Source organism: Malus domestica, chromosome 03 (assembly GCF_042453785.1).
Source record: "Malus domestica chromosome 03, GDT2T_hap1".
In the NCBI taxonomy this organism is placed as follows: Eukaryota; Viridiplantae; Streptophyta; class Magnoliopsida; order Rosales; family Rosaceae; genus Malus; species Malus domestica.
In genome coordinates this window covers 11,240,008-11,301,055 of record NC_091663.1, presented here as the reverse complement: position 1 = coordinate 11,301,055, position 61,048 = coordinate 11,240,008, and the positions used below count along the sequence as shown (strand labels likewise).

The following is a 61,048-nucleotide window of genomic DNA, read 5'->3' as shown; positions in this document are numbered from 1 at the left end:
AAAAAAATTAAAAAATTATTTTTTTTTGCCACGTGGCAGCCTCATCAGCACAAATGTGGCAGCCACGTCAGCATTTAACAGACTAATGGATGGAAAATCTAACGGAGGTGTTATTTTGAAATAAAATGGTACTGGATGTATGAAAGTGAAATGTTTTAAAGTTGTTGTATGGGGTTGTAATTGACCTCAAATCTGAGGGGCTACTATGTAATTTACTCTTAATTTAAAAGGAAAACTAATGAAAATGGCTTGAAAACTTTGAGTTTTAATGATAAGGACAAAATAAAGGGTAAAGTGAATAGTACCAAGATTGACTTTTTAGTGCAAAAATGTGGTTTTTCGTTAAAGTGAACAATACCGGGAGTTTTTCGTTAAAGTTCCCTAATTTAAATACCAACTCAGACACCAATCATCTTCTAAATTCAATGAATTAAAAAAAAAAACTAAAATTTTAATCCATCTTGCTTTGTTTGTTTTTTTTCTTCTTAACTTGTTGCCTGTAGATCCATGAAATGGCATAAAGATGAATCATGAAGAATCCCCAAAGATGCCAGATGAATCTCCAATTTGCACAATGAATCTCCCCTCTCTCACTGCAAGACAAATCCCTAATTTCTCTAATATAAAAAGTAATTCAGAAGAAGATGACGAAGATTACGAAGCAGCCATGGCGGAAATCACCCAGTCGAAGAGAAGGCAAGCCGAAGCCAAAGCCAAATCAACATCTTCAAAGCCACACCTATGGCGATTGCGAAGTAGTGAAGGAGAATAAGATGATGGAGATGACCCAGTCGACGAGGTCATTGTTGAAGATGAAGCGATCAACGAGTTCGTCGTCAGAGATAAGCTGCGCCCAAAGCTTGTGCCTTCGAAATCGAGGTCGATGAGGTGAATCCATATGACCTATTTCTACATCAAATTTACTCTCTACACTCATACAGGGGCATATCTATATAAGGACTGGGGTGGTCCTAGACCCTCCACACATCGAAGAAATGCTTATGAAGAATCTAGGAGGACCACCCTGAACCCTAGGCAGAGCTCTATGAAGGACTCGATAGGATAAATTATAGTGAATTAATAGGATAACATAGTAGATATAAGAGCCACCATTCGTTGGGTTTTATTCGCCGAAAAGCTTGAGTTGCAAAACTGGCAAAATAAAGAAGAAGGGTTGTGCTTTTGCACCCTGCTCTTTTACTTTTAAGAAACGTTGTCGTTTTGCTTTCTTTCTATTCCTTTTCTAATTTGGACCCACCATCTTCTATTTAAATATTTTTTTTCTATCCCAATTTTTCCGTTCGCCCTTTTTTCTATCCTCTGCATAAGTATTATATGCTAAATATGTTTTTTAACCTTTTAAATTATTAGTATGACTTCACCTCTTAATTATTAATATCTCAAAAGAAAGAACCCCTTTCAAGTTAAGAGTATCTTAATAAAAAAAATTCAAAAAAAAAAAACCTTTAATTTACTCGCTCTCAAGAAAGACTTTTCAAGTTATTAGATGTCAAGAAAAATTGACACTGAAAATTTTACAAAACTTTTAATCTTCAAAGAACAAAACAAGACCGTTCATATATACAGAAAGTACTCGACAAAATATTTCATTTAAAAAATAGAGAAAAATCTTTTGCACGTTGCGCACTATTTCCGTCTACAAAATCCTTGAATATTTTATACTAGGACTACCCAAGGTTGAAATTATGGATCCACTACTGCACCCATATCAATTTTAATTAAACCATCAATATCTCTCTAAATCCAAATTTACTACCCAAACTACTCTCACAAACCCAATTCAATATGTAAGTTTATCTTTAAACCCATTGATAAAATAAAAACACAAAATCAATTTTCTACAACTCATTCAAATGTAAGGAGAACAATATATATTACATATTTGTCTCGTGTTTAATCCTTCTTTTGTTGCATATTTCGCATTGCTCGTTTTCTTCACCTAACCAACCCAAGCGTTGAGGTATTCAAAATGTTTTTAAGTTTGTAGAAATTTAGCATTTTCTAATCGTACAGAGTGTAGTCACTTAAAGGTTGAATTAGTGGAGAATTGTGAGAAAATTGGATTGGGTTATCGTGTGGGTTTTTTTTCGCACATGATGCTCTGAGCAAGTTATTGTTTCAATGAGATTTTACCAAATATAATTACCCAGTTCAATTATTTGATTTCAATTTTCTCTTCGAGTGATGGCTATTCCCTCTTAACAATAAAGATTCAGTTATGGCATAAATTTATAGGGACACTACCACTAAAACTTGTCTCCAAGGTGATCCTTGGTAAAGATGATTAGCCATATATATGGATCTTTGAAAAAACTAGAACATGTGGTGGCAGAGAAACAAAATACCAATAAATACATCGTCCACCTTTATTATCCTTGATTTTAAGCCTATTTGCAGGCATTATAAAATTGCTTCTAAAGCCTAAAAATAAAGAATTGAAATCAAATAAAAAAAATTAACATAAATTGATTCATACTTTATTTGGAGAATTTAAAACTTCAAAATTATCATTCATTCGTCAAAAAGAGCTTATTTTTCTCTTTGACAACGTCTTAGGGTTTTAACCAAAACTGAACGTAAGAGAATTATTGCGTGATTGTAAGGGTGTGATTATTGAATGTGGGTTTATTGGTAAATTTTTATTTTTATGTTTATTTCATCTTGTACTTGATGGTAATTACACAATAAGGCTAAGAAGACAATTCACAATTAAGATTTAAGTTGGGTGTAAAGTGAGGTTGTATGAGTTCAAATAAAATTTTCTTTTTATGTTTTAAGAATAATTTTTTAATGTGTGGGAAACATAGTTAGACATGTGAAGTATAACAATAAAATTGATTAAAAATTTAAAAAATACCTGCAAGCATCAACTGTGGTGACCAGCTCAAAGAAAATTGTGTTCCCAAAACTACTGCTAGGAAACATGCTTGATTTTGCTGTGGATGTGGACTCACTAGTTCAGTGGGTTTGCCACCAGTTACCAACATCTGGGTCATTGAGAAAATCAATGGTGGATTGCTTCAGGGGTCAAATTGGCAGTGGCAAGATTACTACCACTGTTGAGAAAATGCCATATGATTTTGAGTTTCAGTACATATTGGCCATGTAATCAAGTCCCCGGTTAATTTTTCTTCGGTTGGTGTTGACTATCACGTATGCCAAGTGTGTATATGAATAAATCAAGGGTTGGATTATGGATTTATTGGTCATTATACCCATTAGTTGAATACCACTTCCACTTGTATTACCTGGACTAGGCATTATAATTATTTTGATTCGTGAATCTCTCGACGTATACTAACATATACAGAATAAAAAAGTTTACGGGACTTTTTACGTTAGAACCTTTTTTGTTTTGTTTGATTCATTATTCTTTAGGGTTATTATACAAAATCGTTCCTGATATTTGCATGATCAATATAAATGGTCTCTGAGATTTAAAATCAATAGAAATGGTCCCTGAGATTATCCACCATCCATGATTTTGGTCATTCTGTTCTCTTTGGGCAATTTTCAAAGCTTCGTAACTCAATTGATTCTTAACCAAATTCGATCCATAATATATCAAAATGAAGATAAGAATGTATAGAACAAGATTATACCTATTTGGAAGCCCACTGATTGCCAGAGATGGCCGAAAAATAGCCTGAAAGGTGACTGGTCCACGACAAAACTTGAAAACTCGCCGGAAACTGGGTAAACTTTAAACGTTCATAATATCTTCAATACTCAACAAAATCGAGTGATTCGAAAATGAAAATCATACTTCTCGACGAGATGAAGAGAATGGTATCTTTTTTTACTGTTAAATCACTGTGGTTTGGCCGGAAAACTTCTCAATAGTGGCTAACTCGAAAACGGTTAGTCACTTTTGAGCCGTTGTCCGACCAAAACACGGAGAGTTAGCCTTTGAAAAGGTACAATTCTCTTTTTCTCGTCGAGAAGTATGAGTTTCGTTTTTGAATCACTCGATTTCGTTAAGTATTGAAGAAGTTATGAACGTTTAAAGTTTACCCAGTTTCCGGTGTGTTTTCCAGTTTTCCTGCCGACTAGTCACCTTTTAGTCTATTTTTCAGCCATCTCTGCCAATCAGTGGGCTTCCAAATAGGTATAATCTTGTTCTACACTTTCTTATCTTCATTTTGATATATTATGGGTCGAATTTGGTTAAGAATCGATTAAGTTACGAAGCTTTGAAAATTGCCTAAAGATAGTTTTTAACGGAAGGACCAAAATCATGGATGGTGGACAATCTCAGGGACCATTTCTATTGATTTTAAATCTCAGGAACCATTTCTATTGATCATGCAAATCTCAGGAACCATTTTGTATAATAAGCCTATTCTGTATTCTCTCCATGCATCCCACCAACCTTCCTCATTTCTTCTTTCCTCCACTTACTTTGCTCATATATAAACCACAAAAAGCAAAAACTAAGAGATAAAAACAAAATTGGTATCCAAGGCAACCTAAACTCATAGGTTATGAAAAAAATTGCAATTGGATCTTCAATAATGCTGAGAGGGATTAAGAAGAATCTCAACGGTAATGAAGTCGGTTTTTATGCAAGTTAGAGTTGATGAGAGTAGAATGTAAAAGCTTCACTTCACTTATTGTCTATGATTGGACTGGATTGAATAACCCCTATATTTAAAGTACACATTTTACAGGAATAAATGAAAATTGTATCCAACTTGAAGTTAGAAAATGAGTTACTCATTATGAAAGGTTATCCATTCTAGTTCCCCCAAATTCATGGGATATTACAAGAAATACGTTTTTTCTTTCATGTCTAATCCCCTCAAAATAAAAGAAAACCATTCACCTCTACTTTAAATATACCTTTAATTTTATGCATTGTTCAATTCATTCTAATCTTACGCATCAAACAAGCCCTAAATGGATGCAATTGTCATTAATTTAAGCTCTCTGCACAAAATACCTTTTACAAAGGCTAGTGGAAAGACTAGCTGATTGTGGGATTGCTCCACGTTCATGATCCAAACAGTACTTTTTGGCATCATATATTTCCCTTATTTACTTGAGTACGTGTGGTAATCCATCCAAATCAACTGGTTAGGCCATGGACCAAATAACGTCTGCAAACACAACATTTTGGTCTAGTTGCAAAGCTTCCCACACGGTCGCAGAGCCGTCAACAATATTGTTACCACACGGCGGTTGTCCTGCGTGCTCTTCATCACATCCGTTAACGGAATTGCACTCTGTCCACCACCTTTGCCGTTACGCTCCTCCAATTACTTGCCGTTATTTGTATATCCCTCCCACACCTCCATCCACCATTAGCTCACTGTTTGCATGGTACTGCTTGTCACACATTGATTCGCCACCGCCATCTCCTGTTGGTCTCAAAATCCATCCCGGCCACGCGGCGATCGGTCTGTGGGTTTATAGATCTCTTGGTCTTTCTGATTTTGGTTGTGATGTGGTTTGACTTTTTTCAATGTGACTGGGGACCGAGGAAAGGAACATGTCTCGGCCGAATGTTGGTTGCAAGGACTTTTAAATATGCGTTAAATGGACATTGAGATGGGTGTTGTTCGACATGATGAGTGAATGGACGGGTGGGAATGAGTTTGGTGATTGATATGGTACGATGAAATGTATGAGAAGGTGAACTGCATTGAATCGCACCAACCCAAATGAACTAGTCGAATGGATCGAATTGATAAGTTACTAAATTAAAGTACTCTTATTTTAATTACAATACTCCTCTTGCAAGAAATTAAAAATTACTTTGTGCGAAAAAAATAATTTGCAAGAATTTGAAACTAATTTGTAAGAAATTGCTACATTTTGAATAGAAAAGTAAGATTAAAGGACACGGGTGCAAAGAAACTAAAAAGATAAGTTGAATGTTTTTGTCGGGGACTTCATACAACGAGACTTGGAAGTCTTGGTCTTCACCCTCCAAGTCTTGTTCTATGCGGTTTAGTTTTCTAAAGTTTTGTAATAAAAATAAGAAGTAAAAATTCAAAGTTCATAGCAAGTTCTGTATCAATTTATTCTGTCACTTTTTGTGTAAATATATTGTTGTTAAAAAAAAAGGTCAAAGTCTTGGTCTTCACTCTTTCTAACTCTTGTATGCAATTACTATATGTTGAAGCCCGATCTTTGATGGCAATTTATTCCCGACTCTCGTTATTTCTGGCTGAGCTTGCCCTAATGGTGGTTGGGGAATGCGAATGCCATCCTCATGTCCGTCCTCGTCTCATATCCCCATTTTAATAATTTAAATTTATAATTATTAAAAGAATGGTTTTTATCATAAATGGTCATTGAAATTGATCATCACCATCAAGATGATCCCTGAAAATAGGTGTCGCAAATCAATGTGGTCATTTCGTCACAATTATGTGAAAAAATGTATTAAGTGTTGATGTGGCATATAAATGGGCCCCATAAGTCATTTTTTCTCACAAATGGTCCTTGAAATTGACTCATGACATCAAAATGGTCTTTGAAATTGAAAATTGATCAATGTAGTCCCTCAAGTAAGTGTCTCAAATCAATGTAGTCATTCTATCACAATTAGTAAAAAATTCTGTTATGTGCTGATATGACACATAAATGGGTCACACAAGTTTAATTAAATTTAAAAAAAAATTACAAATACGCTTAATAATTTAATAGTTAATAAAAAAAAATGGTCAACCCGAAAATCCAATCCTGCAATCAACTCTGATCCCAGTCCACATTTCTATAACTTTTTCACTCTCTATTCTCTAAAAAAATCTCAATGCACTCATCTTCACACACTTCGACACCCTTCACCGAAATGAACTTGGATCGAGATCACCTTTGGTGACAACTTGGCTCATTGGCAACGACTTCTGGGACATCATTGTTAACATTTAGGCAATCAACATCCTCACAAACTTAATCTTGGAGAGCTTGTTCGGCACTTCCCTGGTGATGCAAAGAACGACGAGGTCTGCCTTGAGATAATGAGGTTATAACTGAAGTGCGTCCATTGTTGGTTGAAAACTATTTCCACACCCCCTCTTAGGCCTTGGTTAAGCCTTGTACCTTCGAGAATTTATGGAATGGAGCTCTCTTCGAAGTAGGCTCTACTATAAGAAAAAAAAAAATTCCATTATGCAAAAAGGTATTTAGACAACTTTTTAAATTAATTATTAAACCTACATCAGCATTGTGGTAGAAGGATCATATTGATTTGCGACACCTATTTTCAAGGACTTCATTGATTGATTTTCAATTTCAGGGACCAGGTGTGGGTCAATTTCAGGGACCATCTTGATGGTGTGGGTCAATTTTAAGGATCATCTTTATGGTGTGAGTCAATTTCAGGGACCATTTGTGAATAAAAAAAACCTGTAATTCTTGTGGGACCCATTTATATGCCATACCAGCACTTAACGGAAATTTTAATAGAATTGTGACGGAATGACCACATTGATTTGCGATACCTATTTTCTGGGACTACATTGATTGATTTTTAATTTCAAGGACCATCTTGATGGTGAGGGTAAATTTCAAGGACCATTTGTGATAAAAACCCTTAAAAGAATATATGTATAATATATATCCTAATGGTTAATTAATTTATATAATTTGTAGGGATTACAAGTCACCTACGAGGGTAATGGGATCTTTTTATTTCTCAATCTAAGTATGCAGAGATGTGCTTGAAAAGGCTGGAATGACATTGTAAGTTTTGTCTTGCACTTTGTATAGAAGTTTGGTAGGAGCTTTGCAATAAACTTTCACTAGACATGATATAGCCTATATGCTGTGAACTATGCTTGTTATAGTTCATGTCTACTCCAATCGATGCTCATTTTTATATGGTTAAAAGGATTCGATGTTATCTACAAGAAAATAAATAAATTGTGGACTTTCATATTTTAGTTATTAATTTGGAGTTAGCTTATAGTGATGCAAATTGTACTGCAAAAGTTAATACAATAATGGCGATTTCATGGAAATTCAAGAAGAAATGGTGTGTCTCGAACTTCAGTGGAGGCAGAGTATAAGGCACTTGGAAATACAACTGCATATGTTGCTTGGATACGATACGATTAAGTTTGAAAGATTTTTAGGTATATTTGTCTTCACCACCAAATCTAGACTATGATATTTGCTCTCCGCTCATATTAATCCATTGTTTCAGATAAGAATTAAACATTTGGACACAAATTACCATTTTGTTTGAGAAAGGAGTGCAAAAAGAAGATTTGATCGTTTAATTTCACTTTCCTTTATTTTTGTAGCATTGTCTGAATCTCAGGCTGAAATTCTTTGTTGAGATTGAGGGGTATTAAGCGACAAGTGTCATCATTCTGTGAGGTGCCATGTGTCATAATCCTGTGGGATGATAAGTTAAGATGAATAATAGGTTGTTAGAGGAAAAGTTTGTTTCTTATAGCTAGAGTTAGTTAGCTATCAAGTTTAATGTGCTATGTAGTTGATATAGAAAAAGTGAGGTGCGTTGTAATTCTCAATTGATATCATACAAGTCAGTGTTTCTTCGTTTCTTCAAAATCTCTCTCTTTCTCTCTCTCTCCAAACATTCTCTTCTGGTATAAGTAGCAGTCAAATCATAAGGCCTTACTGAAACACAATGTTTCACTCCCTTATAGACTCGCTTAATCTTTAGTCTAAATATACTAAAGACTTGTTAATGCCATAAATGAAATTGATAAATAAGTTGAATGCCTAAATGAGACTTGCCTTTTATATAGATGTGGGTTGTGCATGAAGATACAATAGTTGCATCTGTTAAAGGAAGCAAACTAGTGAGCGATTTGATTATGATATGATATGGAGTGACTGTAGGATCAAATAGTCATGATCCGTCTTAGAGTGATTGTAGGAAAGGATTGTCTCTGTACAGTTACAATTATCCAATACAAACATATTCACACATCAATTTATATGGCATCAGATCAGCACGATCCTGGTGACTCTAGACACCCATTCATTAACCGCTACAAACACAACCAACCTTTACTACAAACACAGCTAACAGAGGCGGTGCTAAACATATCCGATCCTCTCACTTTACATCACTCAGATTCATCGAATCTTGTTCTAGTTCAAAAATCCTTGAATGACACAACTACTGACAATGGTGCCATTCTATGCGCATTACTCTATGTGCAAAGAATAAGCTCTAGTCTATTGATGGGTCTATTAATTATTAAACTGAAACTATGACTTTAGCCCCTGAAACTCAAGTTTCTTTACATAAAACCCGACATAGTCTTTTTACTTGAATAAAACCCAATGACTAGGCTCCACATAAGCAAATTCATTAATTCTATTTGCCTTTGCACATTTTGCATTTTTAGATGCCTAAAACACCCCTAATTATAGTTTTAATGTATACATTAAATTCTATGCATAGTTGAAGGGGGGGATTAATGAAAAAAAATGCATTAATGTTTAAAATCATTGCATATTAATATATCATAACAAATTGTATGTTAATGCTTCTGGGAAAAAAAAAGCACTAATGTTATACTTTCCTTAAGATTTCGTAATTGTTTTTCAAATTTGCATAAAATTTGACAATTTTAATTTAATCTTGTCATTTTCTTACCCAAATGAAAATCTGAAAGGGCACTTTAAAATTTGTCTAGTAATAATACATGCAAAATAATTTACTTATAAAGTTAAAGAGCTGTTATTTGATTCAATAGAAATTTATCTATATTTTATATAATAATATAGGTGAATCATTGCACAAATATATATTAGGAATAAAATGTGCCCAATATATATAGATATATAGATATATAATAATGCATGCAAATAATTCACCTACAAATAAAGGAAATTTGGTTAAAAATCAAATTTTTTTTTACAAACATAATGTACCTACAATATAATTTACCTATTGTTTAATCAAATTAAAAAAATAATGTATCTACTGTTTCATTTTAATGGCGATAATTTGTCTTGGTTTAGTTTTTATGAAATAATTTAGGCACTATTTAACTTGACCAAAATAATGTAACTACAACTTTAATTTACCAACAAAATAAATGCTATTTGATTCAAAATTAATTTATTTATATTTTACATATAAATATAGATAAATTATTTTTAACACGCATATATAATAACAAATAAAAAAGGTCTAATGTATGTAAAATAATTTACCTACAACATAAAGAATATTAATTGGTTTGTTTTTTTATCAAACAATATTATTTGATGGAAAATAACTGATTATACAAAGGATTTTATTTTTTCATACGAAAAATGTACCCATAATTGTTTATGAATATGGATAAATTAGTGTGTGTGTATATATATATATATACATGTTACTAATATTTATGATACAATAAAGGAAAATTTTCCATATGGGGTTAATTGCTAATCATAATTAGGGTGAGTAATAATATTTATTGACAATTAGGGTTTTGTGGCATAACTTGTAAATATGTTGTAATAATTGGTTACATATTTGTCTACATGGTAGTGTATTTGAATTTTGGGGTTTATTTGAATATTTACTATTAGGTGGGTTTTTGTTTGGAAAATAGGAGTTTCTAGGGCCTTTCTCTAAAGAACCCTTAATTAAAGCTCCTGTAACCACCGATGCAAAAGGACATGGATCCTCTCTGGATCCATTGGTCCTAATCCACCAAGTTAAATCATCCGGGTCATTGAAATTTAATTCAACGACTACAAACAGGGGCCTACTCTAAAAGTTATAATAACTTTAGCTGTTGGATCAAATTTCAATAGCCCGGATGATGTGACTTGGTGGATTAGGACCAATGGATCCGGAGAGGATCCATGTCCGATGCAAAATTTCCCATTTGGCAAAGATGCAACGACATGGTACTCTTGTGGACCTTGCAATCAGTGCATAATACTATTGTTGGTAGTAAACTCTACTGCAAACCGCGATTGCCGTGTGGAAGGTGTTTGCACCTAAAATATGCACAATTTTACTTAATTGGGTTTAAAAGCCAAAATATGATATTTTGGCGGACTAGTGTGCAAATATACCAAAAGTTGCATGTGGGAATGTTTCTCCACATGGTATGAAGCAATGGCTTTATTGTGAGTAAGGATGTTGGCAGACTTGGGAGATGGACATGTGGAGGAAAGAAGCCAACTTGCTTTTTTTAAATATTAATCTATTGCAAGTAGGATTATTAGACATGTGGTGGAAATGTGAGTTGGCCTCTTTTAATATTATTTCATGTGCAAGCTGGCAGTGGAGTTCTCTCCACAGGTTCAATGTTCTAAGCCAGTGAGTCTCTCTTAGTTCTCTATAAAAAGAAGCAGAGGCAAAATGATTATGGACACTCAACCAATCAATCAACTCTACTCAAATCAACTCCTCAATTTCCTTGTAAACATTTACTTTTAGCCAAGCACCCTTTACTTTCCTTGTTTTTTGTTTTGCTGCTCACTCGGTAGTATCGATCTCCTTTGTATTTTTATTTACAACCTTCAAAGCCATTCCCCAAACCACTAGAAATTGCCACAAGACTAGAGCAACTTGCCCAATCCCTTGGGAACAAGCTCGAACCTTGTATTTGGCATCCCTTTGTACTTATAATGTTTTGTACTTTAAATAATTACATTTATGTACAACTCATTTCCAATCATTTGATTTACAAGCAATCTACAATACCAGTCATTTACTTTCCTCAGTCATTTACACTTCCAGCAAACCTGCCATTTACATATTGTTACATTTCTCCACATAAGTGAAATCCTTATCTTTATGGCAAAGAAAGAACCTTGATTTGAGTCACTCCCTCTTAATGGATAAATCTCTTGTTAGAAGTCACACTCAGGCGCAATCTCAATCATTCAAATCCCATCTATTAACGACATCTAGTAGTGGCACGCTCGCACCCACCAGTTTATTGTTCGAGTAAATTTCTGAAATGGCCGCGAGGCCCATGACGAATTTAGGGGGTGAACAGAAGGATCTTGAGGATCGATTCTTACAAGGCAATAATTCAAGGATTTATCATATTCAACAAGAAATTGGCTAATGCCGCCAGGGACAGCAATCAATCTTCGCAGACTACACCAAACTCAAAGATCTTTGGGACGAACTGTCTTCTTACCCTGAGCCTCTCACTTGTGATTGTGGAGGTTGGATTAGTTGTCGGCAGAGGTGGAGGGGTACCATCAGTCGTTGGAAAAGCAAAATGGCGATGGAGAGGTGAGAGGAAGGATGAGGCAACTATGAGCCTAGAAAACGTGAACATTAGGAAAAAAAAAAAAAGGCTAAAATGCCTCTGTGAGTCTTCCCCTCCCCTCGAAAGAGATGGATAATCGTGGTTTGCCACCAATGGTCTCCTTTTTTTATTTTTTTATTTTTTTTTTAAATATTATTCTTTTAATTAATGTGATTATTCACCTTTGCTAGTACAAGATCTTTTTTAAATTGATGTGTTAGTCCACTTCAATTTCTGTATAAGTTGGTATGAAATTGTGATATATTTAGATGGTAAGAAAACATTAATCTAAACTAAAAATTTAAAATAAAGTACAGTAAAATAAAAAAGTAACAAGAACTCCTGTCATACATGATTCCTAGCTACATTATAGTAAACCACCAATTTCTTTTTCAGAGAGTAAACTACTCCAAATTGGATACTACAATTTCTTCACTTATAATTGATAAAAGCATTGTACGCAATACCATCATATAAGTATGGTGAGGTGGGATGACAGTTCCACGCTTGTTGTTCTCCATTTTTATTGCATGGCTTGGCTATTTGCTGAATAATCTTCTCTATTTCTTCGTCTGTAGAGTTTCTATTTGAGAGCTTCTCAACCATCACGGGAGTAACACAGTTGGTTTGAGTAGCCGCAAGCACAAAATCACTTCCATACTTCTTCTTAAAAAATTTCTCAATTGTCAATAATTCTGGAATCTCGTGGAAGCATTTTTTAGCTGCAAAAATTAAACTACTAATCGCTTGTTTTAAATTTTCGGGGCATTCCCTCTGCACTTGAATAACTGAGAGCCTACCCCTAACTAAGTTACAAAAACCCTTGATCAACACGTATGCCTCCAAAATGTTTTCTTCTCTTATCAGATCTTCGATCAAAATACGAGCAGTGCAAGTTTTATTTATTGGGTCTTGACCACACTACAAGAGAGCAGAAATTTTGTTCCTCATCTTCACAATGTCCTCCTCTTTCCTCTTCCTTAACTTGCATATCCTATCCACTGCCAACACTGTTGTTTTGTCGCATTTTGAGGAGTCGAAAGCCCCGTTGAAAAGCCTAAGCCTCAAGTTCTCGATGAGCTTCATGTTGTCGAGGCACGTAAGAGAACTGGACAATTTGAGGTGTGAACTTACGAGGGTGGAGGAATATATAGAGATTCTGTGTGAGTTTATTTATTTATTTATTTATTTTGGGTCAGGCATTCATAGTGAGTTGAATCAGGGTTAAATTAGGAAAACCCAAATCGAATAGGACGTGGCAGACCAGATTTCCTTATTTGTCTAGGAATCCTTTTCCTTTCCGGATTGGGAATTGATTAAAATTAAGGAAACATTAACGAAAAACTCCCGGTATTGTTCACTTTAACGAAAAACCACACTTTTACACTAAAAAGTCAATCATGATACCATTCACTTTACCCTTTATTTTATCTTTAAAATTAGCCATTATTGAAGTTTACTTTTTCGGCCTCATTTAAATAGTAACTGGATGGGGCCTTTAATAACACTACGATGCTTTCTTGGTCCTAAAGCTATCTTGAATTGAAGTTTTCTTGTCCCTAAAATAAACTCCGATTGTGCTAGTTGCATGTCCAAATACGAATCATGCGCAAAACTTAGATAAGAAGCACAATCCGCTAAGCCCTTGATTCAGAGTTGGAGTCCGTCTTCCAGACAGGAACCTCATTTGCAGAGTTAGAATCCGTCTTTTCGACGATCGCAGGGTCCAGCGGAACTTCCTTTGCACTTCAGCTGTTGTGGTCATTCTGCTATTCCCAACTAAACGAAGCCAAGGCAAGGCCATTTCCCAGGAGCTTCAAAGTGTCTGGAGTATGATTGTCCATCTACTTTTGAAGAATTGGGTCTGGCCAACTCTATGGGCTCGGTTAGTTTACAAAATATGGTCTATAAATTTAGTCTCTCTAGCATTATCCATCAAAATAATCAAGATTTTTTTATTGCATCGACTGCTATAAGAGTCAAAACAAAATAATCAAGATTTAATTCCATTCCCCAAAAAGTGAAAACAAAATACTCAAGGCTTTTCTGTTGTCGCTCTAGTGTAGGCATTAAAATCTCAAAACTAGACCTAAGAGCATTTTCATCTATTGGTAGAGGGCAATGACAATTGGAAGGGAAGGGCATCAAAATTGTCCGTATTATTCACTTCAATTCCCCTTGTGCAAGTCTGCAAGTTTTGAAGAAGAAGGCAAGGGCAAGAGCAATTACTATTCACAAATATATACTTTAATTTTTACAATATTTTCTTTGTCTTATTCCTACATGACATTTTTGCCTTAGATTTTTGTTTAATTTTAAATGTTTAATTCACATCCCGGCCTGAACCCCCACCACATCCCAGGCTCGACTCCGCCGTAGAACAATATTGTCCGCTTTAGGCCCTGACCACGCCCTCACGGTTTTGTTTCTAAGAAATCACACGAAAACTTCCCAGTGAGTCACCCATCATGGGATTGTTCTTGCGTGAACTCACTAAACTTCGGAGTTCTGTTGGAACCCGAAGCCAGTGAGCTCTCAAAATGGCTCATTCTAGATAGAGATGGGAATATACATATAAGGCTTAGAGGATCCACTCCCCTGGCAATGTGGGCTGTTACAATCCACCCCCCTTAGGGACCCGACATCCTTGTCGGCACACTCGCACCATACGACAAAGTGGCTCTGATACCAAAATGTCACATCCCGGCCCGGGTTCCCACCACATCTCGAGCTCGACTCATCCGTAGCATGATATTGTCCATTTTGGGCCCCAACCACACCCTCATGGTTTTGATTTGCTACACTTATTTTCAAGGACTACATGGATTGATTTTCAATTTCAGGGACCAGGTGTGGGTCAATTTCAGGGACAATCTTGATGGTGTGGGTCAATTTCAAGGATCATCTTGATGATATGGGTCAATTTCAGGGACCATTTGTGATAAAATAAAATAAAATAAATAAATAAACCGTAATTCTTGTGGGACTCACTTATGTGCCATATCAGCACTTAATGGAAATTTTAATAGAATTGTGACGAAATGACCACATTGATTTGCGATACCTATTTTCTGGGACTACATTGATTGATTTTTAATTTCAACGACCATCTTAATGATGAGGGTAAGTTTCAGGGACCATTTGTGATAAAACCCCTTAAAAGAATATATGTATAATATATATTTTAATGGTTAATTAATGGGAACTTTAATAAAAAGGGCTTGAACTAAATTTATTTTAATAAAAAAATCATGCTATAACTTTATTTAATTAAAAATACTTAAATTTTAATGAAAAACCCTTAAATTTTAATAAAAATGACAAAAGAACTTAAATTTTAATGAAAATGACATAATTTTAATATTAATTTTTTTTTAAAATCTGACGCGTGGACCCATGCAAATCCTCACACAAACTGTTTAAGAAACTTTCTAAATTGTTTATGAAACTTAAGACACTTTTTATGAAACTTACTACGCTATTTATGAAAACTTACGACACTTTTTATGAAACTTACTACACTGTTTATGAAACTTAACAGTATTACACTGTTTATAAAACTTAGTGGTACTACATTCTTCTCTCTCCTCTTCTTGAATATTCTTGGCACATTCTCACCTTCCAAACACATTTTCTTCTACTAATTTTCTTCGATACTTATTAAAATACAAATATTTAAAAATCATTTTTATTTTTTTTATAACAATATACACATATTTTTATCCTTTTATCGCCAAGTCTATGTGGCTGTTCTATTGTTGGTTTATTAATTATTTGATACATGTTCGCGATCGATCTCTTTTATGTGAAAATTTCTATGACACTCGCAAGCTGCGCATTTTAGGGATCCCGAAGTGTCCTCATCTCCGCCCGGCATGAACTCACCGCATCCATTGAGCACGTGGCCACCGCTGCTGGCGGCGTGGTTTTTCAAACACTTCCTATACCTAACTCTTGATGCTGCTGTACTTGGCGGCGGTTGTGGTGGAGCTGCTGGTGCTTTGAAATTTGATCTGCTAGCAATTGTTGTTGCAGCACTTGGGGTGACAATAACTGGATTTGGGGTTGGGTCAGGATCTCTTCTTGATCTGTCTAGGGTTTGATGGGGTGGGGGGTGGTGAAGTGGTTTGATGGGAGTTTTGGGGGGGGTTTTGTTTGAGGGGTGAGGGACGCGCGACTTGGATTTTTTTATGTTTATTTTTTATTTTTTATTTTTTTTTCCTTATCATGAAATAAAGTTAGTGAATGGTTTTGGATTAAAATGCAAAGATTTGAAGCCCTTTTGATTAGTTTTCCTTTAATTAATTTATATAATTTGTAAGGATTACAAGTCACCTATGAGGGTAATGGGATGTTTTTATTTCTCAATCTAAGTATGCAGAGATGTGCTTCAAAAGGCTGGAATGACATTGTAAGTTTTGTCTTGCACTTTGTATAGGATTTTAGTATGAGCTTTGCAGTAAACTTTCACTACACATGATATAGCCTATATGCTGTGAACTATGCTTGTTATAGTTCATGTCTACTCCAATCGATGCTCATTTTTATCAGGTTAAAAGGATTCTATGTTATCTACAAGGAAATTTATAAATTGTGGCCTTTCATGTTTTAGTTATTAATTTGGAGTTAGCTTATAGTGATGCAAATAGGACTACCAAAGTTAATACAATAATGGCGATACCCATTTCATGGAAATTGAAGAAGAAATTGTGTGTCTCGAACTTCAGTGGAGGCAGAGTATAAGGAACTTGGAAATATAACTACATATGTTGCTTGGATATGATACGATTAAGTTTGAAAGAATTTTAGGTATATTTGTCTTCAACACCAAATCTAGACTATGATATTTGCTCTCCGCTCATATTAATCCATTGTTTCAGACAATGGAGGATCCATTAAGGGGTAAGGGGGGTCAGCTGGCCCCCGGAACTTCGATGAACAGCCATAGATACCTTAGGTACTGACCCTCTGAATTTCGGTGAATGTCCATAGATACCTTGAGTGCTGCCCTTTTGAAAATTAGAGTTGGCTTCATACATGCCCTCTAACCGACTTAAGGCCTACCAAAACCCGATGAATGTCCATAAATACCTTGGGTGCTACCCCTTGCATACATTAACATGTGTGTAGTATGCATTTTCAAATGACTTCAAGCCTACCAAGATATAATGAAATGGCGATATACATGATATTTCTGGTTAAAACAATTTCCGAGCTATGTGCGCTATTCTTACTAGCCCCCATAATATTATTTCCTAGATCCGCCACTGGTTTCAGATAAGAATTAAACATTTGGACACAAATTACCATTTTGTTTGAGAAATGAGTGCAAAAAGGAGATTTGATCATTTAATTTCACTTTCCATTATTTTTGCAGTAATGTCTGAATCTCAGGTTGAAATTCTTTGCTGAGATTGAGGGGTATTAAGCGACAAGTGTCATCATTCTGTGAGGTGCCATGGGTCATAATCCTGTGGGATGATAAGTTAAGATGAATAACAGGTTGTTAGAGGAAAAGTTAGTTTCTTATAGCTAGAGTTAGTTAGCTATCAAGTTTAATGTGCTATGTAGTTGATATAGAAAAAGTGAGGTGCGTTGTAACTCTCAACTGATGTCATACAAGTCAGTGTTTCTTCGTTTCTTCAACATCTCTCTCTCACTCTCTCTCTCTTTCTCCCCAAACATTCTCTTATGGTATGAGTAGCAGTCAAATCTTAAGGCCTTACTGAAACACAATGTTTCACTCCCTTATAGACTCGCTTAACCTTTAGTCTAAATATACTAAACACTTGTTAATGCTATAAATGAAATTGATAAATAAGTTGAATGCCTAAATGAGACTTGCCTTTTATATAGATGTGAAAGGGGTTAACTATAAAGGTTGTGCATGAAGATACAATAGTTGCGTCTGTTAAAGGAAGCAAACTAGTGAGCGATCTGATTATGATATGATATGGAGTGATTGTAGGATTAAATAGTCATGATCCGTCTTGGAGTGATTGTAGGAAAGGATTGTCTCTGTACAGTTACAATTATCCAGTACAAAAATATTCACACATCAATTTATATGGCATCAGATCAACACGATCCTGGTGACTCTAGACACCCATTCATCTTCCGCTACAAACACAACCAACCTTTACTACAAACATAGCTAACAGAGGCTGTGCAAAACACACCTGATCCTCTCACCTTACATCAATCGGATTCATCGAATCTTGTTCTAGTTCAAAACTCCTCAAATGACACAACTACTGATAATGGTGCCATTCTATGCGCATTCCTCTAAGTGCAAAGAATGAGCTCAAGTCTATTGATGGGTCTATTAATTAAAGCTCCGGCAACCACCAATGCAAAAGGACATGGATCCTCTCCGGATCCATTGGTCCTAATCTACCAAGTTAAATCATTTGGGTTATTGAAATTTTATCCAATGGCTACAAAAAAGAGCCCATTCTAAAAGTTATAATAACTTTAACCGTTGGATCAAATTTCAATGACCCGGATGATATGACTTGGTAGATTAGGACCAATGGATCCGTAGAGGATCCATGTCCAATGCAAAATTTCCCATTTGGCAGAGATGCAACGACATGGTACTCTTGTGGACCTTGCAATCAGTGCACAGTACTATTGTTGGCAGTATACTTTATTGCAAACCTTGACTACTGTGTGGAAGATGTTTGCACCTAAAATATGCACAATTGTACTTAATTGGGTTTAAAAGCCAAAATATGACATTTTGGGGGGACTAGTTTCAAATATACCAAAAGTTGCATGTGAGAATGTTTCTCCACATGATTTAAATCGATAGCTTTATTGTGAGTAAGGACGTTGGCAGGCTTGGAGATGGACATGTGCAGGAAAGAAGCCAACTTGCTTTTTTTAAATATTAATCTGTTGCAAGTAGAATTAATACACATGTGGTGGAAAACTGAGTTGGCCTCTTTTATAATATCCTTGTAAACATTTACTTTTAGCCAAGCACCCTTTACTTTCCTTGTTTTTTGCTTTGCTGCTCACTTGGTAGTATAGATCTCCTTTGTATTTTTATTTACAACCTTCAAACCCATTCCCCAAACCACTAGAAATTGCCACAAAACTAGAGCAACTTGCCTGATCCCTTGGGAACAAGCTTGAACCTTGTATTTGGCATCCCTTTGTACTTATAATGTTTTGTACTTTAAATAATTACATTTATGTACAACTCATTTCTAGTCATTTAATTTACAAGCAATCTACAATACCAGTCATTTACACTTCTAGCAAACCTGCCATTTACATGTTGTTACATTTCTCCACATAAGTGAAGTCCTTTTCTTTATGGCAAAGAAAGAACCTTGATTTGAGCCACTCCCACTCAATGGCACAATCTCTTGGTTAGAAGCCGTAGTCAGGCGCAATCTTAATCATTCAAATCCCGTCTACTAGCGGCATCTTGTAATGGCACGCTCGCACCCACTAGTTTATTGTTCGAGTAAATTTCTAAAATGTCCGCGAGGCCCATGGTGAATTTAGGGGGCAAACAGAAGGATCTTGAGGATCGATTCTTACAAGGCAATAATTCAAGGACTTATCAGATTCAACAAGAAATTGGCTAATGCTGCCAGGGACAGTGGTCAATCTTCACATACTACACCAAACTCAAAGATCTTTGGGATGAACTGTCTTCTTACTCTAAGCCCCTCACTTGTGATTGTGGAGGTTTGATCAGTTGTCAGCAGAGGTGGAGGGGTACCATCAATCATTGGAAAAGCAAAATGATGATGGAGAGATGAGAGGAAGGAGGAGGCAACTATGAGCCTAGAAAACGTGAACATTAGGGTTTCATCAATTTCTTAAAATAAAAAATAAAAAAAAGGCTGAAATGCCTCAGTGAGTCTTCTCGTTCCCCTAAATGGATGGATAACCATGGTTTGCCACCAATTGTCCCCCTTTTTTTTTCAAAAAAAAAAAAAAAGATCATTCTTTTAATTAATGTGATTATTCACCTCTGTTGGTACAAGATCTTTTTTAAATTGATGTGTTAGTCCACTTCAATTTCTGTATAAGGTGATATGAAAAATATTTAAATGGTAAGAATAACATTACTCTAAACTAAAACTTAAAAATAAAAATAAAAATAAAAAAAAGTAATAAGCACTCTTGTCATACATCATTCCTTGCTACATTATAGTAAACAACCAATTTCTTTTTCAAAGAGTAAACTACTCCAAATTGGATACTACAATTTCTTCACTTATAATTGAGAAAAGCATTGTACGCAACTCCATCATATAAGTATGGTGCTGTGGGATGACAGTTCCACGCTTGTTGTTCTCCATTTATATTGCATGGCTTGGCTATTTGATGAATAATCTTCTCTATTTCTTCGTCTGTAGAGTTTCTATTTGAGAGCTTCTCAACCATCACGGGAGTAACACAGTTGGTTTGAGTAGCCGCAAGCACAAAATCACTTCCATACTTCTTCTTAAAAAATTTCTCAAGTGTCAATAATTCTGGAATCTCGTGGAAGCATTTTTTAGCTGCAAAAATTAAACTACTAATCGCTTGTTTTAAATTTTCGGGGCATTCCCTCTGCACTTGAATAACTAAGAGCCTACCCCTAACTAAGTTACAAAAACCCTTGATCAACACGTACGCCTCCAAAATGTTTTCTTCTCTTATCAGATCTTCGATCAAAATACGAGCAGTGCAAGTTTTATTAATTGGCTCTTGACCACACTGCAAGAGAGCAGAAATTTTGTTCCTCATCTTCACAATGTCCTCCTCTTTCCTCTTCCTTAACTTGCGTATCCTATCCACCACCAACACTATTGTTTTGTCACATTTTGAGGAGTCGAAAGCCCTGTTGAAAAGCCTAAGCCTCAAGTTCTCGCTGAGCTTCATGTTGTCGGGGCACGTAAGAGAACTCGACAATTTGAGGTGTGAACTTACGAGGGTGGAGGAATATATAGAGACTCTGAGTGAGTATTTTTTATTTTTTTATTTTTTTTGTTTGGGTCAGGCATTCATAGTGAGTTGAATTAGGGTTAAATTAAGAAAACCCAAATCGAATAGGACGTGGCGGACCGGATTTCCTTATTTGTCTAGGAATCCTTTTCCTTTCCGGATTGGGAGTTGATTATAATTAGGGAACTTTCATGAAAGGGGTTTAGACTAAGTTTATTTTAATATAAAATCATGCTATAACTTTATTTAATTAAAAAGACTTAAATTTTAATGAAAAACCCTTAAATTTTAATAAAAAGGACAAAAGAACTTAAATTTTAATGAAAATGACATAATTTGAATATTTAAAAAATTAAAAAAAAAAATTGACACGCGGACTCATGTCCTCACACTGGTTATGAAACTTTTACACTGTTTATGAAAACTTATGACACTGTTTATGAAACTTACTACACTATTTATGAAACTTAACGGTAATGCACCACTGTGTTGTGTTTGTAACCTGGCTCACTCTGTTTTCTTCCCCTTTTCTTTGTTCTTTTCCTTTTCTCCCGTGAACACTCCAGAACTCTCTCTTTTTGAACTCTCTGCCTTCTCTCTAAACCACCATAGCCAAAAAGAACTCCAAGCACCATCACAACAAATTCCAATTTAATTGAGACCCCAAACCACCAAAATACAAGACCTGCGCAAGCTGGGGATAACTATGGTACCATTGCATGTTAAATTTTGTAATGGGAAGTAGGATAATCCAAGCAGGGGTTCTCGGTGAGAGTTGCTCTAATGGAATCAAGCTACAACCCTTGAAAAAAAGAGGTAAAATTATCTTGGTTTTGTTGTAATTTGTTGCTAGTAATGTCTTCTAGCATCTTGGATCAAATCTGGTTTGAAATAGTTTTGGGTGGACCACCCTCTTACGTTCCAGTGCGACTGCTTCTGGAGCTACATGAGTTTTTGGGCACGGTGGGACGTTTCGCCAAACCGGCAGCTGATCCATGAAATCCTTGAGGCTTTTGAGGAGAGGTTGGTGGAGAAGAAGAGGAGCAGAAACTCATGTTCTTGAATTTCAACATGGAAGTCAGCCAAGAAGTAAAAAATAGATATTTATCATAGGCATTCATCCCTAAGATGCACAATTTGAAAGAACTTTTGGTGTTTGGAAAAATAGATTGACAATGATTCTTCACACGCGTAGCTTCGCTTTTGAAAAACAGGTACAAACTGTTGTTCCTTCAATGACTTTACACAATTTTATGTGGAATCATTTCATGACGATCAAGATTTCCAACCTTATGATGATGATGAGCTACTTCCGCCTGGACATGAATAGATTGTTGATGAAAGTTCTATTCATAGGCGAGAGATAGATGTTTAACAAGTAAGAATTGCTAATCTTTTTAGAGCATCTCCAATGGGTGTCCCTATTTAGAGACTCCGACCACCAAATAGAAGAACTCATTAAGAGACTTATAGAGAATTTTTGTGTCCCTATAGGAATATTACCTCCAATTGGTGAGTCCTTATAGTAGAATCCCTAAATTTGAGGTTTTTACGATTTTATGCTATAATTTGATTAGGTGTTTGTATGTGTTAATTTATTTTTTAATTAATTTCAAATTATGTTGTCGTAAAATATTTTGTGACCATTTCGACAAAAAAATTTCATTTTTTGATACCAATTTTTTTCTTCACAAAACCATAACAAGAATGAATCTTGGCCGTTCATTTCAAAGCCAAAATGAGAGTAGAAGCCATATTTTAGTGTTCCTGAACCGCTGATCCTCAACTGTAGAAAAAATTTGAAAGCCATAATAAACTCTGACCGTTCATTTGAAAAAGACAAAAAAACAAAGAAGAGAACACATAATAAAAAGGAGAACACATTATGCGCTGTCTAGTAGCATTCTTGCTGTACAACAGCATTCGGATTAATGCGGTTGTCTTGCGAGTCCAAAACAACCCGCGCGTCCTTGGCAAGTGGGCTAATTGCTGAACAGCAGCATTCAAATTGGTGGGCCAATTTTTACACCCAAGTTGTCATTAGGCTCTATCATTTGAATCTATATACAATTCCTATAGGTAGGTGCATACACTAAATATTTGGTAAGTCTCTATATTTTAAAGATTCACTTTCCGATCAATTTGTTACTATATTTGTTTTATACACATTTTATATAGTGGTTATCCCTATTTAAGAACTTTATTGGAAATACTCTTCTGTCTAGTTAATACTTATTTCACATTTGATTATCACGCAACTATAATGTGTCTTTTTGTTTTTAAGAAACAAATGGTCAATTATATATATTTTCACATAAATAAATATCATTTTATTAATGATCATTAATTTGTTTATTTAATTTCCATCAACAATTTATTCAAGTTGTATGCTAATTATTTACGGAAAAAAGCTAATGCTAAATTTCTTGAGAAACAATAGTACATAATTTATTATTAATGAAAGTGCTTTTTTATTTGACAGTCAAGCACTCTATTTAATATTAAAATCGTTTCTATACAATGCAAAATACTTAGTTGGTTGCCAAATAACAAAAAACTTTCTTGTAAAAGGGCTATTAAAAAGTGTTACAAACAAAAAGTGTTAGTGAGTAAAAATACTTTATAGAAAAACACCTTTAAGCAGGCCTCTTTGTGACCATGGTAATCAAGAGTTAAAAGTTGGAACAAAGCGCCACTACGCACATCTATTTTTCATCGTGCATTTTGTTGTAAATAGTGGGTATGTTTGCCCACATGTGTATAGTAAATACTCATATGCTAAATAGTAACCATTTTGTAAATTTCCATTGAAGTGGCTCTATAAATAGAGCACTTCGATTGTTCAAAGTTGGTGAATATCAAGAAGAGAAAAGAAAGAAATATAATACTCTCAGTATCCCTAATTGTCTAATACCTGCAATATTTTTGTTGTGGTAGTAACAACTAAACAGTGTGATATTTTGCATCACTTCGTCATCGCTCTTAGCAAATGTTATCTCTCTAAATTTTGCCTATTTATAACACGTTATCAGCACGATTCTCTAACCTTTTTTTCCTTTTTCCCTTCATTGAAAGAAAAAAAAAATGTTTCCTCAAAGGTTTTTACTGTTCTTCTTCTTCCTCTGCCTCAATTGTTGGATATACCCACGCGAAGAACTGTTTGCACCATGTTTACTTCTAGTTCTTAACCTAACTGTTACTTATATCTTTGATTTCTTGTTTGGTGTAACTCTTGACTATTAACTCAGTGTTTATTTATGCAATCCAAGATGGTTCGGTATCATTGACACACCCCGACCGAGGTCAAGGCATGTTGGCCATCACGTGAGAGTGACGCAACCATGTGCACAGTAAGGAAGCAATAAAGATAAGGATTATAAGAATAATTAAAAACCGAATTACTAGAGTGCACTACTAAACAGAAAGTGATAGGAGTTAGTTACAACAGTAAACACTCCTAATCAGAGCATAAAAGTCTAGGTGCAGTCAAGTAGGACAAGTACTAGTTATACAGTACCAGGAGGGGCGCAAAACAGAAAATGTGAGTGGGCAAAAACAAATGTTTTACAAAATCATTTTCTTTATCAACATATCTAACCCCTCGCTGTAAAACATGTATAATTTTCCCAGAATCAAGATATAAGCATATACATACATATACATACATATATATATATATATACACACACACCTGAAATCATAACAATTCAATTCATGCTTCACATAATCATATTCATATGTATGCCATGCCAAAATATAACAAGGTAAACAATCCAGGTAAGAATGATTTCATAGAAATATGATATGTTAGCCGGAACCCCTGTGGTAGGCTGTATGGCTGAATTCATAGCTCAAAAGTTAATCTAGCCGAAGTCACTACAATGACCTATACGGAAATATAATGCATATAAGTCGGAATCACTAAAAAGGGGACTGTACGACAAGATTTGGGGTAATATAATTATGCTCAATTCTATTCTCTCATAATAGCCGGGCAATAAATCGCTAGTCACCTACGAGTCGGAACCATGAATAAGGTCTATACGACAAGACTATGCACTTAAGTTGGATCCAATATAAACATATAGGGCATGAGGTGACGTAAATAAACAAGCATGTACTTTATATCTCTGGCTAAATCACCATCACCCTAGGTGCAGTTTTATGAGCTCAACATTATTCAATAACATATCACATCATCGATGATTCACATAATCAAACATAACTTACCTGAATTTACATGTGCCTCCACAGCACCACATTTATATATATATATATATATGCAACCATGAAATGCATATTTAGAATATAAAAGCATTTGGCGTATTATTTCAAAACATACTTTCCTTAAAAATGCATTTCTGGGAAATATATCAAGTATATAAATATATACTGAAAACAAAAGCCCACTCATTGGTATGTTGACGAGTCGTAACCCCCGAGTCGCCCGTGGATACGCTCGTCCTCGGGATAAGTCTCACCTATATGCGAATTAACTATAAAAACGTTATTTTAAAGCACATAGGCAAAACTAGCTAATAACTTCTCATACATTGCTCAATTTTGGCATTTGAATATACCAACGTGACCTACACAACCTCACGAGCATCGTGATATTTTTAAAATAATTTTTTCTGTGGCTTACGCGCCCTCACGCGCTGAGGAGGGCAAGGCCTCACGCGCGGCCTACGCGCAGACACACTAACGGATTCCCTAACTGCCGTTAGGGAATATTCCGTTAAAATCTAACAGATTCCGTTAAAACTGACTGATGGCGTTAGCATATTCCATCCAAACTGACGGAATATGCCGTCATCTTCTCCGGCGAGTCGCCGGTCGCCGGAAAACTAGGTAAAACTTTAAAATGTCTATTCTCGCTTGTTTCTTAACCAAAACTTATGAAATTTGAACTATTGGAAAGCTAACAATATATAGAATCATGTTATACCATTTTTAAGCCTTGAAATCCACTAGAATTTACCTAAGGAACTCGATAATCCGGTCAACTTCGAAACTAGTTATCCCGACGTCCAAATTTATCCAACAAACCACCCCGAGCCTCCTCAAGACCTCCTAAAGCTCTTTATGAGCTTGAAATTCCCTGAAATCAACATACTTACGTCCACATGAATAGTGACCAAAATCGAGGCTAGGGTTTCCACGTGAAATCGAAGGTTTCCTTACCTGAAATTGATACCTTTGAACTCGTAGGGTCTTCAAGAACACAATGGTACCATTTTCTTCCTAGATCTATGAGGTTTGAGAGGTCATTGGTGTTTGTCCGTACAAGAAGAAGGATAAAGAGAGAGAGAGTCTGAGAGATAAGAGAGAGAGCACGGGAAGAAGAGAGAATGAGTGAGTGTAATGTGTGTGTGATGCACATGGTCACCAATCCAAGACCATAAAACAACCTCTAAGTCTCAATATGTCACACATACACACTACCATTTTCCTGTCCAAGGATAAAACTGTCATTTTACATCACTGATAAATGAATTTCGGGACGGGCTGTGACAATCTCCCCACCTTATAAAATTTCGTCCTCGAAATTATACATAACAAATACATCGATTAATAATCATAAAATAAGTGTGGGTACATCTTTCTCATCCGATCCTCTGTCTCCCAAGTAGCTTCTTCCACTAAATGATTTCTCCATAATGTTTTCACCAAACGCACGGTCTTGTTCCTTAGTTCCTTATCCTTCCAATCCAAAAGAGTCACTGGTTCCTCATCATAAGTCAAATTCGGATTAATTTCCAAAGGTTGAGGAGGAATCACATGCAAAGGATCTGAAACATAATGTCGAAACATCGAAACATGAAATACATCATGCACCTTGGACAACTCTGGAGGCAACTCACGCCTATAAGCAACCTCACCGACTCGTTCGGTGATCATATATGGTCCACTGTACCTAGGACTCAACTTTCCTTTCTTTCCAAATCGTACAACTCCTTTCCAAGGTGATAGCTTCAGGAATACCCAATCGCCTACATCATACTTCCAATCAGTGGCATGTTTGTCTGCTAAGCTCTTTTGTCGATCTTGGGCCGATTTCAGGCTAGACTTAATTACCTGAACATTTTGAGTAGTCACATCCACAATCTCAGGGCCCACTAAAACTCTTTCGCCAACATCTGACCAACATAGAGGCGTACAACAAGATTTCCCATAAAGTGCCTCAAATGGTGCCATACCAATACTCGAATGATAACTGTTGTTGTAGGCGAACTCCATCAAATCCAAACAATCATGCCAACTATCTCCAAACTGCAGCACTGAAGATCTCAACATATCCTCTAATGTCTGAATGGTCCTCTCAGATTATCCATCTGTCTAAGGATGATATGCCGTACTATAAAGCAATCTCATACCAAGAGCTTCCTGAAATGTTATCCAGAACTTGGAAGTAAATCTAGGACCCCGATCTGAGATAATATTAACTGGCACACCATGATACTTCACAATCTACGATATAAATAACTTAGCTAATCGACTTAACGAATACTTCTCCCTCACTAGAATAAAATGCGCTGACTTCGTAAGCCGATCAACTACTACCCAAATGTCGTCATAACCATTCTGTGTGTGAAGAAGCTTGTACATAAAATCCATAATAATATTTTCCCATTTCCACTGTGGAACAGGAAGTGGCTGCATCAACCCAAATGGCTTCTTCCTTTCAGCTTTAACATATTGGCAAATGGCATACCTATTCACATATTCGGCAATTTCTCTTTTCATACCCGACCAATAATAAAATGGTCTAATGGTATGATAAATCTTAGTACCTCCCAGATGCATCGCATATGCCGAAATATGTGCTTCATCCAAAATTTCTTTCTTTAATTCTGCATTATTCGGCACATACATCCTGCTTTCCTGCATAAGCATGCCATCAGTTTCTCGAATCCCAAAATCTTTCTTTTTGCCTTAATTCCTTGCTTGAATTATTTCCTAGGTCTCATCATCAATCATCTGAGCCTAAAGCACAAAATCAATTAAAACTGGCCTAACCTAAAAATTAGCAAGCAAGGCTTCTTCTCGATCTCCCACTCCTAGCTCCACTCCAGTGGACCTCAAATCTGCTAAGAGAGGAACATGACAATCATAGATGGCATTAAGTCTGGCTGGAGTCTTTCTACTAAGTGCGTCTGCCACTGCATTTGCACGACCAGGGCGATACTCAATTGTGCAATTATAGTCACTAAGTAACTCAATCCACCTTCGATGTCGAAGATTAAGATCTCTCTGAGTAAAAAAATACTAAAAACTCTTATGATCTGTGAAGATCTTACATCTCTCACCATAAAGATAATGTCTCCAAATCTTCAAAGCAAAGATGATAGCTGCTAATTCCAAATCATGTCTAGGGTAATTCTTCTCATGAGGTTTCAACTGTCTCAAAGTATAAGCAATCACCCTCTATTTTGCATTAATACACAACCCAAACCATTCAGAGAAGCATCACTATAAACCTCATAATTACCGCTATCATCTGGAAGCGCTAGAACAGAAGCATGAGTGAGATAGTACTTCAACTGGTGGAAACTTTGCTCACATTTATCATCCCACTCAAACTTAACATCCTTTCGCGTCAACCTCGTCAATGGCAAAGCAATCACTGAAAAGTCCTTAACGAACTGTCTATAATAGCCTGCTAAGCCAAGAAAACTTCATACTTTGGTGATGGTTTGAGATTGCTCCCAATTCTCCATAGCTGCCACTTTCTGAGAATCCACTTGAATGCCTTGAGCAGAAATGACATGTCCCAAAAATGCCACTTGATTCAACCAGAATTCACATTTGCTAAACTTAGCATATAGTTGGTGTTCCCTTAAACTGCTCAACACCAACTTCAAATGTCTAGCATGCTCAGCCTTAGACTTAGAGTATACCAAAATATCGTCAATGAAGACAATAACAAACCTATCTAAATATGGTTGGAATACTTGATTCATCAAATCCATAAAAACTGCTGGTGCATTAGTTAACCCGAATGGCATCACAAGAAACTCATAATGACCGTATCAAGTCCTGAATGCGGTCTTAGGGACATTTTCATTTTTAATCTTCAACTGGTAGTAACGCGACCTCAAGTTAATCTTAGAAAATATACAGGCACCTCTGAGTTGATCAAACAAATCATCTATATGAGGCAATGGATAACGGTTTTTAATGGTTACCCGATTCAGTTGCCTGTAATCAATGCACAACCTCAAAATTCCGTCTTTCTTCCTCACAAATAACACTGGAGCTCCCCAAGGTGAAGTACTCGGCTGAATAAAACCTTTATCCACTAACTCTTACAACTGTACTTTCAATTCTCTTGATTCAGCAGGAGCCATTCTATAAGGAGTCAAAAATATAGGATTCGTACCTGGAAGCAGATCAATAACAAATTACACCTCTCTATCTGGCGGCAATCCAGGCAAATCCTCAGGGAATAGTTCTAGAAAATATCTGACCACACGAACATCCTCCACACTACTAGGAGCATCATCATTCAACACCACATGAGCCAAATATCCTTGACAACCTTTCGATAACAATCTCTTTGCTTTCATGGCTGAAATAATATCATGCCTCACCCTACTAGGCTCTCCTAAAAATGTAACTTCAGGTAATCCAGGACAATGAAATGTGATTGTCTTCCCATAACAATCTATCTTGGCACAATTATAGTGCAACCAATTAGTACCCAAAATCACATCAAAATCCATAATATCCAACGGCAAAAATTAGCCGGCATAATAATATCCTCTACTATCACTGGACATCCTGGATATACCCGATCCACAAAACATTTATCCCCTCTAGGCATAGAAAATTCTAAATTATATCCTAGAGGTGTAGGATGAGGTTGTGTCACTTGAGCAAATGTATGAGAAATAATATAATATGTAGCACCACAACCAATCAATGCTCTAGCAAAATGACCAAGAATATTTAACGTACCCATGATTAAATCTAGATTATTCTGGGCATCTTGCAGTGACATGTTGTGGATACACCCCTGATTCTGCTGTCGTCCACCACGACCTCTGTTGGCATGAACACCACATCCCTGCCTCTGCTAACCCGACTGCCTCGAAGATCATACACTACTAGCAGCAATCTCTCCCTGCTGAGGCTGTCCCCCTTAGTACCACTGAGATCCTCCTGTTGAATGTGGCTGATAAGACATAGATCCTTCCTGATACTGAGGATACCCACTCTGATACTAAGGATCCTGAGAGTACTGTTGTTGTCCTGAGGTGTAGGGAACAGCATCGCCCTGATAGTGGTAAGCACCTCCTCGTCCATTCTGAGTATAACCACCAGATCCTGAAGCTTGCTAGGTAGGTGCAGGTGGTGGGAAGGAAGGTTGATAGTGTCTCTACTGACTCTGAGGGCATTGGGCAGCCCTATGACCCATTGGTCCAATAAAACATCCATTGTTGCCTCTCCTACACTCATCAAAATGTCGATTATTACACATGCGGCATAAGGGAGCACCAGATCCACCTGAACCACCAAAATCTCTCTGCCTCTGAAACCTAGGGCTTCTAGTAAATCTACTACCTCTCATCTACATATTAGTACTCAATCCTCCGCTAGAAGAGCTGGAACTGCCATCAATCCTCTTAAAGTTCTGGGTCTTATGGGGTCCCTGAAATGCTTGCCCTTTTCCTTTGTCATCTTGTCTCTGGCCTCCATCATTTCCTTCATCGTCTTCGCTTTCACTAGGCATGTTCTCTGAGGCCTCAATCCTTAGTAGAATCTCATAAAACTCCTGGTAAGAGGCACAATGAGTCGATGTCGCTATGGAACGCCATTTCTTCTTAGTACCCAAACTGAAACGGCGAAGCATCTCTACCGGATTAGCAGCAACCTCTGGATCATATCTCGATAGATCAGTAAACATCATGTCATACTCATTAGCGAACATCTTTCCTTGCCTCAGATGAGTAAACTCTTGTTTCTTACGATCGATATACGCAGGAGGAATGAACCTTTTCTGAAACACTTCTTAAACACTCCCCAGTCCACAATCTCTGCTGGGGTCAACTGATAAGACTCATGTCTCCACCAAGATGCAAGCTGTTCTCTAAAAAACCAGGTCGTCGTCTTGACCCACCTATCAAGAGAAAGATTCCCTTGACTCTGCATCATCTGAAAGGTCTTCTCCACATGATTCAGCCATTTTTCTGCCCCTCATAACCTTCATTTCCCATGAAGTGAGTCAACTTCAGATTATGAACTGTCTCAAGACGTTATCTCTGGGGAATACGGAATGCAGTCTGAATGGCAGAAACTATAGCTTCCCCTAATTGAGCAATATCAGGGAAACTAGATTCAGCTGATTGACGGGGCTCTCTACGAGGCGGCATAGTTCTGACATGAGACATCATAAGGATTAGAACATTCAACAATTATACAGGACTGATAAACCTAGGCTCTGATACAAAACTGACACACCCCGACCGAGGTCAAGGCATGATGGCCGTCACGTGAAAGTGACGCAGCCATGTGCACAATGTGGAAGCAATAAAGATAAGGATTATACGAATAATTAAAAACCGAATTACTAGAATGCACTACAAAACAGAGAGTGATAGAAGTTAGTTACAACAGTAAGCACTCCTAATCAGAGCATAAAAGTCTAGGTGCAGTCCAGTAGGACAAGTACTAGTTATACAGTACCAGGAATGTCCTACTATTATTTAGATAGGTCAGAACCGCTGACGTCCTCAAACCTCCAACAGCAAGCTTACTTAAAACATGGAGGGGCGCAAAACAGAAAACGTGAGTGGGCAAAAACAAATGGTTTACAAAATCATTTTCTTTATCAACATATCTAACCCCTCGCTATAAAACATGTATAATTTCCCAGAATCAAGATATAAGCATATACATATATATATATACCTGAAATCATAACAATTCAATTCATACTTCACATAATCATATTCATATGTATGCCATGCCAAAATATAACAAAGTAAACAATCCAGGTAAGAATGATTTCATAGAAATATGATCTGTTAGCCGGAACCCTTGTGGTAGTCTGTACGGCTGAATTCATAGCTCAAAAGTTAATCTAGCTGGAGTCACTACAATGACCTATACGACAATATACTGCACATAAGTCGGAACTACTAAAAAATGGTATGTATGACAAGATTTGGTGTAATATAATTATGCTCAATTCTATTCTCTCGTAATAGCCAGGCGATAAATCGCTAGTCACCTACGAGTCAGAACCATGAATAAGATCTATACGACAAGACTATGCACTTAAGTTGGATCCAATATGAGCATATAGTGCGGGAGGTGACGTAAATAAACAGGCATGTACTTCATATCTCTAGCTAAATCACCATCACCCTAGGTGTAGTTTTATGAGCTCAACATTATTCAATCACATATCACATCATCGATGATTCACATAATCAAACATAACTTACCTGAACTTACCTATGCCTCCACAACACCACACACACATATATATATATAGATATACATACATATATGCATCCATGAAATGCATATTCAGAATATAAAAGCATTTGGCATATTATTTCAAAGCATACTTTCCTTAAAAATGGATTTCTGGGAAATATATCAAGTATATAAATATATTCTGAAAACAAAAGCCCACTCACTGGTATGTCGATGGGTCGTAACCCCCAAGTCACCTGTGGATACGCTCGTCCTCGGGATAAGTGTCACCTATATACGAATTAACTATAAAAACGTTATTTTAAAGCACATAGGCAAAACTAGCTAATAACTTCTCATACGTTGCTTAATTTTGGTATTTGAGTATACCAACGTGACCTACACAACCTCACGAACATCGTGATATTTTTAAAATAATTTTTTTCTGTGGCTCACGCACCCTCACGGGTCGAGAAGGGCACGGCCTCACTCGCGGCCCATACGCAGGCGTACTAACGGATTCCCTAACTGCCGTTAGGGAATATTCTGTTAAAATCTAATAGATTCCGTTAAAACTGACTGACGACGTCAGCATATTCTGTCCAAACTGACGGAATATGTCGTCATCTTCTCCGGCGAGTTGCCGGTCGCCGGAAAACTGGGTAAAACTTTAAAACGTCTATTCTCGCTCGTTTCTTAACTAAAACTTATGAAATTTGAACCATTGGAAAGCTAACAATATGTAGAATCACGTTATAGCGTTTTTAAGCCTTCAAATCCACTAGAATTTACCTAAGGAAGCTCGATAATCCGGTCAACTTCGAAACTAGCTATCCCAACGTCCAAATTTATCCAACGAACCACCCCGAGCCTCCTTAAGACCTCCTAAAGCTCTCTATGAGCTTGAAATTCCCTGAAACCAACATATTTACGTCCACATGAATAGTGACTAAAATCGGGGCTAAGGTTTCCACGTGAAATCGAAGGTTTCCTTACCTGAAATTGATACCTTTGAACTCGTAGGGTCATCACGAACATAATGGTACCATTTTCTTCCTCGATCTGTGAGGTTTGAGAGGTCCTTGGTGTTTGTCCGTACAAGAAGAAGGATAGAAGAGAGAGAGAGCACGGGAATAAGAGAAAATGAGTGAGTGTGGTGTGTGTGTGATCCACGTGGTCACCAATCCAAGACCACCAAACAATCTCTAAGTCCCAATATGTCACACGTACACACTACCATTTTCCCGTCCAAGGATAAAGCCGTCATTTTACATCGCTGATAAATGAATTTCGGGACGGGCTGTGACAATCATCGCCTATCTTAGACTGTATATCTAATTTTACTGCAAATTTTATGTGGAGCGGTATAATCGCCCACCTTATCCTGCATATTTAAATTTACCTGCTATTTAATTTTATTGCAATTTTAGGTGGTGTGGAATAATCACTCACCCTGCTCTGCACATTTAAATTTTATTACAATTTTAGGTGGTGTGGAATAATCACCCACCATGCACTGCATATTTAAATTTTATTGCAATTTTAGGTGGTGTTGTATAATTGTCCACTCTGCTCTGCATATTTAAATTTTATTGCAATTTTAGGTGGTGTTGTATAATTGTCCACTCTGCTCTGCATATTTAAATTTTATCGCAATTTTAGGTGGTGCGGTATAATCGTCCACCCTGCTCTGTATATTTAAATTTTATCGCAATTTTTAGGTGGTGCGGTATAATCGTCCACCTTGCTATGTATATTTAAATTTTCCTACTATTTAAAGTGGTGCGGAAAAATTGTCCATCCTTTACTTGTTTCGATGAGAATGGTGCGGTACAATCGCCCTTCTCATTAATCATGAAAATCTCGAGCCTGAAGTTTTAAGTACTTATCATTTTGGCTTGAAGATAAAAATTTGTAAGAACCAAAAGTTCTAACAATATATTCCTCCAGAACACATATTATTGCAAGTTCTTACACGCCTCATTTTTCTTTCAGAAAAGATAATGGCAAACTTGGCAAAGCTTGATTTTGCTGCCCTGGACATTACTGGGAAGAATTACCTTACCTGGGTACTGGATACCAAGATCCATATGGAAGCAGCGAATCTTGGAGATACCATCAGGAAAGAGAGCAGCTCATCCTCTCAAGATCGGGCGAAGGCCATGATTTTTATTCGTCACCATCTTGATGAGGCACTAAAGAGCGAGTACTTAACGGTTTAAGATCCGTTAGCCCTCTGAAAGGCCTTGAGAAACATATACAATTACCAGCCAATGGTGATTCTTCCAAGAGCTCGCTATGAAAGGACTCGTTTAAGGATCCAGGATTTCAAGTCAGTGGCTAAGTACAATTTTGCGTTGTTCAGAATTACCTCTCAGATGAAGCTCTGTGGGGATACTATTACTGAGGAAATGTTATTGGAAAAGACTTTCAACACATTTCATGCCTTTAACGTGCTCCTACAACAATACTATAGAGCGCGAGGCTTCACTAAATACAACCAGCTGATATCTGTACTCCTGGTAGCTGAACAGAATAATGAGCTCCTGATGAAAAACCATAATTCCCAACCTACTAGATCAGCACCGTTCCCAGAAGTGAATACTACTTCCCTTGAAATCAATACCATATCCTCCCGTGGTAATAATTACAAACGAGAACGTGACCACAAGCGAGGCCGGTGGAACGGGAAATGCAAGAACCATGGTGTCCAGTTTCACAACCAGGTTCCAAGGCATAATCCAGGCCCAAGCTTTAAAAATGCAAATCGCCAGAAAGGAAAAGCTCATATGAACACTCCTAGAAATCCTGAAGGAGTTTGCCATAGGTGTGGTGGCAACGGACATTGGGCGCGTACTTGTCGCACTCCAAAGCATCTAGTGGATCTGTATCGAGCCTCCTTCAAGGAGAAGGGTGTCGAGATCAATTTCTTTGACCAAGCTCAACCAATGGAAACACCTAATCCAGTGACCAATTTATCAGGACAGTTAAACACAACCCACCTGGATGCTACATACTTTATTAATGAAAGAGGGAATGAAGTTTATAGGTCCGATTGAATTATTTATGTTTAATGTACTCTTGTTATTTGTACTTGTGGTTTAATGCTCGCATTTTCAATTCAATAAAAGTAGTATTCCAGTATGAATAAACTGCTTTTTCTTTACTCGAAGAACATGGATAAAAATTACGGTTATTCTCAAAACAAGAGCAATGGAGAAGACTTTTGTCTTGCAGACAGCGCAACCACGCATTCAATACTTCGAGATTGAAAGTATTTCTCGAATTTGGTACTTGCAAAAGTAAAGGTAACAAGAATATCAGGGCAATCAGATGTAATTGACGGCTCAGGAAAAGCCCAGATTATGTTACCAAATGGAACAATATTGTCCATACATAATGCATTATATGTTACTCAATCCATTCGAAATTTGTTGAGTTTTAAAGACATACGTCTAAATGGATACCACATTGAAACGAAAAGTGTAAAAAATGTGGAATATTTATGCATTGCCTCCAATGATATCCATAAGCGTATATTGGAAAAGTTGCATGGTTTATCGAGTGGATTGTATTATACATACATAAAGACAGTTGAGACACATGCTTTCATGAACCAGAAGTTTATGGATTCAAAGGTTTACATGCTTTGGCATGACCGTCTGGGTCATGCAGGATCTATCATGATGCGTAGAATCATTACCAACTCTAATGGACATCCATTATTGAGCAGACACATTGATGTCTCAAATGATAACCTTTGCAAGGCTTGTTCCCAAGGGAAGTTGGTAATTAGACCATCATAACTAAAGGTTGGTGATGAATCCCCATCATTTCTGCAAAGAATTCAAGGGGATATTTGTGGACCTATTCAACCACTTTGTGGACCATTTCAACATTTTATGGTTTTGGTTGATGCATATACCCGATGGTCACATGTTTGCCTATTGTCTACTCGAAATGTAGCTTTTGTAAGACTTCTTACCCAGATAATTAAGTTACGAGCACAGTTCCTAAATCATCCCATTAAGTCCATTTGACTTGATAATGCTGGTGAATTTACGTCTCAAACCTTTGATGATTACTACATGGCACTGGGCATTGATATTGAACATCATGTTCCTCATGTCCATACCCAAAATGGTTTAGCAGAGGCATTTATCAAGCGGCTTCAATTAATAACCCGCACTCTGCTCATGAGAACAAAATTGTCAGTCTATGCATGGGGACATGCCATCTTACATACAGCAACATTGATTCGATTGAGACCCATAGCCAACCACCAATACTCATCAATACAACTTGTGTTTGGACATCAGCCAAATATTTCACATTTACGAGTTTTTGGTTGTGCTGTTTATGTACCTATTACACTACCACAACGAACTAAAATGGGACCTCAACGCAGACTGGGAATTTATGTGGGTTTTGATTCACCATCTATCATTAGATATTTGGAACCTTTGACTGGTGATATGTTTACAGCTTGTTTTGCTGATTTTCATTTTGATGAGACAGTCTTCCCATCATTAGGGGGAGTAAAGACCGTTCCAGAATAATGGTAAGAACTGACATGGGTTGTTTCCATCTTATCTCATTTTGATCCACAAAGCACTCAATGTGAAAATGAAGTGAAAAGGATCGTTCAGCTTCAAGGTATTGCTAATTAAATACTAGAAGCATTTAATGATGCTTCGAAAGTGACAAAGTCATATATATCAGCTGCAAACGCACCTGCAAGAATTGATGTCCCTGTTGGACAAAATAAAGTGGCAGCGAATGATTCATCTAGTGCACGCTTGAAGCGTGGTAGACCCCCAGGTTCAAAAGATTCAGCCCCTCGAAAGAGAAAGATGATGGCACAGTTGAACCCAAATGAAATCATTCAAGAGAAGAAAATGATTAATAAATCCACAATTCATGATTCTATACTTCCAGAAAAAAAAAAAAATGTCCTTGATGAGACACCTGTTCTTGAAGAGACAGAAGTACATGAAAGTAAAGAAATATCCATAAATTATGCATGTACTAATGAATTGTGGGATCGAAATGAAATAATCATCGAAGACATGTTTGCATTTGCAATAGCCACTGAAATTATATTAAGTGAAGATATTGAGCCCCGCTCTGTTGATGAATGCAGACAGAGACAAGATTGGCCTAAGTGGAAAGATGCAATCCAGGCAAAATTAAATTCCTTAGAAAGACGAAGTGTTTTTGGATCAGTAGTCCAAACCCCGCCTGGTGTGAACCCCGTAGGTTACAAATGGGTATTCACAAGGAAACGCAACGAGAAAAACGAGATTGCAAGATATAAAGCACGACTCGTTGCACAAGGTTTTTCACAAAGACCTGGAATTGATTACGAAGAGACATACTCTCCTGTAAAGGACGCAATTACATTCCGTTACTTAATAAGTTTGGTGATTTCAGAAAAACTTGACATGCGACTTATAGATGTCATCACCGCGTATCTATATGGAGAATTAGATACTAACATATATATGAAAGTCCCAGAAGGACTTAAGTTGCTTGAAGCAACTAACAAACCACGAGGTATGTTCTCAATCAAATTAAGGCGATCACTATATGGGCTGAAACAATCTGGGCGAATGTGGTATAATCGTCTCAGTTAGTATTTGATTAAAGAAGGATATGCCAACAATGTTATCTGCCCTTGTGTGTTCATTAAGAAATCAATTACTGGATTTGCTATAGTGGCAATATACGTCGATGATATGAACCTAGTTGGAACCCCTGAAGAGCTCAACAAAACTGCTGAATATCTGAAAAGCAAATTTGAAATGAAAAACCTTGGGAAAACAAAATATTGTCTCGGCCTGCAGATCGAGCATTGTGTTAATGGAATTTTGATCCATCAATTAGCTTAAATTGAAAAAATACTGAAGCAATTTGGCATGGACAAGGCTTATCCACTTAGCACCCCAATGGTTGTTCGTTCTTTGGACATTAGGAAAAATCCATTCCATCCAAAAGAAGATGATGAACTGGTCATTGGTCCAAAAGTACCATATTTGAGCGCAATAGGTGCTTTATTGTATTTAGCACAATGTACTAGACCAGATATAGCTCTTTCAGTTAACTTGTTAGCCAGGTACAGCTCTGCTCCAACAATTTGTCATTGGAAGGGAGTCAAAGATGTTCTACGATACCGTCGTGGGACAACAAATATGGGTCTCTTCTACTCAGACAAACCCATAAATGAACAGATCCTTGTTGGATATGCAGATGCTGGTTTTCTTTCCGATCCGCAAAAAGCATGCTCACAAAATGGATATGTGTTCACTAATGGAGATACTGCAATTTCATGGCGATCAACGAAGCAAACACTAGTCGCTACATCTTCCAATCACTTGGAAATAATTGCTTTACATGAAGCAAGTCGTGAAAGTTCTTGGTTAAGATCAATGATCCATCACATCCGAAATTCATGTGGTCTACCTTCAAAGACAGACACTCCAACTGTCATCCATGAAGATAATGCAGCATGTGTCGCCCAAATGAAGGAAGGATCCGTCAAGGGTGATAAGACTAAACATATATCTCCAAGATTTTTCAGTGCACATGAGCTTCAGAAGGGTAAAGTTAATGAAGTCAGACAAATATGTTCCAATGAAAATTTAGCAGACTTGTTCACCAAATCTTTACCAAAGTGCACATTTCAGAAGTTAGCGCATGGAATCGGATTATGTCAGCTTACAAATTTGAAGAATGCGGAATCATGGGAAGATACAATTCATGGGGAGCATCCATGATACATGCATGTTGTACTATTTTTCCTTCGATTAGGATTTTTTCCCATTGGGTTTTTCCTATCAAGGTTTTAATGAGGCAACATAAGCATGCTCAACACCATCCAGGTAAAGTTGTACTCTTTTTCCTTTGCTATGATTTTTTTCCCACTGGGTTTTTCCAAGCAAGGTTTTAACAAGGCAACTGATACTGATATTTGGGCATCTAAGGGAGAGTGTTGTAAATAGTGGGTATGTTTGCCCACATGTGTATAGTAAATACTCATATGCTAAATAGTAACCCTTTTGTAAGTTTCCATTGAAGTGACTCTATAAATAAAGCACTTCGATTGTTCAAAGTTGGTGAATATCAAGAAGAGAAAAGAAAGAAATATAATACTCTCAATATCCCTAATTTTCAAATACATGCAATATATTTGTGGTGGTAGTAACAACTAAACAGTGTGATATTTTGCACCACTTCGTCATCACTCTTAGCAAAGATTATCTCTCTAAATTTTGCCTATTTATAACACATTTACTCATTTTAGCAAAACGGTTCATCCTTTTCAGTTGTACAACAATCACACCACACACATACACAAAGCCAAATATTTTCCAATGGGGCTTTCGTTTCTCTTTAATTATTTTTCTTTTGTTTCTTTCCATGATTTTATGTTTTTTTGCTACAATTTCACATGCCGTATTGGCTATGGTCCCTGTCATACTCATTCAATAGTACCCTTTTTCCCTTTAAAGACACTTATGATGCGTTTTGATGTGATTTTGTTTTCTTGGCTTTTGCATTGCGTTTCTTATCATTTTGTCTTCTCTCTTGTGCCTGTCACACCCATACAAGAATAGGAACATAGATTTTCTTCAGAGATGCCCCACTGTCTCTCGATCCCTCTCGATGCTCTCATATATTATCAAGCTCATGAATGGTCAATGTGACATGGGAATCATTCATCCTTTAATTTATGAATTTTCATCTTCTTCTTGCTACTTAGGTATTAAGTTTCATGGCTAGTAATCATGAACGATGTCCCATCGTACCTAAAACTTTTTAATGCTACTTATTATATGTTTTGGTGTGTGACATGAATATTGTTTTCTGCCAATTTGTTGCTTTGAGAATATAGTGACGGAATATCTCAATTAGAGTAAATTCGTATAGGACTTGGTATCTCATTCACACGGTAGGTGTTTTTTTTTCACACAAGTAAAAATTGTTATGAAATGTATATGGCTGATTTTCAGATGGATCGGGTTTAGAACAAGCTCTCAAACTGAATTAAAACATCAAATGAAACTTTTTCTCGAGTTCAAAAATATTTGAATTTTTCTAACGCTTTGATATGATCGTGTCTCAGAATTTTGGAAACATAAATAAGATTTGTGTACATTTTACAAGTTTTTGGAACATTTCAAACTTTTATACAAATGCAGCAATTTTATGTATGTGTTTTTTTTTTTTTTGGGAAATGTATCTCTTACTTTGGTTACAAATATAATTATTACCATTCATAATATATTGGAAATTTGGTTGGAATAAGTTTGGAAAATTTCAACTAAAAATTGGTTTAAAAATTCCAACTTTTTAGAAAATCTAGATACATTTTTATGGGCATCCAACTTTATCGTAAATGTTCGAAATTGGAAACGAAAGTTTGCTGGTAATCTCCAATCAACTTGCATCCTTAGAAATGTCTATTCATCTTATGAATTATAATGAAGAATTATGTGCTTGTTATACCTCATTAGTATTTCTCTTATCCAGTGATCAGAGACGGTGTTTAGGAGAGCGAAAGATGCAATCCCACAAAGTACCAAATTTGGAGGAGCTCCCAAAAAATTTTGGCATCTAACATTTATATGTAATAATGCTATATATTATAAAAAATACTTATGTTAGCATTGTAAAATCTTATGGCGCACTTCTTATAAGTGTAAACTTTTTTCTTTCTAAATACAATTATTTGGAGTGCACAATGAGATATTTGGAATGCTAATAACAATACCCTAACAATTATTTGGAATGCTAATAACATCCTTAAAAAAAAAAATTCCAATTTTATTATATAATAATCCTATATATTCAAGTGATACTTTAAAGTTAGAGCATTTGAAGTTTTTTTTTTTCTCGTTTGATTGTTTAAGATTGAACTGTTTTTCATTATTTAATGAATATATGTTTATAGCTCTTTTTACTTACATTTGTAAATCTACAATCAGCGAGTCCTAAAGTTTATTTTGATTCAAGTTAATGTTTTATAGTATCAATACATTGTCTACTTTTCTTGATAAACTATCTTAAGGATTGGCCCTTTTATAAAGTTTGCATAGGCCCCCCTCCCAAAATCTCAAAGATGTCCCTGCATGTGACACAGAAAAATATTTGCTTTCCTACACTATAAAGTCCTCTTTATGAGAATATGAAAGGCAAAGTCCCACATCGGAGAAAAACCAAACCTGAAAAAAGGCTTATAAGGAATTAGGTCACTCCTCATATTGTCAATTGGTTATATAGTAGAGCCAACATTTAAAATATCGATATAGTTGAAAATATTAATATGCAAATTTATGATCAATGGATTGCCTTCGACGAAAATTATGAAAATTTGCAATAGGGTGGGTATATTAACTCATTCTGATTTAGTCGAATTAGAGAAAATTTTCTCAAAATTTATGTAGTGAATTGGTAAAATTCATCGATATTCATTGATTTATATCTTGTTGATATAGTATGGAGTTTGCATTTCGCCCCTCTCCGTATCATTCCTTGATTTTTAGGAATTTTTCGACAAAATATTGACAATTTTGTGGATATTTTAAACATCGGGTAGAACCTCAACTTCATGATATTCTAACATGTTGACACCATGTGTTAAACACAACGGCCACACGTGCTCTATATCACTTAGTTTGTGTTGACCATGTCTTAGACTTAAAAATTTGTCACACATAAGTGGGAGTGTGAGAATGCGATATGCAAATTCCCACAACTGAAAAAGTAACATTGCACGGGCTTATAATGAGTTAGGCTACTCTCCAAATTGCCGATTGATTTTATAGTAGAGCTTCATCTTTCTCCGTGCTTTTGGTTGTTCATATATACTTTGGAAAGAAATGAGTTACAAACAGTTACGAAAACAAAAATTAGCATCACATAGAAATGATCTTTTAAGTTTTATAACTTCTGCCGTCAACAAAGATTTTATAGTTAATGGACCTAAATTGTTACTTAGTACTATAGTCCAATTACTCTTCATTTGCTTTGATTTGAATTTCATAAATAGTAAGTTCAATATCAATTTATTCCTACCATCTTTTAGTTGTAAATATAGTATAATTCTACAAAAAAAACCTAAAAGTCAAGACAATATTTTTGTTGAAAATTATAAGATCACATACATGCACATGGTTTAAATCCCTTGGTTAATTGATTAACAAGATTTTTTTTATATATTTAGGCGAGACTCAAATTTTGGCATTGGATGATGTGGGATAGGATTTGTACATTGAAAATTCCAACTCTTTTTTCTTTTTACTTGCATTACGATGTGTAATTCTCTTCATTTTTTAGTTAAATATCTCAAGTTCAACTCTTATAAATAACAATGATGTCAAATGTTATTATAGCTAGAGCATTGGACAATCCTTTTTAATGGAACAAGCACATTTATAATTTAGAAACAAACTATTATCAAATTTTAAAATTTCACAATTTTGATTTTACTTAGGAAAAGCATTCATGAAGGACTATTGTACAAAACACATGATGAGTTTTAGTAATGGGAACGGAATTCTACACACTTGTGCCTCCATTGGACTGCAAAAGTTAATACAATAATGGCGAAACCCATTTCATGGAAATTCAAGAAGAAATGGTGTGTCTCGAACTTCAATGGACGCAAAGTATAAGGCACTTGAAAATACAACTGCATATGTTGCTTGGATACGATACGATTAAGTTTGAAAGATTTTTAGGTATATTTGTCTTCACCACCAAATCTAGACTATGATATTTGCTCTCCGCTCATATTAATCCATTGTTTCAGATAAGAATCTAACATTTGGACACAAATTACCATTTTGTTTGAGAAATGAGTGCAAAAAGGAGATTTGATCGTTTAATTTCACTTTCATTTATTTTTGCAGCGTTATCTAAATCTCAGGCTGAAATTCTTTGCTAAGATTGAGGGGTATTAAGCAACAAGTGTCATCATTCTGTAAGGTGCCATGTGTCATAATCCTGTGGGATGATAAGTTAAGATGAATAACAGGTTGTTAGAGGAAAAGTTAGTTTCTTATAGCTAGAGTTAGTTAGCTATCAAGTTTAATGTGCTATGTAGTTGATATAGAAAAAGTGAGGTGCGTTGTAATTCTCAACTGATGTCATACAAGTCAGTGTTTCTTCGTTTCTTCAACATTTCTCTCTCTCTCTCTCTCTCTCTCTCTCTCTCTCTCTCTCTCTCTCCAAACATTCTCTTATGGTATGAGTAGCAGTCAAATCATAATGCCTTACTGAAACACAATGTTCCACTCGCTTAATCTTTAGTCTAAATATACTAAAGACTTGTTAATGCTATAAATGAAATTGATAAACAAGTTGAATGCCTAAATGAGACTCGCCTTTTATATAGATGAGAAAGGGGTTAACTATAAAGGTTGTGCATGAAGATACAATAGTTGCATCTGTTAAAGGAAGCAAACTAGTTATCGATCTAATTTTGATATGATATGGAGTGATTGTAGGATCAAATGGTCATGATCCGTCTTGGAGTGATTGTAGGAAAGGATTGTCTCTGTACAGTTACAATTATCTAGTACAAACATATTCACACATCAATTAATATGGCATCAGATCAACACGATCCTGGTGACTCTAGACACCCATTCATCTTCTGCCACAAACACAACCAACCTTTACTACAAACACAGCTAACAGAGGTAGTGCTAAACACACCCGATCCTCTCACCTTACATCACTCGGATTCATCGAATCTTGTTCTAGTTCAAAACTCCTCGAATGACACAACTACTGACAATGGTGCCATTCTATGCGGATTCCTCTAAGTGCAAAGAATAAGCTCGAGTCTATTGATGGGTCTATTAATTAAAGCTCCTGCAACCACCGATGCAAAAGGACATGGATCCTTTCCAGATCCATTGGTCCTAATCCACCAAGTTAAATCATCTGGGTCATTGAAATTTAATCCAACAGTTACAAACAATGACCCACTCTAAAAGTTATAATAACTTTAGCTATTGGATCAAATTTCAATGGTCCGGATGATGTGACTTGGTGGATTAGGATCGATGGATCCGGAGAGAATCCATGTCTGATGCAAAATTTCTCATTTGGCAGAGATGCAATGACATGGTACTCTTGTGGACCTTGCAATCAGTGCACAGTACTATTGTTGGCAGTAAACTCTACTACAAACCGCAACTGCCATGTGGAAGGTGTTTGCACCTAAAATATGCACAATTTTACTTAATTGGGTTTAAAGGCCAAAATATGACATTTTTTGGGACTAGTGTGCAAATATACCAAAAGTTGCATGTGGGAATGTTTCTCCACATGGTTTGAAGCGATGACTTTATTGTGAGTAAGGATGTTGGCAGACTTGGGAGATGGACATGTGAAGGAAAGAAGCCAACTTGCTTCTTTTAAATATTAATCTATTGATGATTAATAGACATGTGGTGGAAATGTGAGGTGGCCTCTTTTAATATTATTTCATATGCAAGCTGGCTATGGAGTTCTCTCCACAAGTTCAATGTTCTCAGCAAGTGGGTATCTCTTAGTTCTATATAAAAAGAAGCATAGGCAAAAGGATTATGGACACTCAATCAATCAATCAACTCTACTCAAATTAGCTCTTCAATTTCCTTGTAAACATTTACTTTTAGCCAAGCACCCTTTACGTTCCTTGTTTTTTGCTTTGCTGCTCAGTCGGTAGTATCGATCTTCTTTGTATTTTTATTTACAACCTTCAAAGCCATTCCCCAAACCACTAGAAATTGCCACAAGACTAGAGCAACTTGCCCAATCCCTTGGGAACAAGCTCGAACCTTGTATTTGGCATCCCTTTGTACTTATAATGTTTTGTACTTTAAATAATTACATATATATACAACTCATTTCCAGTCATTTAATTTACAAGCAATCTACAATGCCAGTCATTTACTTTCCTCTGTCATTTACACTTCCAGCAAACCTGCCATTTACATATATTGTTACATTTCTCCATATAAATGAAGTCCTTATCTTTAAGGCAAAGAAGGAACCTTGATTTGAGTCACTCCCACTCAATGACACAATCTCTTGGTTAGAAGTCGTACTCATGCGCAATCTCAATCATTCAAATCTCGCCTACTAGCGGCATCTAGTAGTGGCACACTAGCACCCACTAGTTTATTGTTCGAGTAAATTTCTGAAATACCCGCGAGGCCCATGGAGAATTTAGAGGGCAAACAGAAGGATCCTGAGGATCGATTCTTACAAGGCAATAATTCAAGGATTTATCATATTCGACAAGAAATTGGCTAATGCCGCCAGGGACAACAGTCAATCTTCGCATACTACACCAAAGTCAAAGATCTTTGGGATGAACTGTCCTCTTACCCTGAGCCTCTCACTTGTGATTATGGAGGTTTGATCAGTCGTCGGCAGAGGTAGAGGGGTACCATCAGTCGTTGGAAAAGCAAAATGATGATGGAGAGATGAGAGGAAGGAGGAGGCAAATGTGAGCCTAGAAAACGTGAACATTAGGGTTTCATCAATTTCTTAAAAAAAAAAATTTAAAAAGACTGAAATGCCTATGTGAGTCTTCCCGTCCCTCGAAATGGATGGATAACTGTGGTTTGCCACCAATTGTTCCCCTTTTAAAAAAAAAATCATTCTTTTAATTAATGCGATTATTCACCTCTGCTGGTACAAGATATTTTTAAATTGATGTGTTAGTCCACTTCAATTTTTGTACAAGTTGGTATGAAAGTGTGATATATTTAGATGCTAAGAATAACATTACTCTAAACTAAAAATTAACAATAAAATAAAATAAAATAAAAAAGTAACAAGCATTCCTGTCATACATGATTCCTAGCTACATTATAGTAAACTGCCAATTTCTTTTTCAAAAAGTAAACTACTCCAAATTGGATACTACAATTTCTTCACTTATAATTGATAAAAGCATTGTACGCAAATCCATCATATAAGTATGGTGATGTGGGATGACAGTTCCACGCTTGTTGTTCTCCATTTATATTGCATGGCTTGGCTATTTACTGAATAATCTTCTTTATTTCTTCGTCTGTAGAGTTTCTATTTGAGAGCTTCTCAACCATCACGGGAGTAACACAGATGGTTTGAGTAGCTGCAGGCACAAAATCACTTCCGTACTTCTTAAAAAATTTCTCAAGTGTCAATAATTCTGTTCGAGTCAGGAATTTCCGTCGGGGATGTTTCCTGGTCGACGAGCACACAGCTCCCCTGGAGGTTGGCACCGGTTGAGGGCTGTTGTCGGGCTTCTGCTTTACTGTCGGGCGTTGTCGGGCAAGTCTCGTCGGGCAAGACTCTTCGGGCAAGGCTCGTCGGGCAAGGCTGAAAGAAAAGGACAGAGTTAACTTTGAGAGGTGCCTTTGTGGGGCCTTAGGTGTAGGCCTTGAGGCTCACAATCAAGGTTAACTTTTAGGTGTTCAGGCGTGCCACTGCCATCTTTAGCATGGCAGATGTAAAATGGATGTAGCGTTTTAGTTGTATATATGTATATATCCAAGAAACCGTGTTAGTTATAACAGGTGCCTTTGTGGGGCCTTAGGTGTAGGCCTTGAGGCTTCCCATCAATAACTAAACCAGTGCTCGAACACATCATATTTGTTCTCGTGATTGCAAGAGTTTTCTAACTATTATACTTCTGATTACCCGAGTCCAAGAAGTAGAATGAACCCAAATAGGTGCCTTTGTGGGGCCTTAGGTGTAGGCCTTGAGGCTTCCCGTCAGAGTTCATTCTTATACTAAAACTCTCTAGATCGCAGAACGGAATGAATCCAAATGGATGCCTTTGTGGGGCCTTAGGTGTAGGCCTTGAGGCTTTCCATCAGAATCCATTCCATGCTCAAGCGTTCTATGGTAATCATAATATAATAGAAAGAAAACTAGAGGGTAGGTCGATTACTTGCGCCCCAAGTAACTTCGGACTTCTCGTTTATCAAGGACTGTCGTGGATGGGTTAAGTCCACATAAGGTTCTTTTTTATGCCTTGAGGCCAAGGACTTTTAACTAATCAGATTTACATGCCCGAGGGCTTAGGACTTAGATCTGGTTTGAACACTGACGATATATTCAAATCGGATTCAAGTACTAAGAAAGCCTTTTAATAGTCATATTGCTAGAAATAACTTGCATAGAACTGGAAGTATACAACATATTGAAAAGACAAAAACAAAACAAAGAAGGTCGGGCAAGGTTAAACCTTATCAGGTAAGGTTGCTTGTCTTGTAGGTTCCTATCTTTGTAGTTTTATCAAAGGTCTGAAAGCTTAGAGGGATAGAGAGAGAGAGAGATTACAAAAGATGAATCGATACTACAGCAAGGTTGAACAAGGTAGCAGAGCTATTACAAAGGTTTGAAGGGAGGGTTATCCCGTGAGGGATGAAGGCTTGTCCCGAGAGGGATGAAGGCTGACAACAGCTTTGTTTTGAAGGCAAATATGGCTTTGAGCAGAGTTTGTGCTTGCATTTGTTTGTTTGATTGAGTGTCCTTATTCCTGGTTTTTCTTTCTTCTTATATAGACAACTCGGCTTCGTCTTCTGTAGCAGCAGCCTTGCCCGAATGTGGTGTGAGGATGATGACTCATCAGCTATTTTACATGTAATGCCACCGTAAAGTGCTTTATGGGCTGTGTAGCTGATCAGTCCACACCACTTGGCCTTTGGGTAGGTAAGCAAGTGGTCTTCATGAGCTGCACCAAGTCAGAAAAGACCTTTTTCTGCCTTCTGGGCTTTGACTGGGTTCTGGCTATCTTTCCCTTTGGGCCTCCTTTCGGGCCAGCTCCTTCCTTGAGCCCAAAGTTCAAGTTTTGATCCAAACAGTGCCCCCTTCAATTAATATTTAGCCTGGAATTCCAGGCGCCAATATTGATTGAAAAAGGCTCTTTATAAAACCCACAAAACCCCTTGCGGTTGAACTCCTCAATCCCCTGTATTCACAGCAAGAAATCCTTCTCTAAGGTTTCACCCTCGTCATCTTCCTCGGTATTCCCTTCTCGAACTTCCTCAAATGACTGCGGAATCTAGCCAAACCCAACCCTCTTACGAGTCTGGCGAAGGAATCGCCACTCTACGTCGTCTACTCAATGGGCTGCATCGCCCTCGGGCAGGTCTGCATTCCGAGCTTTTCTTTGAGGTGCATGGGGTACAATCTTTGGGTCCCGCCTGGATTTCTCGGGTCCCTTCAGTGGTGGAAAGCAACATGCCTAGAGATAACTGGTTTTCCCCAAATCCCTACTCGGCTAGGTCGGGCATCTCTTCCTCCAAATGGTCATCATATCGTCAAGGCTTTCCTCTGATGAACGATCCTTCCTGGGCTCGATGGATTGATGATTTAGAGCCTACTTTTAAGAGGAAATGGATGAGTAATGGTATTTATGAGTTAATCATGCTTTCGAAGACCTCTATTATTCCCAAGCCCGAACTGCTTGTTTCTGCCCTCCTTTTCTGGAATTCGGGCACGAATACTTTTGACTTCCGTATGGGCCCCATGTCTCCCACCATTCTTGACATGGCTCAGGTTTTCAGCTTAAGGCCCTCGGGCAGGATAGTGGACGTTACTCAAGACTGGGTTCCATCCTCTACCACTGGAAGCTCAAGTTCATCTGCTGCCTTCCTCTCTTTGAACTATAACTCTGCAACTTTCAAGAGTTATGAGACCTCCTTCAAAGGATTCATCCCCTTCGTAAAGGAGAATTTTAGGGTGGGCTCACCTCGGGTTGATAAAGATCAGAAGCACATGTATTTCTTCTTATACAGGCTCAACAAGCACATCTTTCCCAACAAATCTAAAGGGGTGAAGGTTGAATGGATCCCCTTAGTAGAAGCTCTTCACAACTTTGATGACGTAGCTACAGGTCCATTCCTCCTTTCCTATCTTTATCATCTTCTTTTCGAAATGACTCAAGGCGAGCCATTTGAGACCAACTTGAATGGACCTATATGGATGATACAAACTTGGCTTCAATGGTACTTTCCAGAATTTCGGGCTGCTAATCTAGAGTTCCCGGAGGGTGTGGCCCCTGCCCGAATCTTGGCTGAAGCTGCGCCTATAGATCATTCCACCTTTGCCTGCTTCTATTTCTTCAGAGTTTGTAGGACTCGATCAGATTTAGAATGGGGTGCGTCGGTCTTGAGAAGATATCCTTGGTTTTCTGACCAAGTCTTTCAAGATTCCCCTGGCGAGGATGCTACCCCCTTTTGCAGGGAGAAATTTATTAGTTGCATTCAACCGAGAGACCTCGCCTGGGGAGTTCGGGGCAATAGATATGACCGAGGCTTGGAAGTCTACCATCCTAACTTTTGCAGCAGGCAGTTAGGATTTAGACAGGCCATTCCTGTCCCGTTCTTCGACTCTGTCCATTATGGCACTTCATTCCGGTTACCAACTCCATCTGAAGTGACATTTCGAGCTGCCCGACGCAGTCTTGACGTAATGAGTCAAGCGGCCCGAAAGTCCATCATTCTCAATTTTGAGTGCACCTCGCTCTTCTCTTCTTGGTGGGAAGACAAATGGACTAAGAAGTATGGAGGAGATTTAAAAGAGACTCACGATCGCCTTTTCAACCAACTTTCACTTAAGTCATACCCTGGCTCGGGCGAACTTGAAAATTGGAAGGAGATGATCCAAGAGAAGAATCGGTCACTTCTGATAGGTACTTCTCTTTCAATCTGATTTTGCTTCCTTTCTGGAGTCCTTCTATCCTTACTTTTGCTGAATTTTGCAGCTCCAGTGGATGTTGAATCGGAAGTCATTAAATCCGATGATGACTCTGCTGATGCTGCAATTCTTCATGGAGCTGCCGCAGAGGCTGGGAGACAAGAAGCTGGGGAGGGTGCAGATGTTTCAGAATCCTTTGGGGATTCAGGAGCTGAAGAAACACCCGTACTTATTAAAGCACCTAAGCGAAAGAAAGCGGCTGTGATTAAGACTTCAAATCCTGATCCAGTACCTCTACCCAAAACCACACGACCAACTCTTACTAGAAAAAGTAAGAGAGCAAGAACTACCGCTCCTCCTAAGTCATCAGCCTCATCTGCTCCAGTTCCTGAGGCAGGCAGAAAGAAGCAACAATCCTCAAGTGAGTTTCTATTTTTCTTCATCAAACTGTTACCTTTCTCCTTTATCTAATTGTCTCCTTTACCGGCGAACAGGACCCCAAGCATCTAAAAGACCAATCATTGCTTCTAAGGAGGAGCCACTGAGAGCTGCAATGCTCAAAAAGGCCGAAGAACTGCAAAATACTGCCCTTAGAGAACTTGAGGTATGATTTATATATTTTTCTTTAGGCCTCTTCTTGCTCTCATATAACTTCAAATCTGATTATTTGACTCAGGCCGCAAGAAAGGAAAAGCTCTCTCCGCCCGAAGCTTCTCCACAATTTGCCCGAGAGACAAGCCTATCTCCCTCCCAGGTCGACCCTTCAGAGGTGTTTTTTCTTCTCTTCTAATTCTTGGATAACTTTCCAACTTCTGGACCTAATGTATGAATATTTTTAGGCTGGAGCATCTGCTTCCTTGCCTTGTTATGGCCCTCCTCTGAGGTCTATGACTTCTTCTACTGCTCTGGACGCAACCCCTTCTTCTCAATTCGATCCATCTACCGGAGTTATGTTGCACTTCATGGATGAGGACAGTAACTTGGTGAGTCACATATTCCATATTGAACTTCTGTACATTGCTTCCCAACTAACTTTTACTCACGTTCTCTACAGCCTTCTCCGGTATATGAGCCACCTCCTACAATAGTGGTTTCAGATAATGAACCCATAGTCCCTGAGATCCCTGTAGCTTCAGAGGTAGCAATTTCGCGGGTATTTGCTTGCCCGACAGTTGATAAACCTCTTTCTCCTCCTCAAGACCAAACTCAGGTATGGGAGTATTTTCTTCTTGTTCTTTCTCTTATGCTCTATTTACTGACAATTACTGCTATTTCTGGGTACCTCTAGGGCACTGGTATAGGTTCTGGTGCAGCTCATCACTCTCCTGCTGGTGGTGAGGAATTTTCCCGCCAACCAGGAATTAGTCCTCTTCCTGGTGAAACCCTAGGGCTGAGTCAGGTACATTTCATCTCTCCAAATCCTCTTTTGCCTCAAACTGTATTCAAATTGTCTTGACCTGGTCTTTTGGCTTTCTGCAGCAAGCTCCAAGAGAAACTTCCCCCCCCCCATTTGGTCCGTAAATCAAAGCGCTCCCATGCTCACTCATCCTCTGGAGGTACTGTGATTCCCCCTTCTGGAATTGAGCAGATCGGGCAGGCAGAAATTGCCCTCTCAATGGGCATTCCTCCATTAGAGAAAGCTGCAGTGCAGGATCCTTCTCCTTTCGCATCTCCAAACCCTGCTAAGATGCCCAGACTTTTTGAAGCACTTGGACGGCTTGAGACACGGTTGAAATCTTCAAAACATTCTTCAGCTACCCCCATTTCTTCAGAGCAACAGCGAGTCCTTCAGGAATGGGCAAAGAAGGATTTCACCGCTTCATTCAGCCTCAAGGCTCTTTGTGATTTTGAGAAGATCATAACTGAGTCTTTCAAAGCCGGTCGGCTATCAAAACCTCAACATGATTCTTTTCTATCTTTCTTTGAGAACCTGAGAGCCCTTAGGGAACAATACCAGAGAGCGGACAGACAGGTTAATCGGGCAAAATGCTTCATGGAGAAAGAATCAAGCACTTCTGCCCAAGTTGATCGGTTGATGGAATAAAGCTTGCAGACAAAAGAAAGGGTCAGAGTTGTTACTTCTAAAATCCAAAAGCTGGAGGAACAATTGGTTGCTCTTAAAGCAGAACAAGCAACTCTTCTAGATACCCTTGAAAATCAAATTGAGGGAGTGGAGAAGTCAAATTTGGAGCTAGAGCGTGCCCGGTCTCAACTTGTAAATAACCATACTGTTTTGGCCGAACCCAGTAGGATATTTGCCATTATGAAAACATATCATTCTCGAATAATCACCCTATGTGAAGATGTAAATTTTTTAGAATAGGATGATTTGTAACTCTTTTCTTATTGGAATGAACATGTAATTTGCTTCCTGCTCTGCTCTTTGGTACTGTTTTGAATTGACTTTGGGCAACTCTTTGCCCCCCTTATTTACTTTCTTCTTCTTCCCCTGATAACACCAATCTTAGGACCTGATCTTGGTCCCTTGATCCCCTTCATGGCACTTTATTCATGCAGAGGTGTTGGGACAAGCTGGGCCCTTTTCTTTCCCTGCAGTACCAAATGGTGACCCTGGCTCTTGTAAAATGAGGTTGATCATATTGATAAGAGCCTCAGGGAAAGGGTTAGTATCTACCATCATACTGGCTTGGGGCGAGTCAAGTAACAGCTTCCCCTTCACTATAAGATCTTGTATCCAATCTCTAAACTGGACACAATTAACTATGGAATGGTTGAAGGTATAGTGCACCTTACAATACTTTTTCCCCCTAAGTTCTTCCGGCTTGGGCATTGTTTTGGCATTGTCGGGCAAGATTACTCTTGCCCGTACCAGTTCTTCATAGATCTCAGGTGCCTTGGATAGATCGAACGAATAACTCTGGTACTTGGGTGGTTTTATGGGGACAAAACCACCATTGTTCATTACAACCTTCTGATCCTTGACAGGTTGGACTAACCCCTTTACCGTCAATGGCTTGAAAGGTGTGGTCATCTCAGCAGCACACACGTCCATGTCATCTTCATCATGGCCACCCTCATGCTCTGGCCTGGTTTCTCCCACTTCCACACGATGAATTGCAGCCTTATTTTTTTAGAAATGAGGAACTTTGGAAGTGTGCTTCACTTGTTGCTCTTCTTGCAACAGCCTCTCATACTTCGTGGCAGAAATTACCAATTCTTGCAGCTCATTAAACTGTGCATCATAAAATATTTTCCTCAAAGGTAATTTCAAAGCCCTTTGAGCAATCGATATGAGCTGCGCTTGGTTGACGGGAAATTGGCATCTCATCCTTGTTCTCCTGAACCTCATCATGAAGTCCTCAGTAGATTCATGATCGTATTGTTTGACTTCAACAAGGTCATTGATAGTCAATTCTGGCTCTATTCTGTAGAACTGTTCATGGAAAGCCATCTCCATTTGCCCCCAGTTGGCGATAGAGTTAGGGGGCAATAGAGAGTACCACTGAGATGCTAACCCTGCCAATGAATTCCCAAACAACCTCAATTTGTAATTTGGGTTGTCCTCATATGCCACACAATGATTGGAGAATTTGAAAATGTGGTCCCTAGAGGACACGCTGCTGTCTTCACCCATGAATGTTGGTAATGCGGGCATCTTGAAGTTGAGAGGGAATGGATTTAGCTCGTCAATATATTCAAGATAAGGTTTTTGGTAAGTGATCCTGAACACTGGGCGAGCTCGCGGTTGAGCATTTTGAGCAACCGTCCTTCTCAACTCAGCTAATTCCTCCCTCAGCTGCTGAGTAGCTAGAATATCATTATGCCCGAGGAGAGTAGATTCGATTTTTGGGCTCCGGTCGTTGCCCGCACTTGCTTCCCTCCTTGGTTCGGGCTTCCTCCAACTAGTTCCTCCACCTTTATTCACCAACGGCGGTGGCCTATAAGGTGGGGGTTTATCTGAAGTAGTGGAGCCCTCCTTTCTGCTAGTCTCTCCCATCATAGCTGGCATTCCGTACCTCGTTCTTTCTTGCTCGCTTGGCTTCCTATTATTGAATGATAATAATGGGAACCTGGGAAGCTCATTCTCCAGAACTGGCTCCATCACCAGTTGACTCCCTTTAGGAACTACCTTTTTCTTTCCCCTATCATTTTCTTCTTCTAATAGTGGGAATAAGGGAATGATTGGTTCATTTCTCGTAACAACTTGGCTCATCCCACTTCCCTGAGCCCCTTTTGGAGTAGAGAACTCCAAATCAAGTCTTCTCTGTAGATTCCCTGTTAGTGTACAGAGCCTACTCACTTCTCCCTTAGTTTCCAAGGAGATTCTCTCCATGCTTTTTAGCACTTGGATCATTGTAGCCTGTAGTTCTTCATTAGTTCCCTTTCCTTCCGATCTCTCAGATGCGGTTGGGCTTTCTAGGACCACCTGTCCTGATGGGGAGGAAAGGTTTTCTGATTGATCTGCCATTTGTAGAAGACCTTCCTTCGGATTCTTTTTGCCAAGTTGATGGCTTTTCTTTTTGGACATGCAAGATTAAGAAGTTTGTATCCCACCGGGCGTGCCAAAACTATGTTCGCGTCACGAATTTCCGTCGGGGATGTTTCCTGGTCGATGAGCACACAGCTCCCCTGGAGTTTGGCGCCGGTTGAGGGCTGCTGTCGGGCTTTTGCTTTACTGTCGGGCGTTGTCGGGCAAGTCTCGTCGGGCAAGTCTTGTCGGGCAAGACTCTTCGGGCAAGGCTCGTCGGGCAAGGCTGAAAGAAAATGACAGAGTTAACTTTGAAAGGTGCCTTTGTGGGGCCTTAGGTGTAGGCCTTGAGGCTCACAATCAAGGTTAACTTTTAGGTGCTCAGGCGTGCCACTGCCATCTTTAGCATGGCAGATGTAAAATGGATGTCGCGTTTTAGTTGTATATATGTATATATCCAAGAAACCGTGTTAGTTATAACAGGTGCCTTTGTGGGGCCTTAGGTGTAGGCCTTGAGGCTTCCCATCAATTAATAAACCAGTGCTTGAACACATCATATTTGTTCTCGTGATTGCAGGAGTTTTCTAACTATTATACTTCTGATTACCCGAGTCCAAGAAGTAGAATGAACCCAAATAGGTGCCTTTGTGGGGCCTTAGGTGTAGGCCTTGAGGCTTCCCGTCAGAGTTCGTTCTTATACTAAAACTCTCTAGATCGCAGAACGAAATGAATCCAAATGGATGCCTTTGTGGGGCCTTAGGTGTAGGCCTTGAGGCTTTCCATCAGAATCCATTCCATGCTCAAGCGTTCTATGGTAATCATAATATAATAGAAAGAAAACTAGAGGGTAGGTCGATTACTTGCGCCCCAAGTAACTTCGGACTTCTCGTTTATCAAGGACTGTCGTGGATGGGTTAAGTCCACATAAGGTTCTTTTTTATGCCTTGAGGCCAAGGACTTTTAACTGATCAGATTTACATGCCCGAAGGCTTAGGACTTGGATCTGGTTTGAACACTGACGATATATTCAAATCGGATTCAAGTACTGAGAAAGCCTTTTAATAGTCATATTGCTAGAAATAACTTGCATAGAACTGGAAGTATACAACATATTGAAAAGACAAAAACAAAACAAAGAAGGTCGGGCAAGGTTAAACCTTATCAGGTAAGGTTGCTCGTCTTGTAGGTTCCTATCTTTGTAGTTTTGTCAAAGGTCTGAAAGCTTAGAGGGATAGAGAGAGAGAGAGATTACAAAAGATGAATCGATACTACAGCAAGGTTGAACAAGGTAGCAGAGCTATTACAAAGGTTTGAAGGGAGAGTTATCCCGCGAGGGATGAAAGCTTGTCCCGAGAGGGATGAAGGCTGACTACAGCTTTGTTTTGAAGGCAAATCTGGCTTTGAGCAGAGTTTGTGCTTGCATTTGTTTGTTTGATTGAGTGTCCTTATTCCTTGTTTTTCTTTCTTCTTATATAGACAACTCGGCTTGATCTTCTGTAGCAGCAGCCTTGCCCGAATGTGGTGTGAGGATGATGACTCATCAGCTATTTTACATGTAATGCCACCGTAAAGTGCTTTATGGGCTGTGTAGCTGATCAGTCCACACCACTTGGCTTTTGGGTAGGTAAGCAAGTGGTCTTCATGAGCTGCACCAAGTCAGAAAAGACCTTTTTCTGCCTTCTGGGCTTTGACTGGGTTCTGGCTATCTTTCCCTTTGGGCCTCCTTTCGGGCCAGCTCCTTCCTTGAGCCCAAAGTTCAAGTTTTGATCCAAACAAATTCTGGAATCTCGTGAAAGCATTTTTTAGCTGCAAAAATTAGACTATTAATCGCTTGTTTTAAATTTTCGGGGCATTCCCTCTGCACTTGAATAACTGAGAGACTACCCCTAACTAAGTTACAAAAACCCTTGATCAACACGTACGCCTCCAAAATGTGTTCTTCTCTTATCAGATCTTTGATCAAAAATACGAGCAGTGCAAGTTTTATTAATTGGTCTTGACCACACTGCAAGAGAGCAGAAATTTTGTTCCTCATCTTCACAATGTCCTCCTTTTTCCTCTTCCTTAACTTGCGTATCCTATCCACCGCCAACACTGTTGTTTTGTCGCATTTTGAGGAGTCGAAAGCCCCGTTGAAAAGCCTAAGCCTAAAGTTCTCGATGAGCTTCATGTTGTCAAGGCACGTAAGAGAACTTGACAATTTGAAGTGTAAACTTACGAGGGTGGAGGACAATATATAGAGATTCTAAGTGAGTTTATTTATTTATTTATTTTGGGTCAGGCATTCATGGTGAGTTGTATTAGGGTTAAATTAGGAAAACCAAAATCAAATAGGACGTGGCGGACCAGATTTCCTTATTTGTCTAGGAATCCCTTTCCTTTCCGGATTGGTAATTGATTAAAATTAAGGAAACTTTAACAAAAAGTTCCCGGTATTGTTGACTTTAACGAAAAACCATATTTTTACACTAAAAAGTCAATCATGGTACTATTCATTTTACCCTTTATTTTATCTTTTTTCTTTAAAACTCAAGGTTTTCAAAAAAATTTCATTAGTTTTCTTTAAAATTAACCAGTATTGAAGTTTACTTTTTCGGCCCCATTTAAATAGTAACCGGATGGCGCGTTTAATAACACTACGATGCTTTCTTGGTCCTAAAGCTATCTTGAATTGAAGTTTTCTTGTCCCTAAAATAAACTCCGATTGTGCTAGTTGCATGTCCAAATACGAATCATGCGCAAAACTTAGATAAGAAGCACAATCTGCTAAACCCTCGATTCCGAGTTGGAGTCCGTCTTCCAGACAGGAACCTCCTTTGCAGAGTTGGAATCCGTCTTCTAGACGATCACAGGGTCCAACGGAACTTCCTTTACACAATTTTATTTGAAATCATTCAATGACGATCAAGATTTCCAACCTTATGATGATGATGAGCTACTTACACCTGGACATGAATAGATTGTTGATGAAAGTTCTATTCATAATCGTTTTTATACAATGCAAAATACTTAGTTGGTTGCCAAATAACAAACAACTTTCTTGTAAAAGCGCTACTGAAAAGTGTTACAAACAAAAAATGTTAGTGAGTAAAAATACTTTATAGAAAAACACTTTTTAAGTGGGCCTCTTTGTCACCATGGTAAATTCAAGAGTTAAAAGTTGGAGCAAAGGGCCAGTGCATACATCTATTTTTCATCGTGCATTTACTCAATTTAGCAAAACGGTTCATCCTTTTCGGTTGTACAACAATCATACCACACACATACACAAAGCCAAATATTTTCCAATGGGGCTTTCGTTTCTCTTTAATTATTTTTCTTTTGTTTCTTTCCATGATTTTATGTTTTTTGCTACAATTTCACATGCCATATGGGTTATGGTCCCTGTCATACTCATTCAATAGTACCCTTTTTCCCTTTAAAGACACTTATGATGTGTTTTGATGTGATTTTTTTTATTGGCTTTTGCATTGCGTTTATTATTATTTTGTCTTCTCTCTTGTGCTTGTCACACCCATACAAGAATAGGAACATAGATTTTCTTCAGAGATGCCCCACTGTCTCTCGATCACTCTCGATGCTTTTATATATTATCAAGCTCATGAATGGTCAATGTGACATGGGAATCATTCATCCTTTCATTTATGAATTTTCATCTTCTTCTTGCTACTTAGGTATTAAGTTTCATGGCTAGTAATCATAACGATGTCCCATCGTACCTAAAACTTTTTAATGCTACTTATTATATGTTTTGGTGTGTGACATGAATATTGTTTTCTGCCAATTGTTGCTTTGAGAATATAGTGACGGAATATCTCAATTAGAGTAAATTCGTATAGGACTTGGTATCTCATTCACATGGTTGGTGTTTTTTTTTCACACAAGTAAAAATTGTTATGAAGTGTCTATGGCTGATTTTCAGATGGATCGGGTTAAGAACAAGCTCTCAAACTGAATTAAAACATTTCCAAATGAAACTTTTTATCCAGTTCAAAAATATTTGAATTTTTCTAACGCTTTGATATGGTCGTGTCTCAGAATTTTGGAAATATAAATAAGATTTGTGTACATTTTACAAGTTTTTGGAACATTTCAAACTTTTATACAAATGCAGCAATTTTATGTATGTGTTTTTTTTTGGTAATGTATCTCTGTACTTTGGTTACAAATATAATTATTACCATTCAGAATATATTGGAAATTTGGTTGGAATAAGTTTGGAAAATTTCAACTAAAAATTGGTTTAAAAATTCCAACTTTTTAGAAAATCTAGATACATTTTTATGGGCATCCAACTTTATCGTAAATGTTCGAAATTGGGAACGAAAGATTGCTGGTAATCTCCAATCAACTTGCATCCATAGAAATGTCTATTCATCTTATCATATAATAATTTTTTTCCAATTTTATTATATAATAATCCTATATATTCAAGTGAAACTTTAAAGTTAGAGCTTTTGAAGTTTTTTTTTTTTCTCGTTTGATTGTTTAAGATTGAACTGTTTTTCCTTATTTAATGAATATATGTTTATAGCTCTTTTTACTTACATTTGTAAACCTACAATCAGCGAGTCCTAAAATTTATTTTGATTCAAGTTAATGTTTTATAGTATCAATACATTGTCTACTTTTCTTGATAAACTATCTTAAGGAATGGCCCTTTTATAAAGTTTGCATACCCCCCCCCCCCCGAAATCTCAAAGACGTCCCTGCATGTGACACAGAAAAATATTTGCTTTCATATACTATAAAGTCCGCTTTATGAGAATATGAAAGGCAAAGTCCCACATCGGAGAAAAACCAAACCTGAAAAAAGGCTTATAAGGAGTTAGGTCACTTCTCATATTGTCAATTGGTTATATAGTAGAACCAGTATTTAAAATATCAATATAGTTGAAAATATTAATGTGCAAATTTATGATCAATGGATTGCCTTCGACGAAAATTATGGAAATTTGCAATAAGGTGGGTATATTAACTCATTCTGATTTAGTGGAATTAGAGAAAATTTTCTCAAAATTTATGTAGTGAATTGGCAAAATTCATCAATATTCATTGATTTATATCTCGTTGATATAGTGTGGAGTTTGCATTTCACCCCTCTCTGTATCGATCCTTGATTTTTAGGAATTTTTCGACAAAATATTGACAATTTTGTGGATATTTTAAACATTGGGTAGAACCTCAACTTCATGATATTCTAACATGTTGACACCATGTGCTAAACGTAACGGCCACACGTGCTCTATATCACTTAGTTTGTGTTGACCACATTTTAGACTTAAAAATTTGTCACACATAAGTGGGAGTGTGAGAATGTGATATACAAATTCCCACAACTGAAAAAGTAACATTGCACGGGCTTATAATGAGTTAGGCTACTCTCCGAATTGCTGATTGATTTTATAGTAGAGCTTCATCTTTCTCCGTGCTTTTGGTTGTTCATATATACTTTGGAAAGAAATGAGTTACAAACAGTTACGAAAACAAAAATTAGCATCACATTAGAAATGATCTTTTAAGTTTTATAACTTCTGCCGTCAACAAAGATTTTATAGTTAATGGACCTAAATTATTACTTAGTACTATAGTCCAATTACTCTTCATTTGCTTTGATTTGAATTTCATAAATAGTAAGTTCAATATCAATTTATTCCTTCCATCTTTTAGTTGTAAATATAGTATAATTCTACAAAAAAAACTTAAAAGTCAAGACAATATTTTTGTTGAAAATTATAAGATCACATACATGCACATGGTTTAAATCCCTTGGTTAATTGATTAACAAGAATTTTTTTTTTTTTTTTTAGGCGAGACTCAAATTTTGGCATTGGATGATGTGGGATAGGTGTTGTACATTGAAAATTCCAACTCCTTTTTTCTTTTTACTTGCATTACGATGTGTAATTCTGTAATTCTCTTCATTTTTTAGTCAAATATGTCAAGTTCAACTCTTATAAATAACAAACTCGATGTCAAATGTTATTATAGCTAGAGCATTGGACAATCCTTTTTAATGGAACAAGCCTATTTATAATTTAGAAACAAACTATTATCAAATTTTAAAATTTCACAATTTTTATTTTACTTATGTATAAAATTGGTACTTAGGAAGGCATTCATGAAGGACTATTGTACAAAACACATGATGAGTATTAGTAATGGGAATGGAATTCTACACACTTGTTTTTTTTTTTTTTTTATAGAAAAGAACTTCATTAAAGGGAGAAACCTCTTACACAGCCGGAGCTGATACAATCAAATTGGAAGGCCGAGTTTGCTTCCACAGGAAGACAAGCATCCCAAATACAAAGGTTGTCTA

The 61,048-nt window shown here is 37.3% G+C and overlaps 2 protein-coding genes and 1 long non-coding RNA gene across 3 annotated transcripts; 2 read left to right on the top strand and 1 right to left on the bottom strand.

Annotated features, from left to right (window-relative positions):
• Positions 1–20,459: 20,459 nt before the first annotated feature.
• LOC103418874 (uncharacterized) lies at positions 20,460–21,113 on the bottom strand. Its single transcript, XM_008356982.3, has one exon. It carries the CDS (start codon positions 21,111–21,113, stop codon positions 20,460–20,462), a length of 654 nt encoding a protein of 217 aa, XP_008355204.3.
• A 577-nt stretch (positions 21,114–21,690) lies between these two features.
• On the top strand, positions 21,691–22,756 carry LOC114824115 (uncharacterized). Its single transcript, XR_011578958.1, has 2 exons — positions 21,691–21,992; positions 22,102–22,756. It is a non-coding gene; the product is annotated as an uncharacterized lncRNA (long non-coding RNA).
• An 11,850-nt stretch (positions 22,757–34,606) lies between these two features.
• LOC139194652 (uncharacterized) lies at positions 34,607–35,662 on the top strand. The gene is made up of 2 exons (XM_070819547.1): positions 34,607–34,809; positions 34,969–35,662. Exons 1-2 carry the CDS (start codon positions 34,607–34,609, stop codon positions 35,660–35,662), a joined length of 897 nt encoding a protein of 298 aa, XP_070675648.1.
• The last annotated feature ends 25,386 nt before the right edge of the window (positions 35,663–61,048 follow it).

Coding starts and splice junctions, on each gene's coding strand:
- LOC103418874 (XM_008356982.3), bottom strand. CDS start 21,113: ATGAAGCTCAGCGAGAACTTGAGGCTTAGGCTTTTCAACAGGGCTTTC.
- LOC139194652 (XM_070819547.1), top strand. CDS start 34,607: ATGGCAAACTTGGCAAAGCTTGATTTTGCTGCCCTGGACATTACTGGG. Junction 34,810..34,968: donor GATGAGGCACTAAAGAGCGA/GTACTTAACGGT, acceptor TGCGTTGTTCAG/AATTACCTCTCAGATGAAGC.